At 45.7% G+C, this 66,820-nt stretch overlaps 1 long non-coding RNA gene across 3 annotated transcripts; it reads left to right on the top strand.

The window, feature by feature from the left end:
• The first annotated feature begins 22,420 nt into the window (after window positions 1-22,420).
• Window positions 22,421-34,411, top strand: LOC119346592. 3 transcript variants are annotated; one of them, XR_005167832.1, is made up of 15 exons: window positions 22,421-22,846; window positions 22,928-23,142; window positions 23,219-23,384; window positions 23,609-23,711; window positions 24,469-24,600; window positions 24,682-25,240; window positions 25,363-25,508; window positions 31,150-31,247; window positions 31,541-31,632; window positions 31,923-32,103; window positions 32,556-32,691; window positions 32,823-32,884; window positions 33,157-33,242; window positions 33,952-34,066; window positions 34,159-34,411. It is a non-coding gene; the product is annotated as an uncharacterized LOC119346592 (long non-coding RNA). The 3 variants fall into 3 exon arrangements; XR_005167827.1 differs by lacking the exon at window positions 25,363-25,508 and having other exon boundaries at window positions 33,157-34,066; XR_005167822.1 differs by lacking the exons at window positions 24,682-25,240; window positions 25,363-25,508 and having other exon boundaries at window positions 33,157-34,066.
• The last annotated feature ends 32,409 nt before the right edge of the window (window positions 34,412-66,820 follow it).

The raw sequence follows: 66,820 nt of genomic DNA, 5'->3' as shown, positions 1-66,820 counted from the left end.
TTCTTCTGATCCACTCGGAGAACTAAATCTCCTTCTTGGAAGGCTCGACCTCTCACATTTCTGGCGTGGAAACGACGCAAATCTTGTTGGTAGATGGTCGACCGGATCAGAGCCATCTCCCTTTCTTCCTCTAAAAGGTCGACTGCGTCCTGCCGCGCTTGTTCAGCTTCTGCTTCGTTGTAGATTTCAACTCGAGGAGCATTGTGGAGAAGATCACTCGGCAAGACTGCTTCAGCTCCGTAGACCAAGAAGAATGGAGTTCTTCCGGTCGACCGATTAGGTGTGGTCCGCAGTCCCCAAAGCACTGAGGGAAGTTCGTCGACCCAAGCTCCAGCTGCATGCTTGAGATCACGCATCAGTCGGGGTTTCAATCCCTTGAGAATCAGGCCATTGGCTCGCTCCGCTTGTCCATTCGACTGGGGATGGGCGACTGAAGCGTAGTCGACTCGTGTGCCTTGAGAGTTACAGAAATCTCTGAATTCCTCCGAGTCAAAGTTCGACCCATTATCCGTAATGATGCTATGAGGGACTCCATATCTGAATATTAGTTCCCTGATGAAGCTAACAGCAGTACCGGCGTCAAGGTTCTTGATTGGTTTAGCCTCAATCCACTTGGTGAACTTGTCGACTGCCACCAGCACATGCGTGAAGCCACTTCGCCCTGTTCTCAAAGGACCGACCATGTCCAACCCCCATACTGCGAAAGGCCAGACAAGTGGAATGGTCTTCAGGGCTGATGCAGGCTTGTGCGACATATTCGAGTAAAACTGACATCCCTCGCACTTATCTACTATCTCCTTTGCCATCTCATTCGCCTTTGGCCAGTAAAATCCGGCTCGGTATGCTTTGGCCACGATAGTGCGAGAGGACACATGATGACCGCAGGTCCCCAAGTGAATATCACTAAGGATGATTCGACCTTCTTCTGGCGTTATGCACTTCTGACCAACTCCAGTCGCGCTTTCTCTGTATAACTGTCCTTTGATTACGGTAAAGGCCTTAGATCGACAGACGATCTGTCGAGCCTCTTCCTCATCCTCCGGGAGCTCTTTTCTCAGGATATATGCGATATATGGAACTGTCCAATCGGGAATGACCACCAAGATCTCCATAACCAAGTCGACTACTGCTGGGACTTCAACCTCAGTCGGATCTGTGGCACTCTTGGGCTGTGGAGCTTCCTCGGTGAAAGGATCTTCTTTGACTGACGGAGTGTGTATATGCTCCAAGAACACACCACTCGGAATGGCTTCTCTCTTGGAACCTATTTTTGCTAGATCATCAGCTGCTTGATTTTTCAGTCGGGGTATATGATGGAGCTCCAACCCCTCGAACTTCTTTTCCAGCTTCCTCACTGCACTGCAGTATCCAGTCATGGCTGGGCTTCTCACATCCCACTCCTTCATCACTTGGTTGACCACTAAATCCGAGTCGCCATAGACCATCAGGTGACGGACGCCGAGTGAAATGGCCATGCGCAACCCGTATAAGAGGGCCTCATATTCTGCCTCATTGTTGGAGGAATCAAAGTGAATCTGGAGCACATATCTGAGCTTATCTCCTCTGGGGGAAACCAGGACAACCCCAGCACCGGAACCATTCAACATCTTAGAGCCATCAAAGAACATGGTCCAATGCTCCGAGTGAACTTCAGTCGGCTGCTGCTGTTCAATCCACTCGGCGAGGAAATCTGCTATTGCCTGGGACTTAATCGCTTTCTTTGCCTCAAACTTGATATCAAGGGGAAGAAGTTCAATCGCCCATTTAGCCACTCGACCAGTTGCATCTCTGTTGTGCAAAATCTCTGATAGTGGAGCGTCGCTGACGACTGTGATGGAGTGATCAGAGAAATAATGAGCAACCTTCTTTGTGGTCATGTATATTCCATACACAAGCTTCTGATAATGAGGATATCTCTGCTTGGATGGAGTCAAGACTTCAGACAAATAATACACTGGGCGCTGAACTTTGAGAGCTTTTCCTTCTTCTTCCCGCTCGACCATAAGCACAGTACTGACGACTTGTCCTGTGGCTGCGATATAGAGCAACAAAGGCTCTTTGCTGATTGGAGCAGCAAGCACCGGCTGGGTGGAGAGCAGAGCTTTTAGCTCGGCAAACGCTGCATCAGCTTCTGGAGTCCACTCGAACTTGTCTGCCTTCTTCATCAGTCGGTAAAGAGGCAATGCCTTTTCACCGAGTCGTGAGATGAATCGACTTAATGCGGCCAAGCATCCAGTAAGCTTCTGGACATCGTGCACTCGCACAGGGCATTTCATTCGGAGAATAGTGCCGATCTTCTCTGGATTAGCGTCGATTCCTCGTTCGGAAACGAAAAAACCGAGTAACTTGCCACCAGGAACTCCAAATGTGCACTTTGATGGATTGAGCTTGATATCATACCTTCGGAGGTTGGCAAATGTTTCGGCGAGGTCAGCGAGCAGGTCGGAACCTTTTCGTGACTTGACGACGATATCATCCATGTACGCTTCCACATTCCGACTGATTTGAGTGAGTAGACACTTCTGAATCATTCGCATAAATGTGGCTCCGGCATTCTTGAGGCTGAATGGCATGGTGATATAGCAGAAGCACCCGAATGGAGTGATGAAAGCTGTTTTTACCTTGTCGGGTCCGTACAGATGGATCTGGTGGTACCCGGAGTAGGCGTCTAGAAAAGACAGTCTCTCGCATCCCCCGGTCGAGTCAACAATTTGATCTATGCGAGGGAGAGGAAAATGATCTTTCGGGCAGGCCCGGTTGATGTGCTTGAAATCAATGCACATTCGGAGTGATTTGTCTTTCTTAGGAACCATGACGACATTAGCGAGCCACTCGGAGTGGTATATCTCTCGGATAAATCCTGCCGCCAACAGTCGAGCCACTTCCTCACCAATGGCTTTTCTCTTCTGGACGGCGGACCGCCGAAGATGCTCTTTAACTGGTTTTGCAGATGAGTCGACTCTTAGGCGATGCTCAGCCAGTCCCCTGGGAACACCTGGCATGTCAGCGGGCTTCCATGCAAAAATGTCCCAGTTCTCACAGAGGAACTGGATGAGCGCTTCTTCCTATTTCGGGTCGAGTGTTGTGGAGATGTGGGTCGGAGCTGCATCGGGGTCGGTCGGGTGAATGTGAACAGGCTTCGTCTCACCGGACGACTGAAATGCAGACTCTGTGGCGGGTTTCTTGGATCGCAGCAAGTCACTCGGATCTGCGTTTTGCTTGTATTCTTCGAACTCGACCGCTGTCACCTGGGAATCAGCAATTTTTGAGCCTTTCTGGAAGCACTCTTCTGCCTTTTTCTGATCACCGGTGATAGTGATCACTCCTTTGGGGCCGGGCATCTTCAATTTTAGGTACACGTAACATGGTCGAGCCATGAACCGTGCATAAGCTGGTCTCCCCAAAATGGCATGATATGCACTCTGAAAATCCACGACCTCGAACGTCAACTTCTCTTTGCGAAAATGTTTCGAATCACCAAACACCACGTCCAGAGCTATTTGGCCGAGTGACTCGGCTTTCTTTCCTGGTATAACTCCATGAAAGCTCATGTTACTGGTGCTCAGTCGGGACATCGGAATGCCCATTCCTTTCAGTGTGTCTGCATACATCAAATTCAGCCCACTACCACCGTCCATAAGCACTTTCGTCAGTCGAGTGCCTTCAACAACTGGATCGACCACCAAAGCTTGCCTCCCAGGGGTGGCAATATGAGTCGAGTGATCAGATTGGTCGAAGGTGATGGGTGTTTGGGACCATTTCAGATAATTTGCTTTTGCTGGGGCAACCATGTTCACCTCACGGTTAATAACTTTCAATCGACTCTTGCTCTCCACATCTGCAAAGATCATCAGAGTAGAGTTGATATGCGGATATCCTTCCTCACTGTCCTCCTTGTCTTCGGCATTGTCCGACTCCTTCTCCTTGTTATTAGACTGTTTTCCCTGAAACTGCTGGATCAGGAGTCGACATTGGCGAGTGGTGTGCTTCGGGTAGATGATATTCCCCTCTTCGTCTTTCTTCGTGTGGATGTGACACGGCATATCCATCACGTCGTTCCCTTCTTTATCCTTTACCTTCTTAGGGTTCCAGGATCCTTTTGGTTTCCCTTTAAACTTTCCCTGAGTCACGGCCAGAGCCTCTCCAGGAGCTGCCGGTTCAGCCTTCCGCTTCTGTTTCCGACTGGTGTTTCCCTTTTCCGACTGACTCGGCTTGTGCTTGCCGCTTCGGAGTCGGTCTTCTTCTTCGCCGTTGGCGTACTTGGTAGCAATCTCCATCATCCGACTCAAGGTCATGTCACCGGTTTGACCAAACTTCAAACTCAATTCTCTATTCTTGACGCCATCTTTAAAGGCGCAGACTGCCTGATGATCAGACACATTCTCCACAGTATGGTGCAAAGTGATCCATCTCTCAATATACTCTCTGAGAGTCTCATTGGTCTTCTGCACGCAGACTTGCAACTCCGTCAGTCCAGCCAGTCGCTTGCAAGTTCCTTCAAACGTTCTGATGAACACTCGGGACAGATCTTCCCAAGTGTAAATGCTGCTAGGAGGTAATTGAGTCAACCATGCCCTGGCAGAACCTTCCAGCATGAGGGGCAAATGCTTCATGTCCACCTCGTCGTTCCCACCACCAATCTGAACCGCCACTCGGTAGTCCTCAAGCCAAGTTTCAGGCTTAGACTCACCAGTGAACTTGCTGACTCCTGTTGCCAACCTGAAATTGGGAGGGATAACTGCGGCTCTGATAGCTCTGCTGAAACATTCAGGACCAGACACATGCACTCGACTGCTTGTGGGCGCATCTCTGTCGAGTCCGCCTCGATGGGCTCTGTTCCGGTCGACCAAACCTTGCACGATAATGGATCGCGCATAGAAGCCTGGTTCTCTGGGGTCGACTGGAACTCTTCGCCCCGTACTGAGCTGACGTCTGTCATCTTGCTGCCGAGGAGCGTAAGACCCACCCCTCGGAGGGGAATTGGGCACTCGACGCCTATCATCTCGGTCGAGTCGGTCACCATATTGGTCTCGCCGATTCTCGCGCCCTTCACGCCGCGGAGGCGATCTGGGACTGTGAGCCGACTGAACCGTATTCGCAGCGACGGATCGACTGTGAATTCTGTTGCGCGACTGCGACACGGCCGAATTCTGATCTCCTGCTGCCCGGAGCAGATCCCTGATCTGCATCAAGCCTCTGCCAGCTTCCGACTGAGAAGGCTGGATGGACTCTGCTATACGGGTCGCAGCTGCCAAATTCTGGATTGGGGTTCGATATACCTGAGTCGGCGGGAAGAGTTGACGTCGACTGGTGTCGGGAACTCGTTGCCGCGCGCGCTCGTCAAGTGCTCGCTGAAGATTCTCCAGTCGAGTGCGTTTGGCCAAATTGGCCAAACGTGCCTCCTCCAAGGCGCGAGCCTCGGGGGTTTCTCCTGCGATGGGAGTACGCAGGACATCCACGTTCCTGCGGCGAAGTTCTTCTCTTTGCAGAGAGTCGAGTGGCTCAGGCTGGTACTCTTCGTGGTCTCGTGCGGGGTCGCCTCCATCGCCTGCTCCACCATCACGGGCGAAGCCAGGGGGACTGCGGGGCCCGTCGACCATCATGATTTCCGCCGCTGGATCACTGCTATCGCACTCGGATGCGGTCTCTACGGAGCCAGTCGACAGATCGAACAGGCCGTAGAGAGATTCGTCGAGCTCGATTGCCGCAACTTGGGTGGTGGCCGTCTGGCGAGCTACCGCGTGCCTCACCCACCGCTGAATCCTCGACCGGCCCGAGCGCTTGCGCTGGCGAGAGACCGGGAGGGTGGTCGATGGGGATGTCGACCGATACGGGGTCGACGGTTGCCGCAGCACAACACCGCGGACACATGCGCAAAAATGCGTCGCACCGCGGACAGGGAGCACATCAACGTCGAGTGGAGCCTCCTGGAGCCAGGCGGAGTCGTCGGCGATGAAGGTGAGAGCGCCGAGACGGATCTCTCGACCCTCGACCAAAACTCCAGCAGCCACCATGATGAAAATACTCGGAAGAATCGCAACTTCTCCACAAAATTGCTAAAAACACCGGCCCCACGGTGGGCGCCAACTGTCGTGGTTCTAAGTCTGACAGTAAAGTGGGGGGTAGGTATAGAGAGGCAAGTTCCTAGCTATGGAGAGGTTGTAAACACAAGGGATGTACGAGTTCAGGCCCTTCTCGGAAGAAGTAAAAGCCCTACGTCTCGGAGCCCAGAGGCAGTCGAGTGGATTATATGTATATGAGTTACAGAGTGCCGAACCCTTCTGCCTGTGGAGGGGGGTGGCTTATATAGAGTGCGCCAGGACCCCAGCCAGCCCACGTAATGAAGGGTTTAAGGGACATTAAGTCCGGGGCGTTACTGGTAACGTCCCACATAAAGTGTCTTAACTACCATAAAGTCTACTTAACTACAGGCCGTTGCAGTGCAGAGTGCCTTTTGACCTCCTGGTAGTCGAGTGAGTCTTCGTGGTCGAGTCCTTCAAGTCAGTCGAGTGAGTCCCTCGTTGGTCGACTGGAAGGTGACCTCTTCTAAGGGTGTCCTTGGGCAGGGTATTTAGATCAGGTCTGTGACCCTACCTTAGGTACATGACTCCATCAGGGGGTGATTAGACTACTTGACCAATTTAAAAACTTAACCTTTTCCCAATTTTAGAGTTTGACATATTTTAGCTATTTTAGGACAAGTCAAGCAATCATCACACTATTCAAGCAAGCATGCAAAGAGTATATAGGCAGCGGAAATCAAAGCATGCAACTTGCAAGAAAGTAAAGGGAAGGGTTTGGAGGATTCAAACGCAATTGGAGACACGGATGTTTTTGGCGTGGTTCCGATAGGTGGTGCTATCATACATCCACGTTGATGGAGACTTCAACCCATGAAGGGTAATGGTTGCGCGAGTCCACGGAGGCCTCCACCCACGAAGGGTCCACGAAGAAGCAACCTTGTCTATCCCACCATGGCCGTCGCCCACAAAGGACTTGCCTCACTAGCGGTAGATCTTCCCGAAGTAGGCGATCTCCTTGCCTTTACAAACTCCTTGGTTCAACTCCACAATCTTGTCGGAGGCTCCCAAGTGACACCTAGCCAATCTAGGAGACACCAGTCTCCAAGAAGTAACAAATGGTGCGTTGATAATGAACTCCTTGCTCTTGTGCTTCAAATGATAGTCTCCCCGACACTCAACTCTCTCTCATAGGATTTGGATCTGGTGGAAAGAGGGTTTGAGTGGAAAGCAACTTGGGGAAGGCTAGAGATCAAGATTCATATGGTAGGACTGGAATATCTTGGCCTCAACACATGAGTAGGTGGTTCTCTCTCAGAAAATGGTAAGTTGGAAGTGTAGGTTTAGTATGATGGCTCTCTCCACGAATGAAAAGGAGGTGGAGGGGTATATATAGCCTCCACACAAAATCTAACCGTTGCACACAATTTACCAAACTCGATGGGACCGATTCAACAGACTCGGTCAGACCGATTTAGTAAACCTAGTGACCGTTAGTGATTTTCGGTGGGACTGACATGCAACTCGGTGAGACCGATTCGCTTAGGGTTAGGGCATAACGTAATCTCTATAAGACCAATTACACAAACTCGGTAAGACCGATTTTGGTAATCTTCTTTCCAGAGAGTTGGTCAGGTAAACTCGGTGTGACCGATTTGCTCTTTTCGGTGAGACCGAAATGTTACGAAAGGGAAACAGAGAGTTTACATTGCAATCTCGGTGGGACCATCGCTCACTTCGGTTAGACCGAAATGTTACGAAGGGAAACAGAGAGATTACAATCCCATCTCGGTGAGACCGAGATCCTTATCGGTAGGACCGACTTGCCTAGGGTTTGTGGCAGTGGCTATGACATTTGAAATCGGTGGCGCCGGATTGGAAGAATCGGTGTGACCGATTTTGGCTTTGGGTTTAGGTCATTTGTGGATGTGAGAATGTAGTTGAGGGTTTTGGAGCATATCACTAAGTACATGAAGCAATAGGCTCATTAAGCAACACCTCATCCCTCCTTGATAGTATTGGCTTTTCCTATAGACTCAATGTGATCTTGGATCACTAAAATATAAAATGAAGAGTCTTGAGCTTTTGAGCTTGAGCCAATCCTTTGTCCTTAGTATTTTGAGGGATCCACTTTCATCATCCATGCCATGCCATTCATTGAGCTTTCCTGAAATAATAGTCTTGGAATAGCATTAGCTCCGTGAGCTATATGTTGTTATGAATTACCAAAACCACCTAGGGATAGTTGCACTTTCAATCTCCCCCTTTTTGGTAATTGATGACAACATATAGATCAAAGCTTCGACAAATGATAGTAAGATTAAAAACATCGTCGCTTTGAGAAGTATGTGATAAGCAAGAGCTCCCCCTAAATTTGTGCATAGTTTAAAATTTGCTTTGGACTGCAAATGCACAAGGAATTAGGCTCATGGGTTACTCTTCCATGTCACATACATCTTGGTGGAGCGCTCAAAATGATAAGTATTGAATACATGCACTCATCACCAAGCAAAGTGAGTGATGACATAAGATAGATAAGATAATATCATCAAACATGCATAAGTGTAGCTTATGATCAAACACATGATCATCAATGTCTCACAAGAATAGCATAGTATCTCAAGCAATCAAAAGCAAACAAGTTTGAACCAACAAAGCAAGAGAGAACAAAAGCAACACTCTCTCTCTCTCGAAGCCTATGATCTATACATTTTTCTCCCCCTTTGGCAACAAGTTACCAAAAAGTTCACAGAAAATGCATAGTGCTAGATCGACTCTCAGGCTTGATCTTCAGTTGGTGGTGTAGAGATGGCTCCTTGGATGAAGGCTTCAGTTGATATAGAGGGTGCTGGAGTTGATGCTGAAGCTGGTTGCACTGGAGCTGTAGGAGCTGTAGCTGGTGCAGATGATGTTGCTCTAGTGTCCGGCACTGGCACTGCAGCTGACCTCTGAGCTCTAGGCACTCTGGCAAATACATTAGTGGTAGTCTTGCCCTTCCCCTCCTGCATGTCATCCTGCAGCTGCTCCACAACTAACTGAATCTTAGTTACCTTGACATCAAGATCATAGAATTTTTGTTCCATGATTCTCTCCAAGCTTTCCTGATTCTGAGTTAAGGTGGCCAACCCCTTCTCAATCCTCAGTGATGATGCTATCAAGTAACCAAGCTGCTCTTGCTTGTTCTTCAAGAAATACTCAGATGCCTCCTCTTGAGTTGGCATCTTGGCAGCCTTCTCCTTCCTTGCCTTCTCCTTCTTCTCTTTAGCTTGAACAGATGATGGATCATCCTCATTCATGACAACCTCATTTCCTCAAAGTCTGGATAGAGTGGAAAATGTTCCCTATCCAATAGATACTTGCCAGTTCCCATCTTTGAGTTAATCAACTCCTGGATCTGAGGGGCATATCCACAACTCCTCTTCTGATCTGCTGCAGTCCTCTTAATGGTTTCAACTATAAGGCTCATGACTTTGAATTTCTGAGGCACATCAAATAAATGCACCATATTGATTGCATGCCCTCTAATCATGTTGTGGTCACCAGACTTAGGCAATAGAGTGTGCCTTAGGATCCAATTGATTGTAGGCAGCCCTGACAGAAGAAAGTGGACTGATCCAAAAGAGAAAGTCTCTAGGGCTTTGTCTGGGATCTCCTTGTACATGTGTGCCATGCTATTGTGTCCCATTTTCTTCTTGGCATATACATCCAGATCATCTTCATTTTCCTTTGGGACATTTATCAATTTTGCCCTCTCCTCAACTGTTGACTGGTACCTTGTACCTTCAGACATCCAAACTATTCTCCCATCTAGATAGAAGTGTGTTGTGGAGTAGAATTGCATGATAAGTTCATCATTCCAGTTTGTGAGCTTTTGCCCAACAAAGTCTGCAACTCCACAAGCAACAAAGCTGTCTTGCACTCCAGGATAGTGCTCTTCATTTTCCTTCATGTAAGTCCAGTCGACCCACCTCATATCACAAACTATGGGCTTCTTATCCAACAAAATTGTCTCATAGAAGTCCTGCTGTTCCTTTGTATGGAACCTGTAATCAACAACAGTTCTTCTCCTTGTGGCATATGGATCTGCCATCCTCCATAGCCTCAACCCTGAGTCTTTTCTGATGTTCATGTCCTCAGCCACAGGATGGGCATCATTGTGGTCTGGTATCTTAGGCTTGAGCTTCCTTAGAACTTGTCCTTCTTCATCTTCCTCCTCGGCAACCTCAGGCACTGGGGCCTTGTTCTTCTCAGCAGCTAGAATACTCCTGGTATTCCTCTTTGGTGCAGTCTTGGCCTTGGGGGCAGCTTTGGGTGCTTTCTTGGGCTTAGATGTTGCAGCCCCTGATCTAATAGCATCTCCCATAAGCTTTGGTGCCTTTGGTGCTGGTGCAGCAAGCTCTTATTCTTCTTCCATCATGGAAGGTTGACTAACAACTCTGGCCATGGTCTTCTTGACCCTTTTCTTCCTCTTCTTGCCTTCAGCAGCTGGCTCTTTGGGATCAGGCTTTTCAGGCAGTTGAGTTGATACTCTGGCTTTGGACATTGGTTGTCTTCCTGCAGGCCTTTTGATCTTCATGCCTGGCTTTGTATCCTTTGCTGAGCCATACTCCTTTTTGAGCACTACCTTCTTGGAGGTAGCCTCATCCTCTTCAGCTCTATAATCCTCATCTTCAGAGTCTGAAGTTCTCTTCTTCCTTTGCCTTGTAGCAGCCTTAGGTAGGTTGCTAGGAGTGCTTCTACTACCTTCATCTGAAGTGCTGGAGGGACTAGTGCCCTCACTCATGTGAATCTGCTCTGCTGACCTGTTCTGGCTGTCACTCTGGTCTGACATGCTGCAAACACTGATTGCTGACCCTGTGAAGAGTTGTAGATGAGATAGAGTGGATGAGCATCACAAAATGCAGAGATTTTTGCAAAAGAATGATTCAAAAAATTCAGTTTTAGTTTTCCACAAAAAGCATTTTGGATCAACCGATTTTCAAACTCGGTGATACCGAAGCAGTTTTGGAACCTAAACTAATGAACTCGGTTGGACCGAGTCACAGTTCGGTGGCACCGAGACTGCTAGGGTTTCACAAAGTCCTAAAATCGGTCGCACCGATTAGCAATTCTCGGTCAGACCGAGAGTTACTAGTGCAATGGCATAAGCCAAATCGGTGGGACCGAGTTTTTCAACTCGGTAGGTCCGAGATGGTTTCGGCGGAAACCTAACCCTAAATTTTCAAATCCCATCTAATCTACGGATTGCATTGATTGGATAGGAGTGTTTCAATCGTGGCAAGAATCATTAAGAACACAATGTGCTAGGAATCAGACGAGGATAGCACAGTGATCGAGTCCATACCCTAGTGCGGCGATGAACTCGCTACGACGGCAACGGCGGGGTTGAATTCCGTTGACGGCGGCGGAGACCAGCGACAGGAGGCGGCTGGCAACGAGGAGACGATCCGGAGACCTTGGAGGCAGAGCGAGCTATTGCGCGGGCGAAGAGGTTCGGAGGAATTTCCAAATTTTTGCCCGTGACTATATATAGCCCGACCCTGTCGATGTGACCGAGTGGAACAACTCGGTGGCACCGAGATGCATAACTGTGTTTAGTTACAGCAACTCGGTGTGACCGAAAAGTTCAAATCGGTTGCACCGAGATTGAAAACCTAGATCGACTTAGTGATCTCGGTGGGACCGAAATGGAGGAATCGGTCAGACCGAGAATCACAAATAAGTTTTGGAAGTTTAAGTCTATGACGAATCGGGGACTCCGAGTGCTCCTCACACAGAGTGGTTCGAATCTGACTTGATCAAATTTTGTGATGTAGCATGAAAAGAGTTTGAGATGAGAAAAGCATAGATAGCTAGAGAAAGTTCTTAGGCATTCTTTTCCATCCACTTGGCCAAAAGAAGAAAGAACCAAACAATCAAAACAACAAGTGGATGTCCTTGAATGAGTAAAATATGCACCAACATGCTCACACAATAAGATAGCAAATGAAATATGTGGCAAAGCATGCACAACCAATTCTAGCATCTATCAAACAATTGGCGATGACTAGGTCATCTATATATGAGTATATTGACTTAGGAGTCAAATGATAAACATTTGATCATAGGTCATACTCATCGTTTAAGCTCAAGTGGGGTTACCACTTTTACATAATGCATTGATGTGTTCACATCATTAGAGTTGCTTTGACTGAATTCTTAGAGTTAAGCTCCCCCTAGATGCGAGATCCCCTTTTAGAGGGATGAACTAACCTTGGGTTTTGTCGATGATGACTTCATATAGGTGTTAAAGATGTGGATGCTCAATGTAGATGTAGTCCATTTAGAGCAATACTTTGGAGTGAGTTGCACTTTCAACTTGCCTACATGGGTTAGTCCCACAAGGAACAAACAAGAATATCCAAAGACATAGAGTGATGCTCACACAAGATGATGTCTATGAAAACATTAGGGTACCTTGTCCCTTGCCTTACCAACATGAGGGTTTGTGACTCCTTGAACTAGTGCAAGATGTGGAAGTTGATTGCACTTGTCATTGCCATAATGATATGAGTGAAGAATGTTGGCGGAGTCACCCTCAAGAACTCTCTAGTTCTTCTTCTTTGGGATCCACATCATCTTGATGGGAATCCTTGGAGTTGTAGTTATACTTGATGAAGTATAACTTGTCGTAGTCTTGGGAACCCAGTTGAACGAGGCTTTAGGTGCTTCTTCAAATGCATCAATCTCTTCTTGAAGCTTGTCCTTGCCTTTGTTCTTGTGGTCTTGTGGTGGAAGATCATCTTGAGCTTGTGTTCCCTTGAAGGAAGTAGGATCATACTTCTCTTGTTGAGGAACAAACTTCGTCTTGGGATATTGATCTTCTTCCCACTCAACTCCATTGGCATTGAACTTGCGTTCAAAACCAACACCTTCATTCTTCCGGTGTCTTCCTTGCTTGCGTACAATTTCCTCGAATTGCTTACTCCCAGCAAGGCTCTTGTAAACACCTTTCTCTATAATTCCCTTCAATAAGCTATTTTCTTGCTCAAGTGTAACTTGGCTAAGAGAATCATTAGTGGAATCAAGAGAACTACTAGAAGCAACAATATTGGATATGACATTGTTATTGTTACTACTAGAGGAAGTATCTTTCTTGTACTTGTTACTAGACTTGACTTGAGGCATGTAAGTAGATAGGAGTAAACGCTTGGCAATGTAAGAAGAACTTTTCTTACGGAGATCATCATTGATTGCTTTTAAGAACTCATGCTCTTGCTCAAGATTGAGCTTTTCAAAGCGTAACTTCTCATGAGCCCTTAAAAGTTCTCGATGATCTTCGAAGATAGTTTCATGAGCCAACTTAAGAGTGTTTAGTTCTTTAGTTAGTAGCTCAATTTTCTCCTTATCATTGTCATTCGTTTGATTAGCATGCTTAATTGACGTTTCATCATAGTATTCATCACTAGAGTTGTCAACAAGTAAATCATCATCCACAAGCAAGTCATCTTCATCACTATTGAAATCAACATACTCAGGATGTGTTACCTTTGGACCTTTGGCCATGAAGCATCTTCCAATTCGTTCATTTGGTGAGTCAAATATGTCGTAGGAGTTGCTTGACACAAGTGCTAGACCGGCAACACCTTCATCTTGAGTATATTCGGAGTCGGAGTGATAGCTTCTCTCGGAGTGATGGTCGAAGTCGGAGCCAGATACCCATTCACCAACATGAGCTTGATGTCTTCGTTTTGTGTAGCTCCTTGATGACTTGTCCTTCCTTTCCGAATCCTTGCTTCTCCGTGAGGGTCTTCGTTCATAACGCTCATCTCTACTCCTCCTCTCTCTTGGTGGTGATTCTTCTCTTTTGCTTCTTCTTTTTGGAGAATCTTCTCTTCTTTTGTAGGGTGCCGTACACTCATTGGAATAGTGTCCAGGCCTCCCACAATTGTAGCAATTGCGCTCTCGACTAGAAGATCTTTTGTCATGATAAGACCTTGACTTGGAGCTTCTTTCTTTGCTTCTGCTCTTGTAGAATTTGTTGAAGTTCTTCACCATTAAGCTCAATTCTTCATTGAAGGTTTGTTTCTCACTCGATGATGTGGGGGCTTCACTTGAGGCTTTGTAAGCACCACTTGACTTGTTGTGAAGTTCCTCCTTATCCTTGAGTGACATCTCATGAGCAACAATTCTTCCAATGACTTCCGTTGGCTTGAGATCTTTGTAGTTTGGCATCATTTGGATCAATGTGCACACGGTATCATACTTTCCATCCAATGCTCTTAGGATTTTCTTGATGATGAATCTGTCGTTCATCTCTTCACTCCCTAAGCCGGCAACCTCATTTGTGATAAGTGCAAGCCTAGAGTACATTTCAGCGACACCTTCACCATCCTTCATTTTGAACTTGTCAAGCTGACTCTGGAGCACATCCAACTTGTATTCCTTGACGGATTCAGTACCTTCGTGCATATCAATCAAAGTATCCCAAATTTCCTTTGCATTCTCAAGACGGCTGATTTTGTTGAATTCTTCAGGGCACAATCCGTTGAAGATGATATCACAAGCTTGAGCGTTGTATTGCAGCATCTTCAATTCTTCCGCATTAGCTTCACCTTGCAAGCCAATACAAATAATTGCCCAAACGGCGGGGTTATGTCCAAGAATATGCATTTTCATCTTATGCTTCCAACTAGCAAAATTAGTACCATCAAAGTAAGGACCTCTACGGTGATAGTTTCCCTTGCTAGATGCCATACTCTCCTAGGTTGTGAAACCAAGGCTATGACCACCAAAAGCTATGGGAATCAAAGCAAATGGAGACCAAAGCTCTGATACCACTTGTAGGACCTTGAAGTATGTCTAGAGGGGGGGTGATTAGACTACTTGACCAATTTAAAAACTTAACCTTTTCCCAATTTTAGAGTTTGACAGATTTTAGCTATTTTAGGACAAGTCAAGCAATCATCACACTATTCAAGCAAGCATGCAAAGAGTATATAGGCAGCGGAAATTAAAGCATGCAACTTGCAAGAAAGTAAAGGGAAGGGTTTGGAGGATTCAAACGCAATTGGAGACACGGATGTTTTTGGCGTGGTTCCGATAGGTGGTGCTATCATACATCCACGTTGATGGAGACTTCAACCCATGAAGGGTAATGGTTGCGCGAGTCCACGGAGGCCTCCACCCACGAAGGGTCCACGAAGAAGCAACCTTGTCTATCCCACCATGGCCGTCGCCCACAAAGGACTTGCCTCACTAGCGGTAGATCTTCCCGAAGTAGGCGATCTCCTTGCCTTTACAAACTCCTTGGTTCAACTCCATAATCTTGTCGGAGGCTCCCAAGTGACACCTAGCCAATCTAGGAGACACCACTCTCCAAGAAGTAACAAATAGTGCGTTGATGATGAACTCCTTGCTCTTGTGCTTCAAATGATAGTCTCCCCAACACTCAACTCTCTCTCATAGGATTTGGATCTGGTGGAAAGAGGGTTTGAGTGGAAAGCAACTTGGGGAAGGCTAGAGATCAAGATTCATATGGTAGGAATGGAATATCTTGGCCTCAACACATGAGTAGGTGGTTCTCTCTCAGAAAATGGTAAGTTGGAAGTGTAGGTTTAGTCTCATGGCTCTCTCCACGAATGAAGAGGAGGTGGAGGGGTATATATAGCCTCCACACAAAATCTAACCGTTACACACAATTTACCAAACTCGGTGGGACCGATTCAACAGACTCGGTCAGACCGATTTAGTAAACCTAGTGACCGTTAGTGATTTTCGGTGGGACTGACATGCAACTCGGTGAGACCGATTCGGTTAGGGTTAGGGCATAATGTAATCTTGGTAAGACCGATTACACAAACTCGGTAAGACCGATTTTGGTAATAAGCTTTCCAGAGAGTTGGTCAGGTAAACTCGGTGGGACCGATTTGCTCTTTTCGGTGAGACCGAAATGTTATAAAAGGGAAACAGAGAGTTTACATTGCAATCTCGGTGGGACCGATCTCTCACTTCGGTTAGACCGAAACGTTACGAAGGGAAACAGAGATATTACAATCCCATCTCGGTGAGACCGAGATCCCTATCGCTAGGACCGACTTGCCTAGGGTTTGTGGCAGTGGCTATGACATTTGAAATCGGTGGCGCCGGATTGGAAGAATCGGTGTGACCGATTTTGGCTTTGGGTTTAGGTCATTTGTGGATGTGAGAAAGTAGCTGAGGGTTTTGGAGCATATCACTAAGCACATGAAGCAAGAGGCTCATTAAGCAACACCTCATCCCTCCTTAATAGTATTGGCTTTTCTTATAGACTCAATGTGATCTTGGATCACTAAAATATAAAATGAAGAGTCTTGAGCTTTTGAGCTTGAGCCAATCCTTTGTCCTTAGTATTTTGAGGGATCCACTTTCATCATCCATGCCATGCCATTCATTGAGCTTTCCTGAAATAATAGTCTTGGAATAGCATTAGCTCAATGAGCTATATGTTGTTATGAATTACCAAAACCACCTAGGGATAGTTGCACTTTCAATTACATAGTAATGATTCTAACACCCATGGAGCTTTGGTGTTGATCATGTTTTGCTCGTGGAAGAGGCTTAGCCAACGGGTCTGCAACATTCGGATCCGTATGTATATTTCAAATATCTATGTCCCCCTCCGACACTTGATGACAGATGGAATTGAAGCGTCTCTTGATGTGCTTGGTTCTCTTGTGAAATCTGGATTCCTTTGCCAAGGCAATTGCACCAGTATTGTCACAAAAAAATTCATTGGACCCGATGCACTAGGTATGACACCTAGATCGGATATGAACTCCTTCATCCAGACTCCTTCATTTGCTGCTTCCGAAGCAGCAATGTACTCCGCTTCACACATAGATCACGCCACGACGCTCTGTTTGGAACTGCACCAACTGACAGCTCCTCCATTTCATAAAATACGTATCCAGTTTGCGACTTAGAGTCATCTCGATCAGTGTCAAAGCTTACATCGAGGTAACCGTTTACGATGAGCTCTTTTTCACCTCCATAAACGAGAAAATATCCTTAGTCCTTTTTAGGTATTTCAGGATGTTCTTGACAGCTGTCCAATGCTCCACTCTGGGATTACTTTGGTACCTCCCTGCTATGCTTATAGCAAGGCACACATCAGGTCTGGTACACATCATTGCATACATGATAGAACCTATGGCTGAAGCATAGGGAATGACTTTCATATTCTCTCTATCTTCTACAGTGGTCGGGCGTTGAGTCTAACTCAACTTCACACCTTGTAACATAGGCAAGAACCCTTTATTTGACTGATCCATTTTGAACTTCTTCAAAAATTTATCAAGGTATGTGCTTTGTGAAAGTCCAATTAAGCGTCTTGATCTATCTCTATAGATCTTTATGCCCAATATGTAAGTAGCTTTTCCGAGGTCTTTCATGGAAAAACTCTTATTTAGGTATCCCTTTATGCTATCCAGAAATTCTATATCATTTCCAATAAACAATATATCATCCACATATAATATTAGAAACGCTACATAGCTCCCACTCACTTTCTTGTAAATACATGCTTCTCCAAAAGTCTGTATAAAACCATATGCTTTGATCACACTATCAAAGCGTTTATTCCAACTCTGAGAGGCTTGCACGAGTCCATAAATGGATTGCTGGAGCTTGCGCACTTTGTTAGCACCCTTTGGATCGACAAAACCTTTTGGTTGCATCATATACAACTCTTCTTCTAGAAATCCATTCAGGAATGCAGTTTTGACATCCATCTGCCAAATTTGATAATCATAAAATGCGGCAATTGCTAACATGATTTGGACAGACTTAAGCATTGCTACGGGTGAGAAAGTCTCATTGTAGTCAACTCCTTGAACTTGTTGAAAACCTTTTGCAACAAGTCGAGCTTTGTGGACAGTAACATTACCGTCAGCGTCGGTCTTCTTCTTGAAGATCCATTTATTTTCTATGGCTTGCCGATCATCGGGCAAGTCCACCAAAGTCCACACTTTGTTCTCATACATGGATCCCATCTCAGATTTCATGGCCTCAAGCCATTTCGCGGAATCTGGGCTCATCATCGCTTCCTCATAGTTCGTAGGTTCACCATGGTCTAGTAATATGACTTCCAGAACAGGATTACTGTACCACTCTGGTGTGGATCTTACTCTGGAAGACCTACGAGGTTCGGTAGTAACTTGATCTGAAGTTTCATGATCATCATCATTAGCTTCCTCACTAATTTGTGTAGGAATCACTGGAACTAATTTTTGTGATGAACTACTTTCCAATAAGGGAGAAGGTACAATTACCTCATCAAGTTCTAGTTTCCTCCCACTCACTTCTTCCGAGAGAAACTCCTTCTCTAGAAAGGATCCATTTTTAGCAACAAAGATCTTGCTTTAAGATCTGTGATAGAAGGTGTACCGAACAGTTTCCTTTGGGTCTCCTATGAAGACGCACTTCTTCGATTTGGGTTCGCGCTTATCAGGTTGAAGCATTTTCACATAAGCATCATAGCCCCAAACTTTAAGAAACAACAACTTTGGTTTCTTGCCAAACCATAGTTCATAAGGCGTCATCTCAACGGATTTTGATGGTGCCCTATTTAAAGTGAATGCAGCAGTCTCTAAAGCTTAACCCCAAAACGATAGCGGTAAATCAGTAAGAGACATCATAGATCGCACCATATCCAATAAAGTACGGTTACGCGTTCGGACACACCATTTCGCTGTGGTGTTCCAGGTGGCGTTAACTGTGAAACTATCCCATGTTGTTTCAAATGAAGACCAAACTCGTAACTCAAATATTCTCCTCCACGATCAGATCGTAGAAACTTTATTTTCTTGTTACGATGATTTTCCACTTCACTCTGAAATTCTTTGAACTTTTCAAATGTTTCAGATTTGTGCTTCATTAAGTAGATATAACCATATCTGCTTAAATCATCTGTGAAGGTAAGAAAATAACGATACCCACCACGAGCCTCAACACTCATTGGACCGCATACATCGGTATGTATTATTTCCAATAAGTTAGTAGCTCGTTCCATTGTTCCGATGAACGGAGTTTTAGTCATCTTTCCCATAAGGCATGGTTCGCAAGCACCAAGTGATTCATAATCAAGTGATTCCAAAAGTCCACCAGCATGGAGTTTCTTCATGTGCTTTACACCGATATGACCCAAACGGCAGTGCCACAAATAAGTTGCACTATCATTATCAACTTTGCATCTTTTGGCTTCAATATTATGAATATGTGTATCATCACTATCGAGATTCAGCAAAAATAGACCACTCATCAAGGGTGCATGACCATAAAAAGATATTAATCATATAAATAGAACAACCATTATTCTCTAATTTAAATGAATAACCGTCTCGCATCAAACAATATCCAGATATAATGTTCATGCTCAATGCTAGCACCAAATAACAATTGTTCAGGTCTAAAACTAATCCCGATAGTAAATGTAGAGGTAGCATGCCGACGGCGATCACATCGACATTGGAACCATTTCCCACGTGCATCGTCACCTCGTCCTTAGCCAATATTCGTTTAATCCATAGCCCCTATTTCGAGTTGCAAATATGAGCAACAGAACCAGTATCAAATACCCAGGCGCTACGAGCATTAGTAAGGTACGCATCAATAACATGCATATCAAATATACCTTTCACTTTGCCATCCTTCTTATCCGCCAAATACTTGGGGTAGTTCCGCTTCCAGTGACCAGTCTCTTTGGAGTAGAAGCACCCAGTTTCAGGCTTAGGTCCAGACTTGGGTTTCTTCTCCTGAGTAGCAACTTTCTTGCCGTTCTTCTTGAAGTTCCCCTTCTTCCATTTGCCCTTTTTATTGAAACTAGTGGTCTTATTGACCATCAACACTTGATGCCCCTTCTTGATTTCTACCTCCGCAGCCTTTAGCATTGCGAAGAGCTCGGGAATAGTCTTGTTCATCCCTTGCATATTATAGTTCATAACGAAGCCTTTCTAGCTTGGTGGCAGTGATTGAAGAACTTTGTCAATGACACTATCATCAGGAAGATTAACTCCCAACCGAGTCAAGTGGTTATGGTACCCAGACATTCTGAGTATGTGTTCACTGATAGAACTATTCTCCTCCATTTTGCAGCTGTAGAACTTGTTGGAGACTTCATATCTCTCAACTCGGGCATATGCTTGAAATATCAACTTCAATTCTTGGAACATCGCATATGCTCCATGACGTCCAAGACGTCTTTGAAGTCCCGATTGTAAGACGTAAAGCATGGCACACTGAACTATCGAGTAGTCATCAACTTTGCTCTGCTAGACGTTCTTAACGTCATCAGTAGCATCTGTAGCATGCCTGGCACCCAGCGGTGCTTCCAGGACGTAATTCTTCTATGCAACAATGAGGATAATCCTCAAGTTACGGACCCAGTTCGTGTAATTGCTGCCATCATCTTTCAACTTAGCTTTCTCTAGGAACGCATTAAAATTCAAAGGAACGGTAGCACGGGCCATTGATCTACAATAACATAGACCCGCAAAAAAACTATCAGGACTATGTTCATGATAAATTAAAGTTCAATTAATCATATTACTTAAGAACTCCCACTTAGATAGACATCCCTCTAGTCATCTAAATGAGCACGTGATCTAAATCAACTAAACCATCTCCAATCATCACGTGAGATGGAGTAGTTTTCAATGGTGAACATCACTACATTGATCATATCTACTATATGATTCACGTTCAACCTTTCGGTCTCAGTGTTTCGAGGCCATATCTGCATATGCTAGGCTCGTCAAGTTTAACCTGAGTATTCTGTGTGTGCAAAACTGGTTTGCACCCGTTGTATGTGAACGTAGAGCTTATCACACCCAATCATCACATGGTGTCCCGACACGACGAACTGTAGCAACGGTGCGTGCTCAGGGAGAACACTTATACCTTGAATTTTGGTAAGGGATCATCTTATAATGCTACCACCGTTCTAAGCAAAACAAGATGCATAAAAGATAAACATCACATGAAATCAAAAATATGTGACATGATATGGCCATCATCATCTTGTGCTCATGATCTCCATCACTGAAGCATCGTCATGATCTCCATTGTCACCGGTGTGACACCTTGATCTCCATCGTAGCATCGTTGTCGTCTTGCCAACTCTTGTTACTACTACTATCACTGCCGCTTAGTGATAAAGTAAAACAATTACATGGCGATTGCATTGCATACAATAAAGCGACAACCATATGGCTCATGCCATTTGCCGATAACTTTGTTACAAAACATGATCATCTCATACAACAATTTATATCACATCATGCCTTGACCATATCAAATCACAGCAAGCCCTGCAAAAACAAGTTAGATGTCCTCTACTTTGTTGTTGCAAGTTTTACGTGGCTGCTACGGGCTTCTAGCAAGAACCGTTCTTACCTACACATCAAAACCACAATGATTTTTTGTGAAGTGTGATGTTTTAACCTTCAACAAGGACCGGCCGTAGTCAAACTTGATTCAACTAAAGTTGGAGAAACAGACACCCGCCAGCCACCTATGTGCAAAAGCACATCGGTAGAACCAGTCTCATGAACGCGGTCATGTAATGTCGGTCCGGGCCGCTTCATCCAACAATACTGCCGAATCAAAGTAAGACGTTGGTGGTAAGCAGTATGACTATTATCGCCCACAACTCTTTGTGTTCTACTCGTGTATATAACATCTAAGCATAAACCTGGATCTGATACAACTATTAGGGAACGCGGTAATTTCAAAAAATTTCCTATGATCACGCAAGATCTATCTAGGTGATGCATAGCAACGAGAGGGGAGAGTGTGTCCATGTACCCTCGTAGACCGAAAGCGGAAGCATTTCAATAACGCGGTTGATGTAGTCGAACGTCTTCGCGATCCAAGCGATTCAAGTACCGAATGTATGGCACCTCCGCGTTCAGCACACATTCAGCTCGATGACGTCCCTCGTGCTCTTGATCCAGTTGAGGACGAGGGTGAGTTTCGTCAGCATGACGGCGTGACGACGGTGATGATGATGCTACTGGTGCAGGGCTTCGCCTAAGCTCTACGATGGTATGATCGAGGTGTGTAACTGTGGAGGGGGGCACCACACACGGTTGAGAGAGAAACTTGTGTGTTCTAGGGTGCCCCCGCCCCCATATATTAAGGAGGAAGTGGGAGGCAGGCCGGCCCCTAGGGCGTGCCCCAATAAGGGAGTCCTACTAGGACTACTAGTCTCTACTCCTAATGTCTCAGTTGGTAGTACGCATTCCGGGTTTTATTTTCGTCCCACCATTTTTGTCCCACCATTTTCGTCTGATTTTTTTGCTGGTTTTTTTCCGTCCCCCTCCCACCACCCCCTCGCACCAAAAAAAACCATGTTACAATGATTTTTTCACCTCTCTCACCCCTCGTGTCTCCTCACGCATAGCATAGGGTTCCTCTCGAGAGAGGTGCGCCGCCGCCGCCGGATTCCTCCTCCCCGGCGAAAAGTCCTTCCCCTACCTTATTCCTTCATGGTGAGCGATCTCCAGCCCCCTACCTCCCGCATCTTCGCCGCCAGCCTCCTCCCACGCGCGCTAGGGTAGCTTGCGGCCTACCATCTCTGCGGCGCCGCCTGCGACTTCACCAGCATGTAGATGCGGGGAGCTGGACATGGAGGATTGCCTATGCCAGGCTGAGGGGTCGACCTGGAAGCCTCCTTGAACGCCCACGATGGATCTGGCCATCAACGAGTAGGCCGAGCCTCCTGCTCCGGCCACGGCCATCCTGACGTCGGATCTGGTGCTCGTGCTATGTCTGTCTCCTCGTGCAACCCCTTCCCCATGTTTATTTTGGTTCGTCCTTGATCCCACCCATGCTGATTTTGTACCTCATGATGTACCACCTCTTCTTATGTTTCTGGATTCTTTTTGTAGCCTCCGTCCTACCCCGCTCTGCATCAACTAACTCGGCGCTACATGATCCTGGGGCAGCGAGGTTGATCGGATGGTGTTCGTCATGTTAGGAAGATGAGTGTGTAACTCGTGGAGTGCGAGCTGTTGCGTGTTAGTAAGTGGCCGTGACCTTGATGGGTTGGGGCTTGCCTCCCACACTTCTCTTCCTCGTGTACAACAACCATGGCGGCTCCTACGTATGCTTGATCTAAAAATCCCTTGAATTCGTTGCCCAAGTTGAATCCTATGACCTGACTGTCTGTCATGGTGCAGGTGTCGAATTGTTGATGGAGGCTTCATGTCGTCCTTCTCAAGGAGCTGAGGTTGGCCATTAAGGATCTGGGGTGAAGGTCATGTCATCTCTTCTCGTGGCTCTAATGCCCACTGCTTCCACTGCTAATATTTTGAGCTCTTTGATCTGAGCAAAAACCATGGGAAGGTGAAGTTTACTTCCTTGGTTTGACTGAATTATCCATTCATCTTATGACACATTGAACTTTAGGAATTAAACTTTGGAAGTTCGGTAATGATATGTTTATACCTTTTAATTTGTTTAAAGTTCATGTTTGTAATGACTAATGAGGTGGCACTCTTGAAAAGTGAGAAATTATGCAGTATATCCACTTTCTTCTATCTATTTTAAGTATTATTGTGGGTCTGCAGTATGAATCACTACATGCTGGAGAAGTTCCTGGAGGCGATCAGGAGCAGAGGCATCAAGATATGCCCTGGGTGCAATGCCTCGCAGGCTGTAGCACCTGCCTAGGTAAGTTCGTACTGTACCTGGACTGCAATTTGGTTTTATCTCTCCTCTCCTCCATTATTTTCATGTTCTATAGAGGCTCCTATATTTGAAAAATTATTAGTAACCTAAAGTGCGCATCTACATGTACTGGGGTTAGGTAAACAACATCAGGTAAACAGCGTTCTAGATGAGTTGTTTGAATCAGAAAGGTTGAAGTCCATCCGATAAGAAGTAGACATGAGATGGGTGAGTGCCTGAGTAGTCAGAGGCTCAATACGGCTTTAAGATACTGTGGCCATATAATAAGTACTTCTAAATAAATTCAATTTGATTAAATGTATTTCACATCCAGGCCCTTGTGTTCAACTTTGTATTTATTGTTTACCTGCACAACATTAATAGTTCTTGATTTGCTATATGGCATGTGTCTCAGAAACAGACAGGAAATTGCCGAATAGTTATTGCATGGAATTATATTGTGATTGTAATCTTGAATCGAGACAAATATTTTCTGAAGTTGGGACATTGAGGTGGATGCTGCAACGCGAGTTTCATATCATCGTGTAACACTGTCTCTTGAAACACCACATTCTTCCCGTGTGTGGTTGCGTCGGGGCTGTCGCCATCCTCCCGTGCATCGCATGTGTAGGGGGCATGTTTTGTTATACTCTGCGTCGAGGTTCTCCTCGTTGTTCTGAGGGTCGAGGCCACATTATTCAAACTTTTTTTGTTTTGTTTTTTCTTGGTTTTCATCTTTGATTCAACCTACTTGTTTCAGTTATGCATATGTCGGCAAGACAAGTTTTGCCTGCTCTGCTTCATATCAGTCTCTTCTCATCGCGGCCAGAGCTTGGAAGCAATTCAACTAGGCACCATGACGCTGGATGGAAGTACAAATTCTTGTCGGAAGGTATGTGACTTTGGTTATTCGAATGTACTTTGTCCTATTAATCTGTTGGGCAGTTTATGATTGCTTGCTTATGTGATGTAGGTTCTTATATATGGTCTCTAGAAACACTCGCACGCAGACTCTCTGCCCTCGTTCGCCCGCCGCCGCCCTTCGTCCCTTCGCCGCCGCCGCTCCATGCCTTCGCCACCGCCCTCGCACATCAAAGCCGCCGCCCTCCATCGGATGATCCACTTCAAGAGACGCCGCCGACCCCGTTGAGGACCAGCCATTGATCACGTCCAGGATCCGACGCTGATTCAGGAGCCGCACACCACCGCAGATCCATCCCCTGAAAAATCGGGACTCTTGACATGGGCGATCGAGAGGGGATCAAAAGGAGTAACTTTCACCTGTGGCCGCAAAGGGCCTTTACACCGCCGCCGAGAGCCGCGCCCGGGTGGTGCGCTGTGAGCGGCCAATGGCCGCCGCTTTAGTAGCCCACCAAGAGCCGTCATCGTGCATTGGCTGTGTGTCGACTCGAACCGAGGAGCTGGCCATGGCCGAGGGCCAAGGCGAGCGCGGCTGTGGGGACTGCCGAGTGAGCGAACGCGCGCGTGCCTGAGGGCGGCCGCTGCATGCGCTGCAATGGCGAGAGCGAAAGGTACTATTCATGATATTTGCGTGCTTGTGTTTAATTAGATCAATTCTTTGGCCACCGAAAAGATGCTATCCAGGGTGTTTGATTTGTCTCCCGTCAGACTTATTTTTGTTGATCTTTGTCAGGACCCTGCAACTCAAGTGCAGTTACCTGACGAACTGAACACCTTAACTGAAGAAATCTGCAGCAAGGACGAAGCGTTACTCATATGGGATATGGATGGCCAAGATTGAAGGCGTTAAGTGACGATCAACGGCGCTCGTCCCCAACGGTATCCTGTTCCTCGTCACGCCGTTGCCGTCAACAGCTGGACACCTATAGACAAAAGCAGAGCACGTGCGAGGCACCACCGCGACTACTTATCTCCTCCTCCAAGCAATCCCTCGGCATCTTTCCCCATTCTACAAGTTGTACTTCCTAGCGTAGCTCTAGAACCCTAGATTACTCTGTAGAAATTGGGATTGATCCTCGATCTGTACATGTACCCGCTACTTATTCTGAATCTTAATCGAATCGGGGCTAGTTCGAGTGATTTGGTGTGTTTGCTTGATATTTGGTCTTGTCAATTGGTATCAGAGAGCCAGGCGTTCCTCGGAGGCGGATCGGTCGGAACACGCTGTGGTTGGGTCTCGGCTTGGTAAAATTCCACAGCTTGTTGCCGATTGCGGTGGCGGTGTTCTTCGGAGGCGAATTCTTCAGCGGAAGGGAGAGATCACCGGCGAGGGTTTCGGACTCGTTCCGCTGTAAAATTCCGGAGCCGTGAGTGAGACCATGCCTACCCGAACGAAGCACATGGACGAGATAGCTGAAGAAATCGACACACTTCGCGAGGAAGTGGGCGTTTTGAGTCACAAGCAAGATCAGATCCAAGATCAGATAGATCAGGTCAACACCAGGTTGCTCTCTGTCGAGTTCCTGGAGAAGCAGTTGGGAAAAGTTGAGTTACTAGTGGAGAAGAACGCAGAAGTTCAGCAGGAAATCTTCTCCATCTTGCGCACTATGCGGTCTGAAAACCCCAACCCACCCGCCCCTGAGTCCTTTGCTTTAGCATCTGTGACAACTCTGCAAAACCAAAATCAACAGCAACAGCAAGATCAAGGAGAACCACGGGCTAAACAGCGTGTGCAGCAACCACCAAATGAGAACAGTGGTACTAATCCAGCAGTACAGTTGCAGGCAAGCCACACGACACAGTATCAGTCTGAACGTGCGGCTCAGTTTATGAGAAGCATTTCAAAAGGGCCTAAATTGGATTTCCCCTGCTTCAATGGAGAAAATCCCCTCGGCTGGATCTGACAGGTCACTAAATACTTCCAATTGGCTCAAACTCCTGATGAATGTAAAGTCGATTTGGCCCTTACTTATTTCACTGGAAGAGTAGACAATTGGGTTAGGAGTGCTCAACTGGACAATACAAAAACATCTTGGGAGGAATTCTGCAGAAGGATCTGTGACAGATTTGCTGATCATAGTATTTATGAAATATTGGAGAAGTTTCATAGCCTCAAACAGAACACACTGTCAGTTGCTGCATACACTGACAAGTTTGAAGAAATCATGGCCATTGTAAGAGCTGAACACCCCTATTTGCAGGAGCAATACTATGTTGTCAGTTTTGTCAATGGATTAAAGCCCAGCATAAGATGCAAGTTAAGGCCACAGAGACCTAAAACCCTTAACTATGCTTACTGGTTAGCAAGGAACTATGAGAGTGGACTGCAAGCAAAGTACCAATCTTACATGAACCAGCAAGAACGACTGCAAGCCCATCCTGGACAACAAAAACATCCTATTCCACCAGCTCCTAATTTGCAAGTACCACCAGTAGCTCCAGCAACAAAAAAACCAGGAGTTTGTTGGAGATGTAATGCACCCTGGGTGCCAGGCCATAAATGCAAACAGGCACCTTCAGTACATGCTATAGCTGGTCCTGAGAACACTGAAGAGGTCACACCTAAAGAAGAAGCACATCTTGCAGTGCTCACAGCTGAAGGTCAATGGACTGAATCTGATAATCAGTGCATGCACATTTCTGCACACGCAATTTCAGGAAATGCTTCCCCTTCTACTCTAGCAGTACATATCCTTGTGGGGGGCAGACAAGGGGTAGCTTTGGTGGACACTGGCAGTACTAACACCTTCATTGATATGAAGTTTGCTTTGAAAGCTAACTGCCAGCTGATAAATACTCCTACTAGGAGAGTAACAGTAGCAGGTGGGGGTTCATTAACTTCAGGTGCTCATGCTCCCAACACCAGCTTCAAAATATGCAATGAAACATTCTCAAATGATTTCACAGTGTTGGAACTACAAGGATATGATGTGGTTCTAGGTTGTGATATGTTAAACCAACACAACCCCATAGCAAGTGACTTTGAAGCTAGAACAGTCACTATGACCAAGGACAAGCTTACACAACTACTGTTGTTCCTAAAATAATTTCAGCAGAGAAACTGGAACACATGTGTTCTAAGGGAGTAGTGGGTTTTACTATGAGCCTTCACTTCATGTCAACTGCTGGCAAAGAATTCCAAGCTGCACAAGAAACACCAGAAGATATACTGCAAGTTTTGGAACAGTATGATGAACTGTTCAAAGAGCCTACTGTTTTGCCTCCTCCAAGAGATTGTGATCACTCAATACCCCTCCAGGAAAACTCCACACCTCCCAATGTGAGACCTTACAGGGTGCCCCATTTGCAAAAAGATGAAATGGAACAACAAATCAAAATCTTGCTATCCAGACACATCATTCAGCATAGCCTAAGTCCTTATGCATCACCAGCCATATTGGTCAGGAAAAAAGGAGGAACTTGGAGATTGTGCATAGATTATAGGAAGTTAAATGCACAAACAATAAAAAACAAGTTTCCTATACCAATGATTGAAGATTTACTAGATGAACTTCAAGGAGCAGCAGTTTTTAGTAAACTAGACTTAAAATCTGGGTACCATCAGATTAGAATGAAAGCCGAAGATGTGCATAAAACAACATTCAGAACTTACTCAGGGCACTATGAATTTTTGGTGATGCCCTTTGGATTGACAAATGCACCTGCAACCTTTCAAGCTCTTATGAACAAGCTTTTTGTCCCTTATCTGAGGAAGTTTGTTTTGGTTTTCTTTGATGATATTCTGATATTCAGCAAAACCAAAGCAGAACATAAAAAACACCTGAAGATGGTCCTGTACATATTAAAGGAAAATAACCTACTGCTCAACAAATCCAAGTGTACTTTTGGCACTTCCAAAGTGGAATACCTTGGACATGTCATATCTGCTTAGGGAGTGGCAACATGCCCTGAGAAAATCACTGCTGTGTAGCAATGGTCCACACCTTCTAATATCACTGAATTAAGAAGCTTTCTCGGCTTAGCTGGATATTATAGGAGGTTTATCAGGAATTATGGCATGATCTACAGACCACAACATGATTTGTTAAAGAAGGACTCTTTTCTGTGGACAGAAATGCAAACTACAGCTTTCAACAAGTTGAAATACAGTTTAACTAATGCTCCTGTCCTAGCCCTTCCCGATTTTTCTATCCCTTTTGAGCTAGAGTGTGATGCTTCTGGAGCTGGCATTGGAGCTGTTCTCATGCAGAAACACAGGCCAATTGCTTATTATAGCAAATCCCTGGGGCCAAAAGCAGCTGCTCTATCTACATATGAAAAAGAGGCAGTAGCTATCCTGGAATCTTTAAGAAAATGGAGACATTACTTCCTGGGATCATCTCTGATCATTAAGACAGACCATCAGAGTCTGAAATACATAACTGAACAAAGGATATCAGAAGGAATTCAACACAAGTTAATGCTTAAACTACTGGAATTCACTTACACCATTGAGTACAAGAAAGGAAAGGAGAACAAAGCAGCTGATGCCTTATCCAGGAGGCCTCAAGCAATGTCTCTCTCAATAGCAGTACCAAGTTGGACAGATCAAATTGAAGATTCTTATAAGGCAGATGACAAATGCAAACACCTCATTGAGCAACTAACTGCAGGCAGTCAATCCTTGCCCCTTTATACATATACAGCAGGTGTATTGAGATATAAGAAAAGAATCTACATAGGATCTGCCCCTGACTTCCAACAGAAACTGCTTTCCACTTTCCAATCCTCTCCTGTTGGGGGACACTCAGGAGTAAGGGCCACTTACCACAGAATCAAGAGGATTTTCTATTGGCCAAACCTTAAACAACACACTGAGAAATTCATCCAGCAATGCCCAGTTTGCCAGAGAGCTAAGGGAGAACATTGTCATTACCCTGGACTGCTTGATCCACTACCTATTCCAGATATGGCGTGGAGACACATTTCCATGGACTTTGTGGAAGGATTACCAAAGTCTCAGGGCAAAGATGTGATACTGGTGGTAGTAGACAGGTTTACAAAATATTCACACTTCATTGCCCTATCTCATCCATTTACTGTAACTCATGTGCTGCAAGCATTCATTGATAATGTGTTCAAACTACATGGTCTTCCAGTGTCTATGGTTACTGACAGAGACACCATTTTCACTAGTAATTTTTGGCAAGCCTTATTCAAATCTCTGGGAGTGAAACTCAACATGAGCACAACACACCACCCCCAGTCTGATGGCCAAACTAAGAGGGTGAACCAGTGTTTAGAAGCTTATCTCAGAGTTATGGCATTTCAAGAACCAAAGAAATGGTGCTCCTGGCTGTCCATGGCAGAGTGGTGGTTCAATACTTCTTATCACACAACAACAAAATATTCACCCTTTCAGTGCTTGTATGGTTTCCCTCCTCCACTCTTTGGAGAGGTTTCAATCCCTGGACCTAGTGATACAGATGCTCAGTCATTCTTGCAAAAGAGGGAAGTTATGCAGCAACAATTAAAGCAGAACCTGCTAGTTGCCCAACAACGAATGAAGAAATATGCTAATGCTAAACGAACAGAAAGACACTTTACAGAGGGAGAGATGGTATATCTCAAAATGCAGCCATATTGATTAGCTACTTTTGGCATTAGAACTGGATTGAAGCTAGCCACAAAATTCTATGGGCCTTTTCGCATAATACAAAGGATTGGGAATTCTGCTTACAAGTTACTGTTGCCCGACAATGCACAAATACATAATGTGTTTCATGTGAGTCAGCTCAAGCGCCATATTGGACCTACAGTTGTCCCTGCTCCAGGATTACCACTCGTGGACGCCTTTGGCAAGATCAAAGTGGCTCCAATCATGGTTTTGGAAACACGTGCAGTTCCTCGTCCTCCCAAACTAGTAACACAGTGGCTCGTCCAATGGCTGAATATGTCCCCGGAAGAAGCTACATGGGAAGACGCTGACTTCATCAAGTTCACCTTCCCGGAGTTCTTCAACGCAACCATCCGAGCGTTGTTCCCACAAAAGGATCCTCGAGGACAAGGATCGTCCTCCGAGGAGGGCAATTGTCAGGACCCTGCAACTCAAGTGTAGTTACCTGACGAACTGAACACCTTAACTGAAGAAATATGCAGCGAGGACGAAGCGTTACTCATATGGGATATGGACGACCAAGATTGAAGGCGTTAAGTGACGATCAACGACGCTCGTCCCCAACAGTATCCTGTTCCTCGTCACACCGTTGCCGTCAATAGCTGGACACCTACAGACAGAAGCAGAGCACGTGCGAGGCACCACCGCGGCTACTTATCTCCTCCTCCAAGCAATCCCTCGGCATCTTTCCCCATTCTACAAGTTGTACTTCCTAGCGTAGCTCTAGAACCCTAGATTACTCTGTAGAAATTGGGATTGATCCTCGATCTGTACCTGTACCTGCTACTTATTCTGAATCTTAATCGAATCGGGGCTAGTTCGAGTGATTTGGTGTGTTTTCTTGATATCTGGTCTTGTCAATCTTGTGCTTGACACCAATTATTTATTCTTCTCAAAAAAAAGGAGGAAGAGGAGACCCCTGGTGGCGCGGACATCCAACGACCCGGACATCGTTCTCCCATGACGTTCTCCTCCAAGCCCGAATCCAGTGCCTCCTCAAGGTACGTTAGCCTGCAGCAGCAGCGTGAGCCTCTCACTGTATTTCTTTCCCTTTAGATCTTGCAGAACCAAGCGCGACTCTGCACAAAATTTGCACGTCCATTCGCTGATATTGAAATACGAGCTTCTGATCTATTTCGTGATCCACATGAATATGCATAGTTTTGTTACATTATCTCAGTCATATATGTCACTCCGGCCCATACTAGCCTCAAATATCATTCAGATTAACTTGCTTCAGAAATGGAGATAATTATAGATTTATTCCTGATTCTATCATATTAACTTGCTTCAGAAATGGAGAAGCGCCATGGTTGGCTGTTGCTTGAGGAAATGAGGAGATGCATATGTGGGCAATGTTGCTGGAGCACTTCCATATTCTATAAGGTCTTTCATTTTATGTGTCGAGTGTTTTCTTCTTCTATAAAGTTGGTTGTTCACGGGTGAGACAAACCGAGGAAAAAATAGGCGTATGGTGACTTTTATGTTCACGTCATCATTTGGTTTTACATCTATAAGGAGACTATTTTTATGTTCACGTCATCATCTATAAGGAGACTATTTTTAGTTCGTTAGATCAGTTGTAGAAATCAAGTGCCTTTTATGTTCACGTCATCATTTGGTTTTACATAGTCCAGGATTATATTTATCATAATTCAACCTCTGTTACATGGCAGGCCGATGCCAAGGAAGGCGAGGGTCCTGCGACTGGCTGCTGCTAGGGATAGCAGGCAGTAGAGAAGTTTCTTTCTGATTTGAAGTGTGCAGATTGGGACAACTCGCTTTCTGTGAGCAACCATCTGAATGCCAAAATGTCATAAATGGCTGTGAATAGACCGGATATGATTCGTACATCAGGTAAATAGCATGTACCTCTTTTGATTTCACATGTGCAGAGAGCACTTGCCATATGATGTTTGTCCCATCGGCAACATTATGGATACTATGGAATTCAGAAATAATGTGCTTGAGAATTTTTCAGACTAATGGTAGTGCAATTAGTGATTGCAGAGTTCTAAAATATGTTGACCAAATTGTTTCTTCGGAACTTGGTTTAGCCCAAGGCTCTCAAGAAAATGGGTTGTGTATTTTAAGTAATTCTTATTTTGTAAACATATAGTGGAAGCTGCCAATCTTATCTCTCTTTGAGTCCTACTAAAGGAATTCTTTGGATAATTTCTTCTTACACTAGATTTTGACATGTTGACACTCAAGTGAAATAGTTGTGACCTCAGGTTGCAGACTTGCAGTATCTACCAAAGAATATATGTCCAAGGAATCATTTCTGACTTCTGAGCGATTTGTGGTAGGGCTCAAGATATGTGGTTTTGGATTAGGGTAGGACTCAAGATATGTGACTTCCAAGGGAACTGCAAACTCAAGATATGTGGTCTTGGACTAGCAAGATTTGCATCCAGTGACACCCCTACAACAGTTTTCTGGATGGTATGTTTAGATTTTAATAGATTTGATCCACAATAATTTAATTTTATTAATTATTTTTAATGAAATAGATAGCATAACAGACGCACTTCTTGCAACTTAAATCTCATTGTCTTCTCGAACATGACTTGCAGGACCATGTCGCCACCTGATGGTATAGAGCTCATGAACTCTGTAATGTTCTATCATTACCAAGGTAGTTAATAAATTGCTTGTCTCGTGGTTGTGTTTTTTCCGGCATTCTTTGCATTTGCACTACTTCCTCATTTTCATAGGTTTGTACAACTAAGAAAGATGTTAGATTTTAGCCGTATGTTCCATCTTCTTTGCCGTGACTCTGAAATAAAGAGCTTTCAACATCCTAGGGTATATTGACATATCCTCTCTAGCCTCCTTCTCTCAGTTATTTTGTCTATGCAGGAGTATTCACAACTTATGCCCTTGTCTAACAAATTTTCTGATATGCAGTGTTGTTAACAATTTCCAGAGGCTAACTTAGAGGAAGATAGAGGAAAGAGCAGGGCAGTTGAGGGGAAGTACATTTCTCACTTGAGGTAACTTACATTATTATATTTCTCCGAAATGTAATTGATTATATATATAGGCTCTCAATTATTTTGTGCTGCCAATGACATACATAGTTTGTGTTAAAATGATTAGGAGTACCAAAAGGCATTAGTCAGTTAATGTGAAGTGTTTCTGTATTTAGAAATCTTGAAATTGGCTCTTTTCATTATCATTTTCATGATCCTAATGTCTATGCGAAGTATTTCTGTATTAAAAAACTTGAAATCGGCTCTTTTGGTGAAACGGCAAGAAGCACTTTAGCCTCGTTGCATTAAAGATGAGAAGAACATAATGTACACGTGTGGGTGGACGCAAACATCCCCCCGTAGGGGGCAAACTGGGCGCAAGCATGAAAGAAGAGGCACATCGGCCAACAAACACCCCTTTCTCCGAATGTACAACCCATAAACTCGGGCCTGAATTCGTAGGCGTGCATCATCGTAGATCTTCTAAAACACTTGGTGCACGCTGCATTACAAAGACCTTCTTGCCACAATTGGCTTGTGCTTGTAGATGGATGCCAATTATGGAGCGTGGAGATGAATCAAATGGAGAAATAATTTCTACTCCCTCCGTCCCTAATATAAGATGTTACTACAACCAATATACATCTTATATTATAGGATGGAGGGAGTATGTGCATATCCAGTAAAAAATTGATATGATTTGTACTAACAATCTGATGTGATTTTGTAGACACTTTTTTTTCAGATTACTAGACATATAGGAAGAATTATGAAACTAAAATGGGATGTTACTGTTAGCATTTGATGACAAAGTGAGGCCAATATAGAAAAAACTAAGCTTTTGGGTGAGTACCTTGTGATTTTGTTATGTATTTTTCTGGCTTTAGTTTGCAAATGCAGCATGAAATACTTATGTGATTGCTCTTTCCTTTTGCAGGGACTAACCACGGAATATTAGTACTATATGCTGATATTGACAAGCCGCACTATCTTCTCCAGTGGCATGGGCAACGTGTATTATGTCGAAGTGTGTGGGATTATTGATTTTATGTCTTTATTTTTACTAATATATATTTATACAAGGACGACAATCAACAAAATGTGTATTTCTCATTCAACCAGTGTCCTCGCATGTAAAGACAAGTAATGCTTCGAGCACATGAGAAAGAAAACAGTACTTAATAATTTTACTATGGGTGGTCGTTTGATTTGCAGGATTTGTACTCTTAGGATTTTTGTGTTGAAAATTTTCAGCTTTTTGTGTTGAAAATTTTCAGCTCTCGCCGCAATGCACGACCGTAGTTAATTTTCTTCTGATGATAGGTACCACTCCATGTTTTATTTTTAGATTCAGCACCATGCATGCTTCTCACATCAATTCAGACAAAAAACAGGTGTGGTTCCTCGCACTAAGATGACCCAGCAACGCTCTAGAGGGGTTCCTCACAGACGATGCCTCCTTGAGTTCCACTTCTTTGCTGCTCCCAACTCTGGTATAGTATGAAAATCCTATGAATAAATCTGAATTTTATGATTTGATGCTTTTGCAGACCAGTCCTGGAGGATGTTGCTCGATGCATCCGTTTAGTCGAATGATTTGTCAATACTTCTTTGAATAGGTGACAATTATATATAGTGATGGATCTAATTGATACTTTTTGAGTGCATAGTGTTTAAACACATAACCATTCATAATGTTCAAATGATTAAGTAAGGCAAGAGCTTCTGACTAACCAAGTAGATTTATTCTACAAAGAAAATATTGATTCTATTTCTCTCACCATATTAACATTTAGCATAAATGTTGATTCTACAAAAAAATGTACCACGAATCAGGCATGTGCACGCAAGGGAGGGAAGAGAAGAGAAACATTGACATTTTTCATGCTTTGGACCAACATTTATATCCATAGCTTTTTTTCCGTGGCAATGCATGAGTGGCAATGCATGAGTGTGGTGCCGTCATGGTAGATCCCGGATGAAAGGTGGGTCCAGTATAGAACTAGGAGGTACTAGCACTAAGATGGGAAGGTGGTTGCCACCCTTGTCCCTTATTGTGGATCAAATATGGCGGTGTCGATCACTGGCTCACTTGGAACATGAGTGGGATGGGGGTTTGGGTTGGTATGTTCGGTTACAGCTGACTGAGCGGAGTAATTTTTCTACTTCAGAAAATGTGGTAAATTGCGCATTAAAGATAGCTTTGTAGCAAATTGTATGAGCGAGCGGTTCATATATTTTTTCATCAAGTCATACAATTTTTTAGTTATGATAGAAGGGTAAATGCATTTGTTAGTTTCTTCAAGAGTTAATAACGGAAATGGTGGTGTATCTATTGCATGTCCAACAAAAGACATCATATTTTAGTTTCTTGGTAATGCATGACATTCAATTGTATGTTACAATGTGACAATGGCCCAGGATAAATTGGATCTGCCTTCTTGGCTCGGGGGGCGTCAAGGGCGGCGCACGCCTCCTTCCCCTTGATGGCAATGGTGGATCAACACGAACACGGGGGGAGGGGATCAGGGCGGAGAGCGGGGCGGTTGGTGGTGCATTTCTCCTTGGCTGTCTGTGGGGAAGTGCGGTGTGAAGGAGAGAGAGCGACATGGCCAAGGTGAGGTGGGTGTCATCCGGTTTTCAAGGCGAGGGCTCCAGCGAGAAATGTCCCGTACGGCGAGAAACCGAGCAGGAAGTGGAGGGTCCGGCAGGAAAAGTGAAGGGTGCTTCATGGGATGGGGTTTTTGTGTTGGGACCGCGTTTGGAGATAACATGGGATAGTCTGGACAGTCACATTTCTCCCCCACACATGGGTTATATTTGGATGAGCCTGGACTGTCGATGTTGAATTTTGGGGAGGCCGCTGGGTGCCCGTGTGATGTCCGAACACACCCGGACGTATGAGGGAGAAATGAGTTTCGACCTCGGAGACGACCTTAACCATTTGTATGCCCATAGAAACGCACGGACGTTCTACTAATGAATATCTTAAGCGCATCATCTAGATATTGATAGTTTTGTAATAGATGTTTAGTTGGAACATCGCTCAGTTTGTTATATGGACATGTTGTTAATCTTTTATTTTTGTCAATTTACATTGCAAAAATGGACTTCAATTATTCAATAATTGTGTTTATGTTATATTGTTTGTCCATTTGAAATTTAATATGTAACTTTTGCAAACTATTTCAAGAGCCGAAGGAAAGGGGGGCGCTGCCCCCTTCCCTAGACTAATTCAGACCCAAGGGGAGGGGGCGTGCGGCCTGCCCTAGCCGCCCCTCTCTCTCCACCAAGGCCCATGAGGCCCATTAGTTCCCCCGGGGGGTTCCGATAACCCTCCAGCACTCCGGTTTATTTGAAACTTGTTTGGAACACTTTCGGTGTCTGAATATAGCCATCCAATATATCGATCTTTATGCCTCGATCATTTTGGGACTCCTCGTCACGTCCGTGATATCATCCGGGACTCCGGACAAAGTTCGGTCATCAAAAACACATAACTCATAATACATATCATCATCGAACGTTAAGCGTGCGGACCCTACGGGTTCGAGAACTATGTAGACATGACCGAGACTCATCTCCAGTCAATAACCAATAGCGGAACCTGGATGCTCATATTGGCTCCTACATATTCTACGAAGATCTTTATCGGTCAAACCGCATAACAACATACATTGTTCCCTTTGTCATCGGTATGTTACTTGCCCGAGATTCAATCGTCGGTATCCTCATACCTAGTTCAATATCATTACTGGCAAGTCTCTTTACTCGTTCCATAATAATTCATCCCGCAACTAACTCATTAGTCACAATGCTTGCATGGCTTATAGTGACGAGCACTACCGAGAGGGCCCAGAGATACCTCTCCGAAACACGGAGTGACAAATCCTAATCTCGATCTATGCCAACCGAACAAACACCTGCGGAGACACCTGTAGAGCATCTTCATAATCATCCATTTACGTTGTGACATTTGATAGCACACAAGGTGTTCCTCCAGTATTCAGGTGTTACATAATCTCATAGTCTGAGGAACATGTATAAGTTATGAAGAAAGTAGTAGGAATGAAACTGTAACGATCATAATGCTAAGCTAACAGATGGGTCATGTCCATCACATCATTCTCCTAATGATGTGATCCTGTTCATCAAATGACAACACATGTCTATGGTTAGGAAACATAACCATGTTTGATAAACGAGCTAGTCAAGTAGAGGCATACTAGGGACAATATGTTTTGTCTATGTATTCACACATGTACTAAGTTTCCGGTTAATACAATTCTAGCATGAATAATAAACATTTATCATGAAATAAGGAAATAAATAATAACTTTATTATTGCCTCTAGGACATATTTCCTTCAGGTGGCACCAAAATTGGGCTGCCACAGCGACGGGTGGGGCAGATGGGTGTGTTGGCTGTCGACGGGAGGAAGATGGAATGTCCAATGTGCCACCGACTCGCGGGCCTGGGGATGAGTAGGCGGGCATCACGCATGTCTGTGCTTATGCAAACGAGGCCCAAATTTGGGCCTGAAATGGGTCGCCTGATGGACAAAAAGCGGAGGCGCGTCCGTTTGGGTCGGCGTGTTGGACCGACTTTTGTACCCATTTCGACCCATATGGACACGTGCAGACGAAATGGGTCTTCATGTTGGAGTTGAGCAACTCCAACACGGTGACCCAAACGGACTCCGATTTTGTCTGCTTTTTGTCCTTTTGGGTCACCCATCCGCTCGGTCATGTCCCTTTTTTCATTTGGGTCGGCTGGTGCGTCTAACTAGGCCTGACACATTTTGTGATGTGTCTGCCCCGACATTCCATTGAACACCTGGTGGGTGAACTGCCTCGAGCTCCCATGCCGCCGCCCTGAGTTCCCGCGCCTGGTACGTGCCGCGCCGTCGTGCACTCTGCATCACCGCATAGTCGTGAGCTCCCGCCTTGCCGGAACCATGAGCGCCCATGACATCCGCGTCTCGCTGCAGCAGCTTCACCAACACCGGCCACCATACGTGACGCGCATGAGACAGAGCTCTTGCATTCCACAACACGTGCTTGGCGATGGTGCGCAATCACCGAATGACCCACACCATTGAGCTCGAGCGCAGCGGCCGGGCAACTGCGGGCATGGGAGCATGCATGACCGGGAGCGCCCACGCCGTGAGAGGGAAGATTGGCAACCACCCATGGCCACCACGCTCGAGCTCGACGAGGCCGGGCGCGGCCAGGAGAGCTGACCAGGTGCGGGGAAGGTGAGGTCGGGTGCGGGGAGGCGAGGTGAGGCCAGGAGCACCGATCGGGCGAGTGCGAAACCCATAACCAGCGCTACTACTAAGCTCCTGTGTATAGGCATTTTCCTAGTAGTGGCATGGGGGCGGGCATGGCCGGGGCGTGCTCGTGTCGCAAGAGGGGAGGTTGGTAGCCAATCATGCCCACCGCATGCGAGCTCGATGAGGTCGACCGCGGCCAGGAGCATTGGGCGAGGGCGGGGGAGGCGAGGCTGGGCACGACACGGGGGAGGCGAGGTGGGGCCAGGAGCGCCGGTTAGGCGCATGAGAAGCGAGGTCGGGAACGACAGGGTGAACGCGGCCAAGAGCGCTGCCGAAGCGCGGGCGAGGCAAGGTGAGGCTGGGCTAGTTGGCTAGCGAGCAAGGAAGGCGGGTGTCGGTGTCAAAACCGGCGGATCTCGGGTAGGGGGTCCCGAACTGTGCGTCTAGGCGGATGGTAACAGGAGACGAGGGACACGATGTTTTACCCAGGTTCGGGCCCTCCTGATGAAGGTAAAACCCTACGTCCTGCTTGATTAATATTGATGATGTGTGTTACAAGAGTGGATCTACCACGAGATCAAGGAGGCTAAACCCTGGAAGCTAGGCTATGGTATGATTGTTGTTCGTCCTATGGACTACAGCCATCCGGTTTATATAGACACCGGAGAGGGCTAGGGTTACACAAAGTCGGTTACAAAGGTAGGAGATCTACATATCCGTATCGCCAAGCTTGCCTTCCACGCCAAGGAAAGTCCCATCCGGACACGGGACGAAGTCTTCAATCTTGTATCTTCATAGTCTTGGAGTCCGGCCGATGATGATAGTCCGGCTATCCGGACACCCCTTAGTCCGGGACTCCCTCAGTAGCCCCTGAACCAGGCTTCAATGACGATGAGTCCGGCGTGCATATTGTCTTCGGCATTGCAAGGCGGGTTCCTCCTCCGAATAATTTATAGAAGATTGTGAACACCAGGATAGTGTCCGGCTCTGCAAAAATAAATTCCACATACCACCGTAGAGAGAATAATATTACACGAGATCAATCTGCTGACATATTCCGTGGCGTGACGTCACACCACTTTCAGGCCTTCGAATTTTTTTTATTGTTCCACCTTAGCGTGTTTAACGAGGCGGTTTCCTTGGCACGTCTTGTCGAAGCAGAGATCGTGTTCCCCTTATTCCGGGATTCCCATCAATACGGACATGGGTAACCCAACCGCGCCCGTTGCCACGCCCCCTCCATCGAAGGCGGGTTCCAAACGGTCACGGGGACGGCTCTTGGTATTCTTCCTCTTTATAATGAGACCAAGGCCCGTTCTTTTTATTCAATCCTCTATCGAATCCGCCCCTCTCCCCGAGTTCCAACACCCAGGGCTGCCAAATTCAGGTACCTTCGATCTTCGACAATGTCCGGTCCTGGCCTACGAGGCCGGGGGATGCCCTCCTCCGTCATGGAGGAGGACGTGCTAAAGCTGAGAGATGCCAGGTACTTAACCTACAAAATTTCGCATAGGCTGCCTGCCCGAGGGCAAGTTATCCCAACTCCCGAGCCTGGCGAGAGCGTCGTGTTCGTGTCTCACTTCCGTCGGGGTTTAGCTTCCCGACGGATCCCTTCATGAGGGGGTCATGTTTTACTATGGGCTGGAATTCCACGACCTGGCTCGGGAGTCCATCCTCCATATCTCATCATTCATTATCGTCTGTGAAGCCTTCCTCCGCACTACCCCTCACTTCGGCTTGTGGCTCAAAACCTTCAACGTGGAGCCGAAGATGATCGAGGGGCGTCAGGCAGAGTGCGGCGGGGCGGTTATAAGCAAGAGGGCCGAAGCTCCATGGCCCAAGGGCTCTTTCCAGGAAGAGCTCGACTTGTGGCAACAGGAGTGGTTTTATATCACCGCTCCCCGGGGCAGCAGGCAGAAGCCGCCGCCCGTCTTTCGCTTGGGCCCTCCACAGCAGCTGACGTCATGGGTCAACAAGGGGCGTGACTGGGGGCCGCCCAAAGACGTTCCCCTGTTGCAGGACCGGATTCGAGGCCTCCAAGAAAGGGAGATCAATCTGGTCGCAGTGGTGCAGGTCATGTTGATCCGGCGCCTACTGCCCTGCAAACGTCGCCCCCTCCGCCTGTGGGAATTTAATCCGGAGGGGCCACGAGCTCTTCAACACTTGATGGGTTTGACTCCCATGGAGATGTATAAACTGTTCTTCGGATTGCAAGAGACGCATCCGGAATTGACCGAGGACGCTGGCCTAAGCTGCAATCGCCCGTATACTCAAGTAAGTAGCCCTGTGTCCGGACACACCGTCCATTTATTTATCGTGAGCTTGCCTTTTAACCAGCTATCCCTGGACAGGAGTGGATAGTGCAAGCCAAACTAATACGGTGTCCGGCCCCCCTCCCTGAGACCACGCAGGATCCCGTGTTAATCAAAATGTTGGAGGTTGCACCTTCGAATGAGGGCGAAGGGGGGCACAGGGAAACTGTCACCTCTGCCAAGGAGGTTTTTAGTAAGGGAGGAATCGAGAATCCCTCCTTCCAGGGGGATAAGAGGAACGCTTCCGAAGACCCGGAGGCCAAGGCCTCAAAGCGGGGAAAGAAATCTGTACCGGAAGGTCCTGTGCCAGAAAGCGCCCCGGCCGTACTGTCTCCTCGGAGGAATCAGCCCTCTAACGAGCCGTAAGTGAAAAGGGGGATTTTATAATTATCAGACACCCCTGCTTAATGTCTAAAGGTAACCGAAGTTTTTACCTTGTAGTTCGGGTCTCAGCCCATCTCAGCACAGCTCATCTTCGGGAGACCTTCGTCCGGAGATGATGGAAAGCGAAACGCCTCCATCTGCCGCCCCATCGCGCGGGGCGGACGACCCTGAGGTGTTGTCGCGGAGGGTCTCCCCGAGTCCGGCGGGACCGGAGAGTTCGGCGCCCATTGGAGTACGGCCGGTGGAGCTGCAGGATTTGCTTAAGAGGGCGTCCATCTCAGAAGATCACCGCACATTAATGGGTGATGTGATTGAGAGGATCTCGTCCGCCGAACCCGGGTTGTATGAGGCCGTCGGAAGTTTACTGACGGGATTTGAGGTACGCAAAAAATGACATACCTGTTGACAGTTTTGCACATGAAGTGCGCCCTGTATAGATAGTAGCCCCTGAGACTTGGTATGCTGTCGAAAACGACAGCGTGCCTAGGATCATAAACTCAGTTATTAACTGTCGCCTTTCCCATGCAGGTGGTGGAACATTCGGTGGCCAGCCGGACTGATGAATTTGCCGAGCTGAAGAAGCAACTCGACACTGCAGATGCGGACATCTCGCTGGTCAATAGACGACTTGATGAGTCACAAGGTATGTGGTTGCCCCGCGGTTGCTTAGTAAGGGAGCTGACGCCCATTCCTTACAAATTGTATGCTAGATGCAGATGGTGCTGCTGATGTGGAAGACCTTCGAGCAGAACTTGCTCGGGCCAAGGAGCAAGCCAGAAAAAGCGAGGCGGCTGCCTTGAAGGCAGCGGAAGGGCTAGAAGCCGAGAAGGCTGCTCACTGCCGAAGCAGGGAGGAGATGGCCGAAATGGCCATGAAATTAAGAGTTGCTGCCGACCGCCTGGAGGTTCTTGAAGGAGAACGCCAAGCGGAGCAAGAGGACCTGAAGAAGGCCGATGCCGAAGCCAAGGATGCCCATAGTGCGATGCTGGCTATGAAGGAGGAACTGCGTCAGGTCGGAGACATTGTGGCTGGAAAGCCCTTTATGCTGCGTAGGAAGTTCACGGATCCGAAGTATGCTCAGCTGGGCCGATTGTACGGTGCGGAGGATCCTTATCTGGACTTGGCGGCGAGTGCGGCTGACGCAGTCGTGCACTTTCGAAGCCAGGAGGATCATGAAATGGAAGAGCTTTTCTGGTCTCAATTCCATAGTACGGAGCGTCCACTTCCGTTGCGTGATCGGCTGGTTGAGTGGGCTGAGCTGAATAGATTGTCCGGACTGGCCATGACGGATGTGGTCACTCATTTGTGGCCGAAAAGGCCCAAGCCGAAGAGTTATTTTGGCTTGTTGCAGCAATTCCTTGGGGCAGTGCCGCATATTAAGGCGATGAAGCGGTCGGCATGCGTAGAAGGTGCACGGATGGCTCTCGCCCGTGGTAAAACATACTGGGCGGAGATGGATGCCACCGCTGTTGCATCCCGGGGTTCGGACAAAAGCCGATTCCCCACCGAGCATTACTTTGAGGAAGTCCTGCAGGGCGCTCGTATAATAGAGTCGCAGTGCTCGAAAAATGTTATGTTTGAATAACATGTATGATATCTAAGATCATGCTTATAATGCAATGACTTTTTATACTTGTGTGTTCAAGTATTGAACTATCTCCTGTGCGGCCGTATATATATGTATAATCTGAAAGATGGCAGTCTTTGGCTTCAGCCCCCACGCACATGGTGCGGGGGTGTTTGCAAAAAGAAAAACGCTTTTTCACACTTAATCCAACGTCTTGGTCCTTTTAAGGAGGTGATAGCATAGCAAACTAGGCAACCAGACTATAATGCTTTATCACTTTAACTTAGCCATAGGAGCTCGAATGTGGGGCTACTATATAGCCCCTGATGGCACCGCGCTTCTCCGAACTCGGGGCGTGTATGTGACTGACCAGGAAGCGGTCCTTCGTCAAAGCGGGGGAATTCTAAACATTCCAATGGTCGATCGAGTGGTTGACCAGTCTCTCGCTATATCATGACAGTCGGTTTTCGGCTTTCTCTACTGAGGTGCTCTCCGGGCCAAACCGGGGCACAATCGCAGTAGTTCTCCTGGCGCCACGTTAGCCGATGATACGGAACGTAAGGCAGCAAAACACAGGAGCCGGGCAAACCCAACATTTGACCAAAGACATGATTCGGAGCTGATGCATATAAGGCCTAACTCGAGACGCCGAACACTCCCTGAGGTGTTCGGTCTTTATGATATCGGGCAGAGTAAAGCCCTAAGCCCCTAGTGTCCAGGTACAGGCGGGAACTTCTGACGCGGCCGATGCCAAAACGCCAGCCTCCTCCTCGGCTCTGGTAGGAAACCGGGGGATGTGTATCAACAAGAGACAGTAAGAAAGGTTTACGCAGGGTCTTAATCTGAAAAGAATCCTTGCAACGGGTCCCTACTTCACGTCTGCGCCTGTGTCTCCGTTGTACTGTATCCTGGACGGGTGTAGCACGTGCTTCATCTGTAAAAGAGAAGGACTTAGTTTCTAAGAAATATCGTGCAAAAAGTGTATTAGAATAAAGTATAATTTGGAAGATGAAGAAAGTTGAGCTTTATTGGCTTTCATCATTTATGGGCGCGCCCCCCTAAAAAGGGGGGTATGCGACTGGGAAGCCCCTTGTTAAGTTACGCCGGACTCGTCTAACCATATCCGAGGTCTAAATGACCTGTTTTTAGGGGCTTTGACCTGCAAGGTCGGAATAATGTGTGGCTGTCGAGGCAGCCGCACATTCTCTGTGGTCGAGAAACACCTGGAGTTTTAAGAATATGCCACGTGGACCGGGCATTTTTAAGCGTAAGAGATGCGTAATGTGGTATTGCATTAAAGCGGGCGAAAGCTGCATGCCCCAATAGTGCTTAAGGGCTACTGCTAAATGGGGCGATGGAGAGTGAGCTTTTCGCGACGGAGGTTGTCGGATGAACCGAACATGACCTCTAGTGGTACATAGCCTGTAAAATTGGCTAAAAAGGCCTGGCGTCACTCCTTTGAAGGAAGTGCTTCTATAGTGAATTTTGGTGGGTTCTATCCCCAGTCTGCGGACGGTGTCCTGGTATAGCAGGTGCCGCGCTGCGTGTTATCACGTGAAGTGAGTTCACTGTTTTGACTTCTAATGGGAAAGTCTTTTGGTTTCCGGAGCACTGCTTTTGGGTTTCGTCACTTTCACTTGGTGTGTCGAGCCCTTTGTGTTCGGCGTTAAGTCGGCCGGACTGCTTGAAGACCCAACAATCCCTGTGGGTATGGTTTGCAGGCTTCCCGAAGGTACCGTGTATTTGACACAGTCTATCCAGAATCTTGTTTAGGTTGGATAGCTCGTCACTGTTATCCTTTAGGGGCAGTATTTTGTTGTTCGGCCGAGAGCTTTTGAATCTGGTGTTGACCCCAGTACTATTTGGGCTTTTTTCCTTATTCCGGCGCTGATCTTTTTTGCGTCGTGATTTCCCATTTCCATCCCTGATTTTGGATGTACTCGGGTCGCTGGTGCTGCATCTAGCCAGCCAGCTGTCTTCCCCCGCGCAAAAGCGGGTCATGAGGCTTGTTAGTGCGGCGATTGTTCTTGGTTTTTCCTGGCCGAGGTGTCTGGCGAGCCATTCGTCTTGGACGTTGTGTTTAAAGGCTGCTAAGGCTTCAGCGTCCGGACAGTCGACTATTTGGTTCTTTTTAGTGAGGAACCTGTTCCAGAATTTTCATGCTGATTCTCCGGGCTGTTGAGTTATGTGACTTAAATCATTTGCATCCGGAGGCCGGACATAAGTCCCCTGAAAATTTGCTCGAAACGCATCCTCAAGCTCTTCCCAACTTCCAATCGTATTTTCTGGGAGGCTTTTAAGCCAATGCCGAGCCGGCCCTTTGAGCTTGAGGGGTAGGTATTTTATGGCATGGAGATCGTCTCCTCTTGCCATGTGTATGTGTAGGATAGAATCCTCAATCCAGACTCCGGGGTCTGTTGTTCCGTCGTATGCCTCTATGTTTACGGGTTTAACTCCCGCTGGAAATCCATGATCCAGTACCTCGTCGGTAAAACATAGTGGGTGTGCGGCACCCCTGTATTTGGGTGTGCCTTGTCTTCAAATGCCTGGCTGGTTGTGTTACTTCCTGGAGTCTTCTTTTTTGGCCCATAGATAGACCTGGCCGGGTTATCCTTTTTCTGAGGATCTTTATGCTGATCGTGTGCCGGCTTGTGTGTGGCGCCCCGTGTTGCTCTTGGCCTGTCATCTGTTCGTCTATCCGACCAGGCGCCTCTTTCTTTTCTGACTGCGGGGGCTCTAAGGCCTCCTCGTCAAATTCGGGCAACAACTTGCGCTTCGGATAGCTCTTTGTCTTAGTGCCATATTTATCTGCAGTGTTGAGTACTTTGCTCCATCTCATTCTGAGTGCGTCTTCCGCTGTTTTGAGCTTCTGCTTTTGCTTCTTCAAACTTCTTGGAGTGGCGACGAGCCTTTTATGAAGATTCATATGCTCTGGTGATGTGAGATCATCTTCGCCGGGGATGGGTTGCTTGTCCAGTTCATGTCCGGCTGGCTGCTTGTTGACTTGTGCGTCGTCCACTGCTTCGCCCTGCTCTAGGGCCGGGTCCATATGGGTGTCGTTTTCGTCGATGCCGGTCTTCGGGCGGCGCTTGCGTCGCTGCTTTGTTTGTTTGTTGAGGGAGTTGTCCTTCGCCACGTCCCGTTTTTCCTCATTGTCGCTTCCTTTTGGTGTGTCCACCATGTATACGTTGTGGGATGGGGTGGCTTTCCTGCGCCCGTTAGGCGCTGGTTCCTGGTCGTCTCCGGCATCGTCGTCCATACCGTCGATGTCCTCAGAGTCGTAGTCTAGCATGTCAGTTAAATCGTCGACAGCGGCTACCAAGTGGGTGGTGGGTGGGCTTTGAATTTCTTTGCCATCCGCATCCCAACCGTCCTGACCGCAGTCCGGCCAGGTCTCTCCTGATAACGAGAGATATTTTAGCGAACTCAAGATGTCGCCGAAAGGTGAGTGTTGAGAGACGTCCGCTGTGGTGAACTCCATGATCGGCGCCCAATCGGATTCGATCGGGGCGGGCGCGGGAGGTTCGGAGTCCGGCGAGGAGTCCGGCACCTCGGAGTCACGAGCTTTATGAGGGAGAAAGTCAGTGTTCGGCTCTATCGCCGTAGAGGTTGCAGCCCCCGAGGCAGTGTCTAGGCATCCATCCTCAATCTGCGGAGCTGGCTCCGAATTGGAGATCGGAGCGGTTTTGAGTGCGGCCTCCAAGGTACTGTCCGGCCGCAGAGCTAAATCATGCTCGCCGCGACAGTGCGGCACGCTCGGCTGTGGCTCGAACCCATCGAGGATCAAGTCCCCACGGATGTCAGCCGTGAAGTTCAAACTTCCAAACCTGACCTGACGGCCAGGGGCGTAGCTTTCGATCTGCTCCAGTTGGCCAAGCGAATTGGCCCGCAGTGCAAAGCTGCCGAATACGAAGATTTGTCCGGGGAGGAAGGTCTCACCCTGGACTGCGTCATTGATGATGATTGAAGAAGCCATCGAGCCTATCGGTGATGACACAGAGGATCTCTCAATGAAAGCACCAATGTCGGTGTCAAAACCGGCGGATCTCGGGTAGGGGGTACCGAACTGTGCGTCTAGGCGGATGGTAACAGGAGACGAGGGACACGATGTTTTACCCAGGTTCGGGCCCTCTTGATGGAGGTAAAACCCTACATCCTGCTTGATTAATATTGATGATGTGTGTTACAAGAGTGGATCTACCACGAGATCAAGGAGGCTAAACACTAGAAGCTAGCCTATGGTATGATTGTTGTTCGTCCTATGGACTACAGCCATCCGGTTTATATAGACACCGGAGAGGGCTAGGGTTACACAAAGTCGGTTACAAAGGTAGGAGATCTACATATCCGTATCGCCAAGCTTGCCTTCCACGCCAAGGAAAGTCCCATCCGGACACGGGACGAAGTCTTCAATCTTGTATCTTCATAGTCTTGGAGTCCGGCCGATGATGATAGTCCGGCTATCCGGACACCCCTTAGTCCGGGACTCCCTCAGCGGGTATGCCCAACTACTGTTACTCCTGCCCCAGTGGCATGGTCGTGGCATCGGATCCCACCGGAGGAGGAGCTGCTGCACCAGCGGTGTGCCCAATTGCGTCGGCACCATGACATGCTCTATGCTATGAGTTAGTGTGGGTGAGCGAGAAAGAGAGGAAAGGAGAGAGAAAGGGGTGGGATGGGCGAGTGAGCCCTTTTGTTTGGATGGCAGATGGTCTAGCATGGACGTGCAGCGGATGCAGCCGGACAAAGACGACGCATAAAATGTCCGCTTTGTTTCCACTTCGGACCGGGTCCAAAAGGACACCGAACAAACAAAAATGGAAATGGGTCTGCGCATTGGACCTTGTTTTTTTGATCAGACGCAAACAAACACTGATAGACAGTTTGGGTCACTGCGTTGGAGTTGCTCTTATGTCTCCTGGTTGCACTCACCCCCTCCATCTCTCTCCTCGTCCAAGAAATCTCGAGTAACTTTATCCTCTTGACTGGGTATGAACAAAGAATATTGGTTTTGGTTAAGGCCAACTCCAACATAGAACCTAAACCGATGTCCGCTTTATTCGGATTTTGTCCATTTGGGTGAGGAAAACGGACGACCGTGTTCGATTTTGGGCATCTGCCTACTAGTGCATCCAACTGTCAGCCGCATCGCAGCTTGTACGGCTTGGACTTTGGAGAAAAAACTCGGTAGCACATGTAAAACATACAATAAACTTAATTAAATGTTACGATAAAGTTAAAACAGTTCAAACAAGTCCCGGTCACACATTTAAACTTAACTTAGAATTAAAAACATAAAAAAGATAGATTTAACATTGCCGCCGTGGTCATCTTTGATGCCTCCATGGTCGTCTTTGATGTCGTTGTCCTCCTCCTCTTTGTCGTCGATGGTGTGGTTGACGTACGGTGGTGGCTGCCATAGCTAGGCAGGCAGCTCCTACGGCAGCTGCAAGGCCGGAGCGCCTGCACCACCTCTTCCCGTGGTGGGGACGGCGACCATGCATCAGCGCCCACCCACGCGGGCGACATGGACACGTGCTTCGGCATGCACAACACCGTGTCCGTCCATGTCTAGGATTGGCACACCAATGATGTGAAGGATGGCTCGGCGGCGGCCTCCTCCTTGACCTTCAACTCTGGGGGATGGCGACGTTGCCTGTGGTGGAGAAGGCCAACATCTCATCAAGGCCCTCCCATTGGGGTGCGGTCGTGCTCTCGGACGGAGTCCTTGAGAATGCACCTATAGAGCTCCCCTCCTTCTCGGCAGTCATGGGAGGTGGTGGTGGCGGGGACGGCGAGGGGTGGGAGTGTCGATGAGAGCCCACGCAGACTGTGCGACTAAGGTAGGCTGAGAGCGTGCACGGCTGGCAGAGCGCGCCCATGATGGGCTTGGAGCACGACCGACAAAGTATGATTGCCACCGCTGGTCGTGCTTGTCCTAGAGCCACATGTCCCAAAGCGGGGAGTCTACCGCGTACCTGGCGTTCTTGACGAGGTTTGACGGCAGGCTGGTGAGGCAGCGGTTGATCTCCTTCATGCAGGCGCGGCCGCTCACCGAGATCAGAGGAATGGGCACCCGATCGGCCGACAATTGCCAGTTGTTGGGGAGGTGAACGTCACTCCACCGAAGCAGCGTGCCCGTCTCCCAATACCGTTGGCAGATCCCGGCCTTCACGTATGGCCGTACATGAGGCGCTGCGACCAATGGGGAGATGTTGACTGCGGGCGGGGCAGAGGACATGGAGCAGCGGCGGCCGGAGGAAGACCCAGCCTCGTGGTCGTGTTTCCCCTTGTCGCACTACAAACTTTGCTCTATTTTGTGATGGTTCAATTGTGTCAGGTATAACCCTTTTTCGTCGCAGAAATGCAGTGGCAATGTTTTCCGACCGTTACCCCCACTGCCACCGAAGTGCCGTCATAGAAAATAAAATCTCAACGGTACCACTTCCTCCGTCATGCAAGATCGTATCTTAGGTGACGGACGCAAAACCATCGACTAAACTATGTTCTGCAACGGTCAAAAAATGTCACTAGAACTGTCACCATATATACTAACAACCGACCCAACATGTTTGACCAGTCAATGAATCTGACGTATGGGCCCATAATATGCTGATGTGGCACCTTACAGTTGGGCCCGACTAAGGTTTTATCACTAAGGGTGCTCGTGAGTGATAATCAGGTTTTACCGGTCAAAGATCCTGACATGTGGGCCCATGGTATGCCGACGTGGCTGCTTACATGTGGGTCCAGAAGTTGGTGACGTCACGCATTTATATCGGTATTACCATCACAGTTTATTCATTGTTGCAATTGCCAACCAAATTTCAATTTCAATTTCAATCTTAAAATTTGTAAAATATCATACATGAGAATGAAATGACTTTCATTAAAACTGAAAATAGACATGCTTAACACAATTCTGATAATGACCAACCAACTGAGGAAGTATCACACACGACATAAAAGGAAACCTACAGTTTATCACACATTACAAAATATAATAAGGGACGACCATAAGTTTTCCGATGAAGATGACCACCATCAGGGTAGCGACATGGCATTGTCAAAGCCCCCCAAAGTGGGCTCCAACATGTTGTTGTCAAAGCCCCCCAAAATAGGCTGAGACATGCTATTGTCAGAGCCGCCTTGCATCCTTAAGAGAAAACCTAAAGCTCCTTCTAGTTGCGATTGCTTTTGTTCCATAGAAGAAGTTTTCTCCTCATGTGCCTTCTTGAGAGCTACAATTTCATCTGGCCACTTTGCTTTCATCTCTTTGATTTCCTCTTGCTGTGCTGCCATTCTTGCATTCAACTCTTCTTGATACCTAATGTGTTCATGAGAGGTTGACCTCTGCGTGGAAGCAGGTGACTCTCCCATGCTCGTGAGGAACATGCTATGCTTGGAAATGCCCTTGAGAACCTCTACAACAATCTACACATCCGTTTTGGCTCTTCACCTATTGCTGGAGTTTCTTGTTGCTTGTCCTTCATGTCCTTCTGCAATATGGTTGGAGCATTGTTGGTATGGTCTTACAAACATAATATTTTGGCTGGCACATTACATGTGAAATCAAGAAATTGCACAACGCTTACAATTGCTTTTGTTGCAGTCTCACTCATCACCTCGCCCTTCTTTCTGGTGTAGGTTGCTTCAAAATATTCAATAGGTGTAGGTTTTTGGTTTTCTCTTTACACTAGTACATCAAACAGGATAAGATAAACATTATTGCCATTCGCTTATGAAAAAATATGATAATTTGTATGTAAGAAGCTGGAGTGCTTACCCAACTATGATAAGCTGCAATGTAGCTTCTAGAGCTAGTTTTATGAGGGAGCATCATAACACTTTGGTTTGCTTTATTCATATCTCCTATGGATTGAAGCATAAATTTAGTTTTGACCACATGATATAGTAAAAGTTGAATCTATCAGATTAAGCATGAATTACCTGGTAGTGCTCATTTTCCCACTATTTTACTGGATCTATCCAGTCTTTGTCTGTAATAGTCATCGACTTCAACAGCAACACTTGCTCGTTAGTAATATTTTTAACCTTACTGTAAAATTTCACCTTGAGTCAGTGCCTGTGTGGTGGCATGCTTTTCTGAACGATACCTCAATCACTGCTCTAGCCAATTTAGCATTGTATGGAAACTTAAACATTTGCTGCATCATACACACATGCACGTTAGAACATTTAGAGCGAGAAGATAAAAAGATGTGGTATGGCACAATTGCAAAATAGATTCATTTCACGGCTGACCTTCAAGTCATCAAAAAATTTAGGAAGCAAACGCTGGTTCCCTGGTACATTGTACTCCTTCCACTTGGTTTTATGGGCATCTTAGTTCCGACTTGATAGCCAACCTCTGAACTAAGTTTTGCCGCTTGCAGAGGGTCAACAGGCCTGTTTGCTCCCTCTATGAAGTTAACCTTCATCTTACTTCCTATCCTTCTAATACATTTTTCTAAACCATGCAAACAAGTAGGTATGCACTCACCTCACCTCTTCTTCTCCTTGGAAAAGTTTTTCCTTTCTACTGGATGTTGTGTGCACAAGCCCGTGTCCTGGTTTTCTGCCCCAGGATCAACTGCTTCATGATTTTCATCTGAATTGACTATACAGGAATTGCTATTCCGAGAGGTCAGATTTTTCGTTGGCGTGAGCTGCAAATCTTGTGTCATGTCCTTGTCATCATGATATTCAAGCATCTGGGAATCATATAGGGTATCGTCTATGGCTGCTCTAGATCTTGTGCGTACTAGAGTTGGACGAACAGTAGCATTAGTTTGCTTCTCCTATGTTGCCTAAAAGACAGGGGTGTAGTTAAACACCAACGTGATGCAGCTACAAGATGTTGTAAAATTAAAATGTACTATAAATATATATTTTGGTACCTCAACTGCTTGGGGCAATTGTGGGGCGTCATCACCTCCCTCTGGATTATTGTCACCTTCGTCAGCGTCATTTTCCTCTTTTGAATCCTCTGCTTCATATACATGATCATTCGCTAACTCTTTCTCCTCCTGCAAATCACATTTTTTGCTTGATTTCCCCTTTTTCCGTGTCTTTCCAACATGCTAGATCAAGCTTCAGGCACCCTTTATTCTTCGAAGTAATGTTGGCGGCAGCCTGGAATATTTGGATCCTCAGGAATGGCAAAACATTTAGAGGGGAGAGAGCTACTTTTGCTGCTTGGCGGTCTAACTTTGTACATGATCTTTCACTTCTAACTCATAGGCTCAAGGATGATACCAGCATCAAGCTTAAAGCTTGGATAAATGCTTTAGTCTAATTTGTCCAGGTAGGTAGTTCTAGTCTTGTACCTTAGCTTGGTAGGCTAGTCTCTTAGCTCTTGTATATACTACTTCTATTCTTTTTGTACAGACATTTTTTAATAAAGGGCCGTGGGGCTTTGCCTCACAGTAAATATTCAAAAAAAATGTAAGAAGCACCATATACAAAATTGTATGCAAGTTCAGAGATATCCCCTATAACTGGGTTTGGATCCATTCTCCTTAAATTTTGCCAACAAACGGATATCATTCTCCCTTATGCTTTCTTGCCTTCTTTTCTCATACTCATTTGTTGTGCTGGGTGTAGCAACTGCAGAAAAAAGACAAAACAATGGGATCTATAAAAGAATCCTCAAACATACAACCTGAACACGTAAGCACTACAATAGGGAATACAGATGTGGAATGACATTCTTCCAAACCTAGAACTACGTTTAATCATGTTTTCAATTGACTATACAAAGTAGACTGAATTGTAAATACTTGTACAATGACTAAATTGTAATAACTCGGAGGAATGCAACATGAGTAACAACATGCAAACAAATCTACAACACACATGCAGGAAATACCCGGATATGAATTGTATGGCTCAACTCATGCGGGGTTAACAATAGAGTTCCTGAATACTGGCGGATAATCGAACATGTCTACATATACATACACCCAGAAGGATCTTCAGTAGATGGGGTATTGAGGGAGGGGGACGATTGTTACCTGTCCATTTATGATTAGTTCTCTTCTTTAGCGTGACAGGATCCTTGCGGACCTTGCCACTGTGAAGGTTGCCTGCCGTCATGTCTGTCGACTGCGATGGTGAGGGAAATCGACGCTGCTAGGAGGGTTCGAGATCTGGAGGAGAAGTGTGGGACGAGGGGTGGAGGGAAATTGTGAGTGAGGTTTACTGATGGCAGCAAACGAGGTATTTATTGACGGTGTGGAAAATTTAGTGCGACCCCTTTTGGAATTGTAGGCAGCAAGGTAAAATAGCAAGGGAGCGTAAAAACGGAGGGAACCAAAATAATTTTAGTGTACAAACTATTTTTTTAACAAAGACAAGACAACTTTTAGAAAGAACATGACCACTTTCAGAAATAATGTGAAAGCTTTCAGAAATACTATTCAGGCACTTTGTACACACATATGTTTTATGTTCTGACCTTCTTTGTTCATGCATCTATGGGTTTGATGTGCATTATTCTTTTTGTGAAAAAGCCTCAAATTAATTGGGCATTGTATGATTGTACTCAGATTTGAATTCGGGCATGTTGATCGATCAATACATGCATGTGTGTGTTTTATTTGCACCAGCCAACCCTCTTTTTTGCAGTGAGAACTCACTTGCGTTGACCATGTTGATGGGGAACGAAGCATGAAAATCTAAAATTCTCCTACGAACAACCAAGATCTAATCTAGGATCTGTAAAGCAACAAGAGGGGAGTGTGTCTACATACCCTTGTGGACTGAAAACGTTAGCGTCGTAATGCGATTGATGTAGTCGTACTCTTCACGATCCAATTTGATCTAGTGCCGAATGGACGACACCTCCGAGTTTAGCACACGTACGGATCGGTGGCGTCCTCTCCTTATTGATACAACAAATGAGGGATATGAGGTAGATGAGATATGAACCAACACGATGGCGTGGTGGTGGTGGTGGCAGTGGAATTCCAGCAGGGTTTCGCCAAGCGCTCACGGGACATGGAGGAGGATTAATGGGAGGGAGACGGGGCAAGCGTGGAAGGGTTGGCTGCCCCCTGTGCCTCCCCACTATATATAGGGGTGAGGGAGGGGCGTGCCAGCCCTAGCCCCCCTCCCAAGGTAGGGCAGCGACAAAGGGGGAGGAGTGCCCTCCAAGCCAAGTGGATGCCCTTAGGGTTTCCCCTCCCCAGGCGCATGAGCCTTGTACGGGCTGGTGCCCCTAGCCCATTAAGGCCAGGGCGTCCACCTACAACCCATTCTACTATATGGGATGTGGTGGAACCCTCTGAGGACTTCTGGACCCCTCCGGAACCCTTTGGAACCTTCCGGTGGCTTCCTGGTACAATATCGAAAAAACTAGAGTTTTTCCCGGAACTCCGACAACAACTTTCCATATATAAATCTTTGGAATTTCTATTTGAGTGCCCCTACTTAGTTTTGTCTCGCCTCCTTAACATGAATCACTTTCCCCCTCCTGTCTCCACCCCAGCCTCACAAATGCCCAAACGAAGCATTTTTGTTTGGTCAAACTTCTTGACAATTACCTGGGTGGGTTCCTACGAGTGGGCCTTGGATGAGAGCGCGATGAGTGGGTCCACCTGGAAACCTTTGCACTGCACAGTGAGGGCTTTAACTAATTGTGCCGACCTGCATTGTGCGAGTTTTAAGTGCGAACAGTGTCAGATACCTTTTTGCATTTGTAATCAACTAAAGAAATTGATAAAATATTAATTTTAAATCTAGTTCAGTTGATTTAAGTTCCGAAATTCATTTTATATTTATTCATATTTATAGCAAAGGTGTTGAATCTTTCGAATATCCATTTCCGACGCAGGCTCATCTGCACCCGGTCAAGAACAAAATTATAAAAAATAAAAAAAAATAAAAAAAATCCATTTATTGTACGGTAGATAATTTGATGCGTGTGGTGCTCTCCAAATTTCAGATCATTTATACATATGAGTACCTCTAAAAAGACAAATTAGGTCAAATCAGCACATGAGGAGTGAATTTTTTTATAGAACCCCAATTTGTCTTTTTTGCCGAGAGCTACTCAAATGTCCAAATGATATGAAATTTGGAGTGGACCTCACGTAACAAATTATTTACCATGCAAAAAAATGGATTTGTTTTTGATTTTTTTCTAGTATTTGATTTGTATTTTTTCTTCAGCGTGGGTGCAGATGAGCCCGGGCACCGATTCGCTGCTCTATGAATCTTTCAACTACTTGATTATTTGAAAATTAATCTTACCAATTGTTTGGACCAAACTATAACACACTTGTAGGGCAATTTTGAACTTTTTTTGTTTAAATGTCATGAAATTCGTATAATCAATGGAATAAGCAAAAATGCTCAAAAATTCAAAATCTTTTGGTAATATGGTCTACTTTGTGTAAAAATTGGATAAGTGAACTTTTGCATCTTATTTGTGCTACTTGTTTCACACAAAAAACCCTATTTTGTCAATTGAAAAATGAAAATTTATTTTTTTACAACAAAAAGGTAGAACCTCCCATGGGCAATCTTGTTTGGCATGCTAAGGCCCATGTTTGTGCCAAAAGTGTGCAATTTTCAATCTTATTTATGGTACTTCACAAAAAAAATCATTTATGGCCTTGAAAAATGATTTATTTACTTTTATAACAACATTTTGGAATCTCCCTTTGCCAATATTTTTAGCATGGTAAGCACCATGTTTGTGCAAATATCGTCACCTTATATGAAAATATGACATGGATATAGCCATGAACTTGGTCATTTGGCTTGAAAGTCATGAACATCCATAGATTGTAGTCCATTTTGTGAACACTTTCTGAAATAATCATTGTATTCCTAGTTTATCATCTTTCCTGGAACTTAGTACACATAAAAGGACTCCATGCAAAAGGATTGCATTTTTTGACTCTCTTTTCATTTTCTTTCACTTTTTGCAAAATGGGGTCAACATTGTCAACATGACTATTCATAGGGAAGGGTTGAATATTTGAAGTTTTTTTGTTAATACTGCATATAATCCTACCTAAGTACCTTGATATGATTTTTCCACCTTTTATAACCAAACTATAACACACTTGTAGTTCAATTTTGAATTACTTTTAGTAAATGTCCAGAAATTCATTTAATCAATGGAATATAGCAAAAAATCTAAACAAACTCAAGATCTTTTGGCAGTAGGCCTCCAATATGGTCCATTTCATGTGAAAATTGCAAAGGTTCAATTTTCAATCTTTTTTGTGGTACTTGCTTCACAAAACAAATCATTTTTGACACTTGAAAAATAATAAATTTACTTTTATAACAAAATTTTGGAATCTCCCTTTGGAAATCTTCTTTGGCGTGATATGCCCCATGTTTGTGCCAAATATCATCACCTTATATGAAAATATGACGTGGATATAGCCAGGAACTTGGTCATTTGGCTTGAAAGCCATGAACCTTCATAGATTGTAGTCCATTTTCTGGACACTTTTTTAAAATAATCATTGTATTCCTAGTTTATCATTTTTCCTGTAAATTAGTACACATAAAAGGACTCCATGCAAAAGGATTGCATTTTCCGACTCTATTTTCATTTTCTTTCACTTTTTGCAAAATGGGGTCAACATGTCAACATGTCTATTCATAGAGAAGGGTTGAATATTTGAACTTTTTTGTGAATACTGCATATAATCCTACCTAAGTACCTTAAAATGATTTTTTCCACTTTTTGTAACCACACTATAACACACTTGTAGTTCAATTTTGAATTACTTTTGTTAATGTCCAGAAATTCATTTAATCAATGGAATATAGCAAGAAAACTCAAAAACTCAAGATCTTTCGGCAGTAGGCCTCCAACATGGTCCATTTCATGTGAAAATTGTAAAAGTTCAATTTCAATTTTATTTTTGGTACTTTCTTCACAAAAAATCATCCTTGGCACTTAAAGATGATTTATTTACTTCTATAACAAAATTTTGGAATCTCCCTTTGTCAATAATGTTTGGCATGGTAAGCCCCATGTTTGTGCCGAAAATCGTCACCTTATATGGACATATGACATGGATATGATCCATTTCATGTGAAATTTGCAAAATTTCAATTTTCAATCTTATGTTTAGATTGCGATGGCCGGAGTCGAGGACAGAGCAGATTTGGTTGTTACACTACATCAAAGCACATACGACTCATGGGGATGGAAGAGGATGGTGCGGCGGTCTTGGAGGTCCTCTCAATTCGTCGGGTGGTCGAAGACGAGCGCGCAACTCCGACCAAGCCGACGCTAGGGTTCCACCGGGAGGAGATAGTAGAGAGGGAGAGGGAGCATGCGAGCGAGGGCGAGAGAGGTAAGAGCAAGGAGGGCATCTTTGATGTGGGAGTCTGCGGGCTTCCTTCAGCCATGAAGACACCTCTCCCATGTCCAATGGCCGCCGGCATGGCCAGAGATCTAGGAAGCTTTTTTTCTTCCTATTTCCCTTTCCTCTATTGGTCCCACATGTAATAGAGAGAGAGAGAGAGAGGAGGACACGGTGATTCGGTGCCCAAGCTCAGATGCACCCGCGATGAGCCGAAAATTTATAAATAATAGTAGAATAATTCAAAAAATTCCAAAAAAATCATCAAAGATAATTTGGTTTGTGAGGTGCGCTCCAAATTTTAGATCATTTGGACGTGTGAGTCGCTCTTGGAAAAAAGACAAGTTTGGAGTTCGACGAGCTGATTCGGTGCTCAAGTTCAGCTGCACCCGTGATGAGCAGAAAGTTCACAAAAAATAGTATAAAAATTCAAACAAATCCAAAAAAATGCATGAAAGATAATTTGGTGCGTGAGGTGTACTCCAAATTTCAAATCATTTGGGCATGCGAGTTGCTCTTAGCAAAAAGACAAATTTGGAGTCTGTGAAAAAGTTTATTGTTGATGTATTTTTCTAAGCGAATTTGTCTTTTTTGCTTAGGGCAACTCGTGTGTCCAAATGATATGAACTTGGAGCACACTTCACGCACTAAATTGTCTTCCATGCAAAAACAAATTGGATGTTTTTGATTTTTTTAGTATTTTGTTTGAATTTTCTCCAAACCGGGTGCAGATGAGCGTGGGCCAAAAAATGGATATTCGGAGAGAGGAGTGGGTTTATTTTTTTAGCAAGGGCCCATTGACATGTCAACATTTTAAGCAGCCCCATACATTAGCATTTTTAATGGTCCCACTCATTATGAACTCGTCCATCTAACGGTCAATGGGTGTAACACCCACGATGCGGCTATATCTCTCTCACGTGTCGAGGCACGACTTAGAGGCATAACCGCATGGTGGTTTTGTCGCAAGAAGGGTCATCTTCACACAATCCCATGTAATGAACAAGAATGGGATAAAGAGTTGGCTTACAATCGCCACTTCACACAATGAACATATAATTCATACATCATTCAGAGTACACACATAGTCCGACTACGAACAAGCCAAAAGAAAAGAAGATAACCCAACTGCTAGATCCCCGATCGTCCCAACTGGGCTCAACTACTGATCAACATGAAACGAAACATACCAACGACCAAGATCTTCGTTGAGCTCCCATCTGAGCTCGGTTTCCTCACCTGCACTGGTATCATCGGCACCTGCAACTGTTTATAGTATCTGGTGAGCCACAAGGACTCAGCAATCTCAAAACCCGCGAGATCAAGACTATTTAAGCTTATGGGTAGGAAGTGGTAAAGTGGTGAGATTGCAGCAACGGCTAAGCAAAGTATGGTGGCTAACATACGCAAATAAGAGCGAGAAGAGAAGCAAACAGAACGGTCGAGAAGCTAGAAGTGATCCTGAAACTACTTACGTTCAAACATAACCCAAAACCGTGTTCACTTCCCGGACTCCGCCGAAAAGAGACCATCACGGCTACACACACGGTTGATGCATTTTAATTAAGTCAAGTGTCAAGTTCTCTACAACCGGAGATTAACAAATTTCCCATCTGCCACATAACCGCGGGCACGACTCTCGAAAGTTTAAACCCTGTAGGGGTGTCCCAACTTAGCCCATCACAAGCTCTCACGGTCAACGAAGGATATTCCTTCTCCCAGGAAGACCCGATCAGTCTCGGAATCCCGGTTTACAAGACATTTTGACAATGGTAAAACAAGACCAACAAAGCCGCCCGATGTGCCGACAAATCCCGATAGGAGCTGCACATATCTCGTTCTCAGGGCACACTGGATGATACATCCTACGAGTAAAAGCAGCCCTCAAGTTTCCCCGAGGTGGCCCTGCAGTCTACTCAGTTCGGACCAACACTCGAAGGAGCACTGGCCCCCGGGGGAGGGGTTAAATAAAGATGACCCTTGAGTCTGCAGAACCCAAGGGAAAAAGGCTTAGGTAGGGAAATGGTAAAACCAAGGTTGGGCCTTGCTGGAGGAGTTTTATTCAAAGTGAACTGTCAAGGGGGTCCCATAAATCACCCAACCGCGTAAGGAACGCAAAATCAAGGAACATAACACCGGTATGACAGAAACTAGGGCGGCAAGAGTGGAACAAAACACCAGGCATAAGGCCGAGCCTTCCACCCTTTACCAAGCATATAGATGCATTAATTAAATAAGAGATATTGTGATATCCCAACATAAACATGATCCAACATGGAGCAATCTTCAACTTCACCCGCAACTAACAATGCTATAAGAGGGGCTGAGCAAAGCGGTAACATAGCCAAGCAATGGTTTGCTAGGAAGGGTGAAAAGGTTAGAGGCTGTCATGGCAATTTGGGAGGCTTGATGAACAAGTGACAGGTAGCGCAGCATAGCGATAGAACGAAGCAACTAGCAAGCAAAGATAGAAGTGGTATCGAGGGTAATGGTCATCTTGTCTGAGATCCCGCAAGGAAGAAGAACGAGTCCATGAAGAAGACAAACGCACGTAGTCGAACGAATCCTCACAAACGCAACGTTACCGGAACTATCAAGGAGAAGCACAACCAGAAAGAAGCAAACAACATAGTAAACAACCACCACATAAGCATGGCACGATGCACAACCAAGTATGATGCATGTCCGGTTTAATAAGGCATGGCATGGCAAAGTGCAACAAACAATACTACATGTTAAGTGGAGCTCAATATGCAACGAGTTGCATATTGACGAAACACCACATTTGAGTTATTTAGTTCGCTCTCGTTTAGGTACACAACAATATTAAATGTTGTTAAACATGGAAGAGGTGACGCTTAATTAAGCTAACTAATTAGGCAAGTTTAAATGAGGCCGGAAACTTAAACAACAATTCCAGAAAATCCTCATGTGCATATTTCAAATTAGCTACTGTTCTGCCCTAAACCATATTTTAGAGTTGTTAAACAGGAAAATAAAGTGCAACAAATTAATCTATGCATTTTTCCACCCCATTTACATATAAAGTTTATTAAAATTGGAGCTACGGTTATTTAGTTATGAAATAAATCATTTTAACATGGCATTTATGCAAAATAATAGCAAACAACAAGTTAAACATATTTAACAAGGTTGAAAGTTACAAATAATTAAACTAGATGAAATTCTAAGCATTTTGCATGTTTAAAACATTTTATTCCGATGCACGGTTTGTGAGTTATTAAATGCATGAAGAACATGGGGTTTTCTGTAAAACTTCAAATCCTGGAATAATAGCTAAATTCGCAGATCTGGAAATAAACCTACACAGGCCGAAACTACTGGCCCAACAACGAAAAAACAGGAGGGCGCTGGAGGTGGCCTCACCATGGGCCTTGGCCCGGTCGGTGGTGTACTGGGGTGGCCGAAGGGCGCAGCTGGGCCTTGGCTGGATTGAATGATGAGGTGGAGAGGCGCGGTCAACGAGCGAGCGGCTGCGCTCTGCTCGAACGTGAGCAGCGCAGGTGAAGAAGGCACGGCGGCGGGGGACTTGGGCGCGATGCTGATGGAGCGGCGCTGGGACTTGGCGCTGGAGGGCTTGCCGCGGCGGGACTTGGCTAAAGCACGGCGGGATACGGGCAAGGGCATCGGAGATGGCCGGATCCGGGCCAGTTAGGGTCAGGGAGGCGTCGACCTCCTGGTTCGAGGAGGAAGCAAGGCGCAGGCCTCGAACAACGACGGCGACGACAAGAACTCCGGCAGGCAAGGGCGCAACTTGGGGAGGCGCAGAGGGAGGTCCGATGAAGCAGGGATGGCGGCGCGCGGACCTGAAGCAGCCCGGGCCGAGGACGACAAGCTTGAACGGCAGTGCCATGGTTGGTCCTCTGTGAAGCAACGAGGGAGAGAGAGGTTAGAGACGAGCGAGGAAGAGGGAAACAGGAGGAGGGGCGCGGCCGGGGACTGCCTGGGAGTCGAGGCAGGGGGCTCAGGCAGAGGAGCAGATGCTCCTGGACAAGGGCAGGCGCATGAGATCGGGCGCCGTGGTGTTCTACTCCCCGGTGAGCTCAGGCGAGGTAGAGGGGATCCACAGGAGCGAGAGGAGGCTGGCTGCGGTGGAGTAGGAGAAGCTGCTGCAGGCTTCGGTGGTTGTGGAGGGGATCGATGGAGATTGCCGATGGCTAAAATCGAGGAGACAATTTTTGGATCGGGGAGGATCCGATGAGGAAGGGACAGGAAGAGTGGCGACACTCGGGAGTGAGTGGATGTGACAGGATCCCTTGTTTCTAGGGCTGGTATAAATAAATAGCAGGTGGGATCAGGTTAGGTCCGTTTGATCGTAATCGGGCGGTCGAGAATAAATAGGCAGGGAGTCCAAATAAGAAAACGGAGATGCTTTAGATGTTTGGGGATGAACCGAACCCAACGGTAACGACAACCCGGGTCAGGTTCGGGACAGTTTCGAACGCGCTCGAGAGGGGGTCTGAGAGAGGTCAACAAAGACAAAGGGCCCCTATAAGGTCAACGAATACGAGGAAGAAGCGGCAACTACGAGCGGATGCAACCTTTATGAAAACATGCAGATGCAATGCGGATGATGCGATGATGAAATGCAACAAGAAAACATAAAACACACGGCAAAACTCGGAATAGCTAGAAGTCTTCTAGAGCGTCGACCTCGGGGCGTTACAACACTCCACCACCACAAGAGGATCTCGTCCTGAGATCTAAGGATGGCACCAGAGAGAAACAGAAGAGGAAGAAAAGAGGTAAAACTAAGTTGCTTCTTTGACAAACGAGTGAAACCACGATCCTTGAGAGGTTGAAAAAAACTTGAAAGAAAGAACACAACAGAGTTGAACACAATTGAGAGCACCGCGGTAGAAAATAGAAAGAAGGAACACCATGTGAACCTTGGAGGCTGCAAAGCTATGAATGATGAGTACAATGGACAAGAAGGAATTGGAACCACTCTAGTTGAAACGAGATAAACAAGGAACAAGGAAGATCAAATTCGGACAACACTCCGGTTGAAAAGAGATGCAAGACTTGATAAGATGAAAAGAACCTGAAGAGATGACACAACACTTCGATTAAATTTGATAAGCAATATTAGAACATGATTTTGGCAAAACGAGATGATGGGACGAAGAGAGCAACATCACAATGTCTCCTGAAGAAAGAATAGAAGATAGATCATTGGAATAATAGAATGGAGGAGAAAATGACAACTTCTGCCACAAATGAGCTTGGAAAGCACCCTTCCAAGAAGGTTATAACGGAGTTGTTGGAAAACCCACAACGAAACAAATAAGCTTGTAGTGGGCTTATGGTAAACTTCTCAAAATTGAGGCGAAATTCTGCCACTACAGAAACAAGTAATAGAAATGATAACACCAACGAGATGAAAAACTTCTTCCGCCAAGATAATAGAGAGATAACTTGGACCATTGATAATCACCACAATAGCAACATTCCTTAGGGAAGGCTTAAGGTAACATGTGACACAACATAACTCCAACAAAGAGATTAATGGATTTAAAATACCTCATTCTAGACAACATGTGAATCGCGAAACATGAATGGAAATTGTCAAGAATGATATAACACCATCTCAAAAGACAAGGTAGGAGAATTGCACTTTGGAATGCAAGACGGAGAATGCTTGAACGCCTCAAAACAAAACATGTGTTGGGCACCATGCTTATTTTAGAGTATAGCTTCACAGATCATAACTTCAAGAGAAATTTTGAAGAACAATTGAAGAATGAAAATAGTCCTTGAAGAACCACCATGTAGAGCCTCCATGAAGAACTCTGGTAATAAACGGATGATAGAAAGAAATAGAAGTTGAAAACACAAGGTGAAGCCTTGCGATGATTTAGATGGAGCTTCACGACAAGATAATGCGGAAAACTCGGAACTCCGGAAAAGAAAAGATGAAACACATGAAACCGAGAATGCGATATGATGAACAAACTCCGGAAAGAAGAGATGAACAACTTAGAGCTGAGAAATTGACACCATCATGAACTCTGGAAGAAGGAATTAATCATTTGGATGAAACAAGAACAAGAATTATGTTATGCGTATCCTTCGCCAATTTAAATTGATGACAAGCAACGGATTTGGCATGCCACTTATTCTTCTTGAAAATATTGACGATAGAAATAGCGCAACTTGGGAAGGTCTTCCACGAACCATCGGTGTGGTTTGGAAACAACGAATGAATTGAGATGATAACGGAGGAAGAGAAATCTTGAATGAACCACCGTAAGAATTGAAAATGAACAAAGGAAAGGATAACGAAACACCAGGAAGAATTAGAAAACGAACGAAGGTACTTGAGAGATTTTAGATACAAGAGAATGAAGAGATCACAAGCTGATTAGAGAATACTTGAATGATACACCGGTAAGATTTGCAGAACGAGAGCTGAAGACTGGAATGAATAATTCTGAGATGATGGGCTCCAGAGAATCAAACTAAAAATACTCCTGAATTGCTCCGGATGGGTATGAAAATAATTCTCACAATCGAAAATAATTATGAGAGGAAGGCATCAAGCTAGAACCATGAATCTTCGAGAGAACGGACCAATATTTGAGAGAAACTCTTCTTTAATCTTCAAATGCAAAGAATGACGATGAGAAACAACACCACGAATTGTTGAGATACTCCGGGATGAAAAACAAAGAGGTTGAGCCAACAATGAGAAATAATTTGAAATTGATCTTGGAAAACATCTGACTGATGAAATTCATTTTTACGTCAAACTTCGAAAACAATTTGGGAATAGCTCTGGGAAAAATTAGAAGAGTCAGGTAAGATCCTGGGAAAAGACCTGTGGGTTAGGGCCCACTCAAAAGATACACCATTGAACTATTTAATGAGAGATTGCGCCAGTTGAATTGAATGGCTCAAAAGAGATAACAACCTCGAGATATCTTGAACGGATTAGGAATGAAAACAAGAATCTCCTGAGATATCTTCAGTACTCCAGAACAAATGAATGGCGAAAAGTGGATGATTAAGAGGTGCACCGGCATGAGAAAACATTTGAAAGGAGGAAAGGGATATGATCAACACCGAAAGCTTGAATTGAAACCACCGGAGAAGAAAAGTGAACAAAGAATAATAAACTTGAAACTACTGACCATCTTCATGATAATCACCGGGTAAGAACATTGATTAAAAAGAATGAAGAGATTTCACATGAATAAAATGGATACTTGATTAAGAAATCAGATTCCTTGAAGGAAAAGGGTTGGGAGGGCGGGAAAAACAAAGGCAACTTGGGACGGATGGAAGAACCATTGAGAAAACTTATAATTGATCTTGCGGATGGGGAGAATGATCGGATGCACTTGAAGAGAAACACGCCGGTTGGGAAAAAATTGACATGACAACCTAAATGATCAAGAAGAATTAGTATTCACATAGAAATATGAGAACACCATTTAGGAATGGTATGGATTCAACATTTGACTTGGAAGCAACTCGAATACCACAAATAAAACAAAACAAAGGATTTGACTTGCAGAATAAGCCGGAAACAAACATATGATAGATCCCATATCGTATCATGTGTCTGTTGGGAAGATATCCTACGAGATACTTGAATTCCCACTTATAAACTCCCGAAACTTTCTGGCTATGCAATCTGGTGTTGGGGATACAGGGGAAGCAATATATATCTCAACCAAAACTAACAATTCCTACATCCAAGCTGTATCCATCCGTCAACACATAACCAAGAAACCTTCGGAAATCGTGTACCTCAACCTTCGAAAAGCATCCGTTATACGAGCTATGGCAATACTCCCGAACTCCCCAGTACTGGGTAGCATCGAGGTTATCTCACCAATAACTGCATAAAAGAGATTTTTGATGTCGGCGAAACTCAGGTATTCCAGAACTGCAACGATATAATTGTGACAACAACACCTCGGAGCTCAACTCCCCGGGACACTGCCACAACCCCTAAATGTCAGGAGGCACCAAGAACAATGTTCTCATCACAAGACTATCAGAACGATTCCAAGATACCCGCGTGATCCTAAATATTTTTTAGTGAAAATTGAGGAGAGGAAAGACAAAACATCTATGTCAGGAGACCTCACCAGAGCGACGAAGGGAGCGAGGAGTAAAAAGAATCCTACTCTCCGATATATATAATCCTAAGACTCAAAACATTTTTGTTCTAGACTCAACAACGCCAGCGATTCGATCAAGCAGGGGGCTCCTAAGTCGGGGATGGCTCTGATTACCAACTTGTAACACCCATGATGCGGCTATATCTCTCACATGTCGAGGCATGACTTAGAGGCATAACCGCATGGTGGGTTTGTCGCAAGAAGGGTCATCTTCACACAATCCCATGTAATGAACAAGAATGGGATAAAGAGTTGGCTTACAATCACCACTTCACACAATGAACATATAATTCATACATCATTCAGAGTACACACATAGTCCGACTACGGACAAGCCAAAAGAAAAGAAGATAACCCAACTGCTAGATCCCCGATCGTCCCAACTGGGCTCCACTACTGATCAACATGAAACGAAACATAGCAACGACCAAGATCTTCGTTGGGCTCCCATCTGAGCTCGGTTGCATCACCTGCACTGGTATCATCGGCACCTGCAACTGTTTATAGTATCTGGTGAGCCACGAGGACTCAGCAATCTCAAAACCCGTGAGATCAAGACTATTTAAGCTTATGGGTAGGAAGTGGTAAAGTGGTGAGGTTGCAGCACCGGCTAAGCAAAGTATGGTGGCTAACATACGCAAATAAGAGCGAGAAGAGAAGCAAATGGAACGGTCGAGAAGCTAGAAGTGATCCTGAAACTACTTACATTCAAACATAACCCAAAACCGTGTTCACTTCCCGGACTCCGCCGAAAAGAGACCATCACGGCTACACACACGGTTGATGCATTTTAATTAAGTCAAGTGTCAAGTTCTCTACAACCGGACATTAACAAATTCCCATCTACCACATAACCGCGGGCACGGCTCTCGAAAGTTTAAACCCTGCAGGGGTGTCCCAACTTAGCCCATCACAAGCTCTCACGGTCAACGAAGGATATTCCTTCTCCCAGGAAGACCCGATCAGTCTTGGAATCCTGGTTTACAAGACATTTCGACAATGGTAAAACAAGACCAGCAAAGCCGCCCGATGTGCCGACAAATCCTGATAGGAGCTGCCACTACAAAAAAAAGACACATCCGTGACATTTTGGGCCGAATGAATTTTTTTCTGTCATACATATGGCACTTCTATGACGATAATTGTGACAAAACCCGGTATCATCATAGATGTGGTGGGCTCCTACTTCTATGACAAAAACTCATGACAGAAAATGTGCTTTTCGTCCTGGGCGGGCTGGAGGCGCAGCTGCATGACATTCTTTGGGCCGTCCATGATGGAAAAAACCGTGGTAGAAGCGAGTTGGAGGAAAATTTCGGGGAGTTACCGGTTATGGTGGGAGAGCGATGCATGTTTCTCTCGTACAGGTACGCGCGTGTGTGCGAGGCGTTGGCTCTAATTGAACCCGAGCGAGGCATTGGGCTCTAACTGAACCCGAGCGATTGCACTGCAGGCTACGCGTTACTGAACTCGAGGGATCGATCGATGGCTGTTAACTGAACCCGATGGAGCGATTCCTTTGCTACTTCTGCTAACTGAAGCCGATCGATTGGATGAACAGTGAGCATT

The sequence above is a fragment of the Triticum dicoccoides genome, chromosome 1B (assembly GCF_002162155.2).
Source record: "Triticum dicoccoides isolate Atlit2015 ecotype Zavitan chromosome 1B, WEW_v2.0, whole genome shotgun sequence".
NCBI classification, from domain to species: domain Eukaryota; kingdom Viridiplantae; phylum Streptophyta; class Magnoliopsida; order Poales; family Poaceae; genus Triticum; species Triticum dicoccoides.
The sequence above is the reverse complement of the archived record's forward strand: the minus strand, read 5'-3'. Positions and strand labels throughout refer to the sequence as shown.